The 72089-nt window shown below is 40.3% G+C and overlaps 1 long non-coding RNA gene across 1 annotated transcript; it reads right to left on the reverse strand.

Moving 5' to 3' along the window:
• Positions 1-14791: 14791 nt before the first annotated feature.
• LOC309644282 lies at positions 14792-50240 on the reverse strand. The gene is made up of 2 exons (XR_014254346.1): positions 43162-50240; positions 14792-42844 (listed from the first exon to the last, which is right to left on the reverse strand). It is a non-coding gene; the product is annotated as an uncharacterized lncRNA (long non-coding RNA).
• Between the last annotated feature and the right edge of the window lie 21849 nt (positions 50241-72089).

Consider the following 72089-nt stretch of genomic DNA (forward strand, 5'->3'; position numbering starts at 1 on the left):
CCCCAGAGCGTTCCTAACAAAAAGTTCCTTGTGACCCAAGCACCAATTTTTCTTTCCTGTCTGTTCATTCTAATTCCACTCAATTACTCCTGAGCAAGCTGTTTTATTCCTGTCAACTCATGTTTTTTTTTACTGGAGCCTGTCAGGAGGCCTGAAGTGGAGGCTGATATTATGTAGGATGTTTTGAGACTCATTAAAACACTTAAAAACAATCACCTATTGTGATATTCACAGCCCTAAATAGGGTGGCTGTGCCTGGGCCATTTGGAGCCTGGATCGTTTTATTTATTTGCTATTAAAAGTTTCAGGTTAGAAAAGCTTGGCTTGCTACAAAAATTTTGAACCTGGGAACCCAGGACCTGGTCTGGGCTCCTGGAGCGTTCTGGGCAAGGATCTGAAAGTAAACGGATTACGTGTGTGTATGTCGGGGGGGAGGGGGTGTATCCAGGAACAGCTCTGCCTCTGCCTGATGGGCAGAGGAGGGATGGGAATCAGCAGGCAGCCTCAAGTAGCCAGAGAGATTTGCCCTCTAGTAGAGAAGGAGATTTCCCTAAGAGAGTGTAAGAATAGTTCTCCTCTGAAGATGGAAAGGTCCCCTGCTGTGTCACATTTAGTCCATCATTATTCCATCATTATTCGTATGCACAGTCAGGGAACAGTTTGCATGAACAAGGCACCAGGCTAGATTTCCTGAGGTTGTAAAGCAGGTAACTCTGTAGTTCTTGCGTCATTAGATGAGGGGTCCATTTTATCGATGGCATGCGGAGCATCAGGTGCAGCCACAGCTCTGGGCCTGAGAGGGACCGAAACGGTTCAGTCTGTCTGCCTGCCCTCCCAGCTGCCTTTTGCTTCCACTCTGGTCTTCTGACTGCCCACAGTTCCCTCTGCTACAAGCATCTACTCCTGATTGACCATTGGCAGGAGCTCAGCCTAGACAGCCCCTGGGTTTGGAGGCTGACTTCTGTGCTAGAGCACAGAATCCAATCCAAGGAAGCTGTGCTCAACCTGGGGTGGAAATAAACGATTCTTGATTTCCAAGTCCCAAGATCTGGAATTTCTTCTGGGGGAAAAAATTCTCCTTTCTTCAGTGATTCTAAGATGCTCTGTGATTTCAGTGTCTGCCATGGTCACAAGGCATTGCTCAGATAAAGGCCAAGTCACCCCAGCCCACTGCATACATCACCTCACACACTTCTAGAACATGGTGTTCCCACAAGTGTCACATCTGTTTGCAGCATGCCATCTTAACTCCAAGCTGGAGATGGTAGGGATCAGCCAGAAGCAACCCAGGCAGGGGGAAGTAAGGCTGGAGGTCCAGAGCCATGTGCCATCTGGCTGGTCACTTCTCCTTTCTTTGACAACATAAATAGGATGAAGTACTCAGCCTTTCCCATGCTGTGTTCTTCAGGCAGTGAGATGCTAGTCTATGCTCCAAGAGAAGTTGGTACCCAGTCATGTACTTAGGGAAACACTGCCCACTACATCCCCAGCTCCTAGACTGGCTTCTTTCTACCATGAGATTAAAAAGTGATGGACTAACTGATCTTCAAGATCCCTTCTAACTCTTGAAATTCTAGGATGCAATGGACAGGGAACGTAAATGCAAAAAGTTATAAGGCATTTGCCAGAGGCAGTGACTTTCCATCCTGACTGTGTATCATAATCACTTGGGGAAGATATATACAAAATAAAACCCACAAGTCTATCTCTCAGCCTGGGGATTATGATTCACCAAGTCTGGGATGAGCCCCAGGATCTGCATTTCTAACAACTCACTGGTCAGTGTTGATGTGGGGCAGGCATCACAGCTGATAAGTTGGGGTCAAGCTGAGAACCAGACACTTTGATGAGGCAATGAAATGAGGAAAGAGCTAAAGCAGGCTTTTAGTTGCTCACTTCTGTTCATTGATTGGGCGCATGGGTGACTGTGCCTGGTATGTTTTTAGAAGATACTTTACCAGAAGTCAAAAATTTAAGATTCAGTGAGGCAGAATTTGTTTTGTTTTGTTTTAAACCTTAGATTGACCCTCAAACCACATCCCCAGGGCAAACATCTTACAGCTTAATTGATAGGTAGACACTGCCTGGAACCAGAGGGAAAGCGATGCTGGCTGCCCACCCTAGGAGTGTTGGGGGCCTGAGAGGAGAAGGGTCCCTGTGAATGGTGGCCTCTTCAGTGTCTGCTGGCTGCAAGCCGAGCTGACCCAGCCTTCTGTCCAGGGGGTCAGAGCTTCAGGACAGAGAAAACAGGAGGTCAAAAAGGAGGCCAGATCAGCTTTCCAGGCCAGCGAGGCTAGTGCTCATGAACCAGATGAGTTTCTGAGTGAGGAAACAAACTTGACCCCCTGCATCGCTGGTCCACATATGCACACACACAGGAGAGCAGCTGGGCTGCTGGCCAGTGCTGCCTACTGACTGGGGGAGTCTGGTCCTGCTCAGGAGGACAAGCCAAAAGTGATGAATCGTATATCAACTGAAGTTCAAGGTGAAGGGCAAGCCCAGAAAATAAGTCTTATTCCTAATACTCCCTCTCATATATTTGACAATCCAGACAAGCTGGATGACTTGCTATTTTGACAGATCCTGTTCTTCTCCCACTGTGAGCATTTGCTTCTGTTTTTTTTCTCCCCACGCCTGTCTGTTGGGCTCCTACACATACTTCAAGGCCTATGTCAGATGCCTCCTCCACTGATTTTCCCATTAGATGCAGTGATATCACTCCCCTCTGGAGTTGCCAGAGTTAACTGTTTGTATCTATCATCTGGCATTTTCTTACACGGTCATACCTCCTTCCTCTGTAAACCCCTGGAGAGTGGAGACTGGGTCTTATGTCTCCCTCTAGTCCCAGAATCTTCAACATTGTGCTTTGTACACAACAGGTAACCAGGGAATGTTTAAGGAATGGAAGATGTTGATTGTAGACAGTAATTCTAAAGCATTATGGCCCTCATTACCTGTCAGTGGGCGATCCTTGGCACTCCCTCCATCTCTGCAGCATTGTGCCATCATCAAGCATGCAGCATGACATTGACAGATGGCTGGCCTCCTGAGCAGAGCCAGGGTCTTGATTGGAGGGTCTTGATGTGATGTTGATACTCTGCGCTGCATTGCTTTTGGGATCCTCCTCAACAAATAATTTAAAAAAGGAAATTTATTCTGCTGGGAATTAAACTTGGGTGTGTATATGGACCATATTTTGCAACAGATGAGTAAATTATCTGATTAATAGAATTGACCATTTGTCATAATGTAACACATTATTCCCATCTTTATTATTTAGAGTTTTCATGCTTATAAATCTTACCTCCTTAAAAATGATCAAGCTCCCTAGAAACAGAATCAGCAGTTTATACAATGGTCGAAAAGCCATGGGTATTGGAATCAGACAGATCTGGATTCGAAGCTTTTTTCATCGCTTCGTAGCCAGGTACCTTGGGCAGGTCACTGCATTTCTCTGAGCGAGTTTCCTAATTTATAAACTACCACTGTTATACTAACCGTGCAAATTTCTGGCATGTTTCCTGTCACCAAGGAGGCATTCCACGCCTGCCCTCCCTTCTCTCCTACTTCTTTACTCTTCCTGAAAAATACACAGATGCGCCAAGATTCCCCTCACCATGTTTTCTGAACCAAAACTTGAGGGGACATGATTCTGATGCACTTATAGGGATGATCAAACAAAATATTAGATATTAAGACTGTCTCAGGAAATGCATATGGCCACTCTATCAAGATTACTTGTTCATTTGAATGAAACAAAAATAAAAACAATTCCAAAGCAACTTCTGCAGCATATCAAACTTTTAACACAATTACCAAATCGCCACTTCACTCTGGGCCATGTAGACAGAGTGGAGGAGGGGACAGGAAAGCCATCCCACTGCTCTGCGAGGTACCTTCTCGGGTTTATCACCTAAGACCTGCTTATCTAAATGACTCAGAGGAGACAGTCTACAAGCCGTCCATCTACCTGCTGATTCTTGGGTCATGGTGTCCCATTTTCCACGTGTACTTCTGTTCATTTCTTGTTCTGCGATGTTTGCCTCAGAAGTACTTGAGGAAATTAGACATCCAGCAACAGTAAGCTCTGCTATTTGTTCTATAGCCAGAGACTTGAATTAAGGAAAAAAAAAAAAAGCGCTTACACGGGCCTTGGGTATATCCAGTAGCTCGAATTTCCCACTGCTGGAAACCTAATGAAATAGTCTCAATACAGCATTTTATAGATTCTGTAGCAGGAGCTGAATTACCCTGAAAGGACCAGAGAAGGAGGCAGGAAGAAAGCCTGTTTGATGACCAATCTCTTCTAAACTGAACGGCTGTTTTTGTCTTGGTGTATGTGTAGTTATTTTGTTATTGATGATACGGTGGGATTTTTTTTCCCCCAGAGTTTCAAAGAAAAGAGAGGCACATCTTCAATTCACTACCCAGGGAACAGTAAGCAGGGTTCCTCTTCCAAAATTCCAATCCAGAAAGCGGCCAGCAGTGTTCTGAAACAGCCCTCCTGTGGGCACACCGTGAAATAGTGGACTTTGTTTTGACTGGGACCCGTGGAAACAGACTTTTGGTGCTCCATCCCTTAAACACATGGCGTTCTGAATACGGCTTTGACGGTTGTTAGCCCAAGTGGATTTAACATGCAGCCTCGAAACCAGCAGCTGTCTTTGCCACAGACGTTGACCCTGTCCTGTGTACAGACAGGCATCGGGTCTAATTACCCTGAGCATTTGCCATAGTGTGGAATAAATGTGGCGGCTTCCCACTGGGGACGTTTCTGTGACACAGTGGACTGGATTCAGCCCAAAAAAGAATAGTTGTGGTGTACAGTCCAGCCCAATTGCCCATTCCCTCTCCTTGACCTACCTTTTGTGGGAAGCCAGGAATGCCAAATATTTCTTGTCGCTCTGCCCAGGCCTCTGCCTTATTTACAGTGCCCCCCAATGCCCCGGCCTCAGCCCCAGCCCTGTCTCACTTCCTGTGGCAGCTCAGGCGTTCCTTCTCTCTCTCCTTGAATGGTTGCATTTTTGTTTAAGATGGTACATCCCAGGTATTTCAAATGAAGAGAGACAGAAACATAAAATGACGTCCACTGAATAGGAAGCCGTGCTCTGGCGAGGGTAATGCACTATACCCAAGTAAAAGACTTCCTTGATGTTGACAAACTGTATCAGAGTGTCTAGGCTGTAGATAAAATAAGTTTTTTCAAAAAGTTAAATGAGATAGAGTCAGGCAAAGGCAGACCAAATGAACATGAGGTGGAAGATTGATGGGGAACATCTTTAAAGAACCACTGGCCACTCTGTGTGTTTTGTTTCCTGAAGGGCAAAATTAAGCCCTTAGATCAGGTCTTTCATTTTCGGGTTTCTTTTCTAATTCTAGAATCTCCTCTAACCACACTGGGACAGCAAAGTAGGAATATAATTCCTTCTGTAGTTATTGCTACACACTTATGAGGACATTGTCTTCAACAAATCTGTTTTGCCCCAAAATACATTCTCAAAGTCATTTCCAGGCAGTATAACCGTGGAGGTGGGGCTTCAGAGAAGCTATAAATGTTTTAATTGCAAACCTAGTAAAGAGAAAATGCAGGCATCCTGAACAGGCCTCCTCTGGGTAGCATAGCCCTGTGCCCCAGTTTGCCTGGGGCGCGCTCCATTCATGTCTGCTGACCTGGTGTGGTGATTAATAGTGCCCTCTCTCTAAAGTGTCTAGTTTGGATGATAAATTTTATGGGCATCCTGCCTATCACCATTTCTGATGTCCATTACAAACATTGTATACAAATAATGGTTCTACCGCCGTTCTGGCAGTTGGCCTGGCTCTCCGGAAGGGAGGGATGACATCTGAGCACACGGGTGGCACAGTGGTCTCAGAAGCCACAGTGCTGCATATCCCTCAGGGCAGGTCCTGAGCTTTGCAGCTAGCTGCTGGCTGCATGCTGCAAATGAGATATTTTTTCTTTTTGAGATTTTTTTTTTAAAAAACCTTGCGCTTGAAAATAAGACATTTGGTTTCAGAATAGAAGACAAATCAGACCTCTGGGTTTCTTCTTCCCTGTCTCAATCCCTCATTCTCACCAAGACTCCTCTACTCCACCAACATCTGCAGTGTAGACAGTGACCTTGCTGGCTAAGGGCCCCTCAGTCCAGTTTTCCTTCCTTGCCAGGTTGGGTGGAACATCCTTAGGTAAAAAGAAAAATAACACCCATGCATAAAAAAAAATTAATTAATTAAAAAAAAAAAAAAACGCCCACACATCTTTATCAGCAAATGTCAAAAACACATCAGGAGTTTGGCCTGTGTATTACTGCTTGCCCAACTGAGCTACTGAAATCGTTTGGAATTCTATGTGGGTTTTTAGGTAGTTGGAGAAACTTTGGAGATTAGGGAAGAAAAGCAGAGAAAAGATTGATTCATAGTTGTATTCTAGAATCTGGGCCCAAGGTGTGAACATTTGCCTAATGAATATGTGAATAATTGCATTGGTGGGGGGAGATTTTCATCCACTCTCAGTTATTTTTAATACATTAGAGAGTTTGTAAGATAAACAAAAATAATAACAACAAATAATAATAACAAAAATCCATAGTGACATATGTAGTCATTTTGGGACATTTTTCCTAAAGATATAGCACTTGAACGTAGTTCACTTTAGTCCTTAGGCAAAGCTGATTTAAAATTCTGACAGTGTACATACAAAATTAATATGCAAAAAAAACCTGTTCAATTTGTGCTAGTTTGTATTTTAATTGGGGTTAATTTTAAATGGATTGCACCTGTGGTGCCACAAAATGCCTTGTTAACTTCCAAACTAGCCATGACATTGATGGACACGAGACAGATGCAGGGTCTGTTACCAAGACTTGCCTGCCAGATCTCACTCTTGAATTTAGGGTGACATTGCACAGAAGAAATCGTTTTGGTTAATTTCTAGGGCTAAAAGAAATAAAAAAATAAATTGTCAGACCACATCCATTTGCATCAAATCCACATCCATTTGCCTGTACTATATGATATTTAATAGAATAAGATACAGGAGCACTGAGAAAATAAAGCATTTTGGTTTTAATGTGAGAATATCTTTTTTTCCCCCTGTTTTATATCCGAGCAAATGGCTGATGGTTTAAACTGTAGACTACATAGAACTGGAAAATTATCAATGGACTTTAAAAATGTCTCTAAATTCTGTAATCTACTTTGGAGAGAACTTCCAAGGACAGAGGGCATGAACTAATCCACATAAGGAATGAACACAATGAGAAGAGCCGAAATAAAACTCAAATGGTAAATAGTCACACACTGGTAAGGTAGATTGAAACCCAGTTTTTGGCAACTTACAATAAGAGTATATTTGTTTTATAAACAGTTTTTGAACAGCAGCTTTTCATATTTTCTTTGCTAGATACTTTATCATCTCCTGTGTTCAACGAACGGCTCCAAGTAGTTGCTGTGGCATTCAAGCCACACAGCTCTGCTTGCAGAGTGAGCTGGTGTTGCTGGACTGCCTGGAGCCAGCCCCTCCCCTTCCTTTCACTAAAGAACGCTCTTGACATTTGACTTGACAGTAGTAGTTTAGAGATCTAACACACAACTTTTGTAAACAGATATAATATTCTTGGTGTGACTTGCCGCTCTTTATAAGAGTCAGTACTATTTCCAAACTAAAAAAAGAAAAGCAATTTATTTTGTCAGTTACAAGTTTCTAAGGTTTTTGTTGTTTTCTTTCTATTTGCTTCAGAATCCACCAGAGAATTCCTCTATAATGAACCTGGTATGGAATTATTCTGCCCTTTTTAAAAATAGCTGCTTTATGAAACAATTGGAATGTATTGGAGTTGTTTATGTATACATTTAAAGTGTCTTGGCATGTTTATGTGGTATGGATATTGTTTAGTCATAGCATCAGAATGGATGTAAAGAATAGTATAACTGGCTAAAAAAAAATAAATAGAGTGCTCCTCTTCTAAGGAAACTGCTGTTTCAACCTGGACCAAATGGTCTTTCCCTTGGTGCATCACAAATAGCAGATTTATACCACTTTTCAGTACATACTTTGTATTTGTCATGTTTTGCTATCTTGGGGCTGTAACCTAGTTTCTGACTCCTTAGTTATTCCTTTGATTAAGTAAATGTAATTTTTAAAGTTAGGCTGGAAATATATCAATAATTACTTTTAAAGTGTAATAAATATATAAACCTGTGTAACTCAATAACCAAAAAAACCCTCAAACAACCCAATTAAAAATGTGTCCATTGATGGATGCATGAATATATATATATATATATATACACATACAGGTGTATATATATATATACACCTATACATACATACACATAATGAAATATTATTCAACCATGAAAAACAAGGAAATCCTACTATTTGCAACAACATGGATGGACCTTGAAGGCATTATGCTAAATGAAATAAGTCAGACAGAGAAAAACAAATACTCTATGATCTCACTTATATGTGGAATATAAAAAACAAACAAACTTATAGAAAAAGAGATCAGATTTGTGGGTGGGGATGGGAGGATTGAAAGAAGGAGGTCAAAAGATACTAACTTCCAGTTATAAGATAAATAAGTCCTAGAGATATTACATACAACATGACTACTATAGCTGACACTGTTCTATGATACACAGAAAGGTGGTTAACAGAGCAAATCCTGAGAGTTCTCATCACAAGAAGATGTTTTCCTTTTTTTCTTTTGTTTTCTTTTCTTTTTATTGTATCAATATGAGAAAATGGATGTTAGCTGTACCTACTGTAGTAATCATTTCACAATATACGTAAATCAAACCATCATGTTGTATGCCATAAATTTATTCATTTATTTATTTTAATATCTTTATTGGAGTATAATTGCTTTATAATGGTGTGTTACTTTCTGCTGTATAACAAAGTGAATCAGCTATATGTATACATATATCCCCATATCTCCTCCCTCTTGCATCTCCCTCCCACCCTCCCTATCCCACCCCTCTAGGTGGACACAAAGCACCGAGCTGATCTCCCTGTGCTATGTGGCTGCTTCCTACTAGCTATCTATCTTACACTTGGTAGTGTGTATATGTCCCTGACACTCTCTCACTTCATCCCAGCTTACCCTTCCCCCTCCCCGTGTCCTCCAGTCTATTCTCTACATCTGCATCTTTATTCCTATCCAGCCCCAAGGTTCTTGAGAACCATTTTTTTTTAAGATTGCATATATATGTGTTAGCATATGGTATTTGTTTTTCTCTTTCTGACTTATTTCACTCTATATAACAGTCTCTACATCTATCCACCTCACTACAAAAAACTCAATTTCATTTCTTTTTATGGCTGAGTAATATTCCATTGTATATATGTGCCACATCTTCTTTATCCATTCACCTGTTGATGGACACTTAGGTTGCTTCCATGTCCTGGCTATTGTAAATAGAGCTGCAATGAACACTGTGGTACATGACTCTTTTTGGATTATGGTTTTCTCAGGGTATATGCCCAGTAGTGGGATTGCTGGGTCATATGGTAGTTCTAGTTTTAGTTTTTTAAGGAACCTCCATACTGTTCTCCATAGTGACTGTATCAGTTTACATTCCCACCAAAGGTGAAAGAGGGTTCCGTTTTCTGCACACCCTCTCCAGCATTTATTGTTTGTAGATTTTTTGATGATGGCCATTCTGACAGGTGTGAGGTGATACCTCACTGTAGTCTGATTTGCATTTCTCTAATCATTAGTGATGTTGAGCATCCTTTCATGTGTTTGTTGGCAATCTGTATATCTTCTTTGGAGAAATGTCTGTTTAGGTCTTCTGCCCATTTTTGGATTGGGTTGTTTGTTTTTTTGATATTGAGCTGCATGAGTTCCTTGCATATTTTGGAGATTAATCCTTTGTCAGTTGCTTCGTTTGCAAATATTTTCTCCCATTCTGAGGGTTGTCTTTTCATCTTGTTTATGGTTTCCTTTGCTGTGTAAAAGCTTCTAAGTTTCATTAGGTCCCATTTGTTTATTTTTGTTTTTATTTCCATTTCTCTAGGAGGTGGGTCAAAAAGGATCTTGCTGTGATTTATGTCATCGAGTGTTCTGCCTATGCTTTCCTCTAAGAGTTTTATAGTGTCTGGCCTTACATTTAGGTCTTTAATCCATTTTGAGTTTATTTTTATGTATGGTGTTAGGGAGTGTTCTAATTTCATTCTTTTACATGTAGCTGTCCAGTTTTCCCAGCATCACTTATTGAAGAGGCTGTCTTTTCTCCATTGTATATTCTTACCTCCTTTATCAAAGATAAGGTGACCATATGTGCATGGGTTTATCTCTGGGCTTTCTATCCTTTTCCATTGATCTGTATTTCTCTTTTTGTACCATACTGTCTTGATTACTGTAGCTTTGTAGTATAGTCTGAAGTCCAGGAGCCTGATTCCTCCAGCTCCGTTTTTCTTTCTCAAGACTGCTTTGGCTATTTGGGGTCTTTTGTGTTTCCATACAAATTGTGAAATTTTTTGTTCTAGTTCTGTGAAAAATGCCTTTGGTAGCTTGATAGGGATCACATTGACTCTGTAGATTACTTTGGGTAGTATAGTCATTTTCACAATATTCATTCTTCCAATCCAAGAACATGGTATATCTCTCCATCTGTTTGTATCCTCTTTAATTTCTTTCATCACTGTCTTATAGTTTTCTGCATACAGGTCTTTTGTCTCCTTAGGTAGGTTTATTCCTAGGTATTTTATTCTTTTTGTTGCAATGGTAAGTGGAAGTGTTTTGCCTTAAATTTAAACAGTGATGTATGTCAATTATTTGTCAATAAAACTGGGGAAAAAGGAGGGGAGGTTTGGGATTGATATACAGATGATAGTGAGGACAATGAAGCAAATAAAATCACCGGTTTTCCTATTAATGTATATAAACTTCTGCTTGAACAGAATGTAGAATTGATGTGGTCCTTGCAGACCAAACAGTATCATGTATTAATAACAACAGTGACAATATATTATAGACATTAAACATTTACATCAACAAATTCTTTTCCAGAATATCCTGGAACTCTAAAACTACAAATTAGAATCAACTTACACCTAAGAGCAATTTTCATTAACTATATGCATTAGTTATTGGTCACTTTTTGATGTTCCCCCATTTATTTCACAAATTTTGCATTTCAAAAGTAAGATAGATCAAAATCCAACTTTATATTTACATTATTTAACAGCATGTCATGCTCTTTTCTAACTATATTTTGAAATAATTTTAGACTTAACAATTGCAAAAATAGTACACAAAGTTCCTGTTATCCTTTACCCAACTTCCCATATTATAGCATCTTACATAACAATCACAATGATCAAACAATGTATTAACATTGATACAGCACTAATAACTACTCTAGAGACCTTATTCAAATTTCAGCAGTTTTCCCACTAATGTCCATTTTCTGGTCCAGGAATCAATCCAGGATCCCATATTGCTCCTTTATCCTTTCAACATGGCTCCATCCTTTTTTGAGCACTTCCTTACTACCTGTCATGTTCTTTTGATTTTTTTAGTTTTTTTAAAATTTTTTATTGGAGTATAGTTATAGTTGCTTTGCAATATTGTGTTAGTTTATACTGTACAGCAAAGTGAATCAGCTATATGTATACATATATCCCCTCTTTTTTGGATTTCCTTCTCATTTAGGTCACCACAGAGCATTGAGTAGAGTTCCCTGTGCTATACAGTAGGTTCTCATTAGTTATCTATTTCATAAATAGTATCAATAGTGTATATATGTCAATCCCAATCTCCGAATTCATCCCACCCTCCCCCTTCCCCCTTGGTATCCATATGTTTGTTCTGTATATCTGTGTCTCTATTTCTGCTTTGTAAATAAGATTGTCTATACCAATTTTTTCAGATTCCACATATATGCGTTAATATACAATATTTGTTTCCTTTTTCTGACTTACTTCACTCTGTATGACAGTCTCTAGATGTCCATCCATGTCTCTACAAATGACCCAATTTTGTTCCTTTTTATGGTTGAGTAATATTTCTTTGCATATATGTACCACATCTTCTTTATCCATTCCTCTGTTGATGGACATTTAGGTTGCTTCCATGTCCTGGCTATTGTACATGTTCTTTTTAAAAGAATGATTCAACTAGTTTTTATAAAGTCGATATATATACATTACAATAAATTCAAGTAATACAGAAACCTACAAAACACAATGTAAAAATTATACAAAAATTTACCATGAAAGAACATCACATGAAAGAACAACTATTAACATTTGGTAAATATTGTTCCTGATATCTCTTTAGGCACATCTACAGTTAAAAGGATAGATAGATAAATTGATAGAATTTTGATGGAATGAAATTATTTTTAATAAAAGTATTAATAAAAAATATTAAAGCAGTTTTTAATAAAAAGCATTAAATATAATTCCACTTGAATTTAACAGAAGAAAAAGAAACTAACATATAATTAAATGTGCTGAATTTTAGGTAAACATTTCTTTATAAAAGACATGTCCTAAATTATCTCTCTAAAGGCAAAGACATGTCCTAAATTGTCTCTCATCTAAATGAAAGACATTTAGGTATTTATCAGTCAGCTTAGTGCCTAATAAACCACTACAAAGCTTTGTGGCTGAAAACAAAACACCATTTATTATAGCTCACAGGTCTACAGGTCTGTGGAGGTGGTTCTGCTGATCCTGGGTGAATTACCTAAGCATCTGTGGTCAGGACATGGGTCAGCTGGAGCCTGACTGGCCTACAGTCACCTCACTCACATGTGTGGCAGTTGGTTATCTCCCGGCAGGAGCAATGGAGGTGAACTTGTTGTGTGATCTCTCAGCCTCCAGCAGGGTAGCTCCGGTTTGTCCACATACCAGTAGCAGCGTTGAAAGAAAGAGACTGGAAGTCTGTGAGGCCTCTGAAGCTTAGGGTCAGAGCTGTTGCATGATGCTATTGGCCAAAGCAAGCCACAAGACCAGGCCAGATTAAGGGCTAGTTATCCATATTATTCCTAGGTACTGGTGTTGATCATTCAAAGATCAAGTTTTCATTATAATATTATTCACTCAATCTGCAGATTTAAGCATTTATTTGGGGATTGTTTTCCTATTACATTTTTTAACATATTTTCTGTTTCATTTATTCATTTCTTTTTTTTCAAACATCAATTACGTATTTGCTGGATATTCTTTAATTGTCACTCATGTTTACCTTCCTTATAATCTTTTTTTACTATTATTATGTCTGCCTAGAATGTCTTCCCAGATATTCGTTTTTGGGTTTTTTAATTGAAGTATAGTTGATTAACAAGATTGTGTTAGTTTCAGATGTACAGTGTAGTGATTCAGTTATTTCTGGATCATTCATGTTATCCAGGTTTCAGATAAAATGTCACACAATCAGAGGGACCTTTCTTGATCACCCAATCTAAAAAAGGCTTAACCTTTTCATTCTCTATTATATAATCTTATTTTATTTATTTTTATAAGACTACGTTAGTTTAGTCTGTGTATTTTATTCTCTCTACCCCCATCCTAGACTGTAAGCTCCATGAGGTCAGAGACGCTGCCAACCTTAAACACTGTTAAACACAGCATTTACAGCACTCCTGACATGTATGGGGTATTCAGTAATTATACATTGAACGAATGAGTGAAAGTCCTAGTTTAGGTTAGGTTTACTCTAAATTTTGTTGTGTACAGTATAGCTTGCATCTCTGTGATATTTTTCATTTACCTGTGTCGCCTATAATTTCTTTTCAAGTACAGAGAATTCTTCGTCTGAACTCTTCCTCTGTTTATTTGGAAATTATCTCTAGTTGTTGTTTATATTTCTTTGTCTTACCTTCCTTTCTTCTTTATTTTCCCTCTCATTTCAAAGTGGGTCTGTGGGGGTGTCTCCTTCTGATCACTATTCATCTCATACGCCAACTGAAAGATGGTCTGTGGAGGAAGGGAAGTAGTGGAAGATGTTAGTAAGCTCAGAGAGTACTGTCTCCTAGAGCCTCTCACCAAATCGAATATTTTTCTTAACCTGTGACTATGTATCATCACTCAGTCTTTGGCATTTAAGAAATTGGTAATTTGGAAAGTGTTGTTTCCTCCACTCTCTCCATCTGACCTCACCTTTGATCCTCTCTTCAGCTAGGAGAATAGACAACAGATAAAAATTGTGTGTTGGCCTGGTTCCCCCTTGATTTCTACCTGCCATGTTCTGTGGTGTCAAATTGGGTCTCTATGGGGACAGTTCTCTTTGGCTGTGGCTCTCTGTGCCCCTGAATCTTATATCACTTAAAGGATCCTTGGATGGGCATTTCAGGGTAGCCTCAGTTGCTCTTGGGGAAATGTCCATCTTGCCCAAGGTCTGAGGATATGTTGTTAGTTGTCAGTGTTCTTCCCCATTTTTGGGCCAGATTTCACAGCATTTAGCAGGTTTGCTACATAGTTTGTGGTTTAAAATTGCAGTCATATACTTATTTTATTGGCAACTAAAATATTGTCTCCATTTTTTATTCTTTTTGAGATTTTTAAGGAAGGGAAGAGGGAGAATTAATGTCTACACACCATGATCTTTAACCAAAACTCACTTTGTACTTTTCCAATTGCATTTGGCAAATTTGTGTTCCAGAGTGCAGGAGGGGGCATAAGTGTCATCCGCACACCAGGTTTAAGATTTAGATCTGAATTCTCATGATGTTTATCTACATTTTAATTGCATCCATCACCTTTCTTCTCCATTCCGTTTGCTCTGCTTTTCTCTACCTCAAAATCTCTAGAGTCTCTTTTTGTTTTGTTTGCTTGTTTGCTTGTTTGTTTGTTTCTTGCCTCCCAGTGTAACCTCAATATTCTCTTTTCCTCCTATGACAGTGGTTTCTTTGTCATCTTTGTGGCAAGAGTTTTCCCGGTCCTTCATCTTCCTAACTTCTCTAAGTTAAGCCCCAAAGTCGCCTGGCCTCACAACTAGTTAGTTGGGACTTCCCTGGTGGTCCAGTCTCCGCCCTTCCATTGCAGGGGGCCCGGGTTCGATCCCTGGTCAGGGAACTAGATCCCACATGCCGCAACTAAAGATCCCACATGCCGCAACTGAAAGATCCCACGTGCTGCAGCTGAAAGATCCCACGTGCCACAACTAAGACCTGGCATAGCTAAACAAATAAATAAATATTTTTAAAAACCCCAAATAAACAAAAAAGTAGTGAGTTTACCACCATCACCACCTCCACCACAACAATCACACTAATTGTTGCCTCTGCTTATCAAATGTTTACTTTATGCCAGTAATGCTGCTAAAGCTTGTGCATATATTATCCCAGGTAATCCTTCCAATAACCCAACAAAGTTAATATAATTACCTGAAATTTAAGTGTAGGGATGTGAACAATAACTTTTTTCCTAAAACTGGCTCCAGAATTATGCTCAAAGAGGCCACTTGCATTTTTGGCCACTGCATAAATTACAGTCATCACGATATCCCCACTATACTCTATCTATCTCCTCATCATGCTTTATTTTTCTGAAGAATAGCAGGTATTACTACTAGATGTAATATTAAATATTTAATTTTTAGTTTGGCTCAGCTAATAGGATGTAAGTTTCAGGAGGCCAGAGATTTTGTCTCTCATTCACCACTGTATCCATGGTGCTTGGTATTGAGTTTAGCATTTAGATGGTGCTCAATAAAGATTTGATAAATACACTCAATAAGTACATATTTACTGGGTGCCTTCTATATGTAGGGGTGGTCTCTTGTCTATAGTGTCCAGCTGATCAAATGCAAGCCAGTCCACCAGTTTCCAAGCTAGCCATGCAGACCACCTATTTTCTTTAGAACTGGGCCAAATTATGCATTATACCTGTTCTCACGAATAACTGCAGCTATTCATTGACTTACTTTGAAAAGAACTTCAAGGAGCTCTGGTGAAGAGCCACCACTACCTCAATCAGGAACTGATTGTCTCAGAAATGGCTTTTTCCCTGCATGCGTGTACAGAGCCACTGAGCTGCCGTCTAACAGTTCACACACTGGGGGTAAGGAGGCAGCAACTCTTGAGTATTTAAGAACTGGGTCTCTAAACCCAGACTGGATTGAATCTCAACTCTGTGAGCTAGGTAATGATAGTGCCTTCTTCATAGGGCAGTTGTGAGAAAAACTTGTCAAGAGCAGTAAGGCAAGGGCAGAGGATCCATGTAGAACACTTGGTGAGCAGACCAGCTAAATTTAAATCAGCGAACACCTCCTGGAAGAGGGAATTCCTGGCCAGGGTTTTGAAGAAAAATGAAAGCATGACTTGAAGGAGCAGATGGTAATCTTGAGGGTCAAGGAAAGGAACTCAGACTGGGAGCGGAAAGCCACAGTAGACTTCAGAAAGGAGCTGTTCCTTGGGTGGAGTGATGTGGGCAGAAGATGAGGGGCTGAGCCAGAAGTCAAGGGTTCCTGTCCACACCCATCAGCTGGGTAAACTCAGGCCAGTTTCATTCTATCTGAACTTATTTTCTCATCTGTTAATTGTGATGCTGGTAATCCAAACCTACGGATTTGTGTGAAGTCTAAGTGATTACAAGTAATATTTGTGAAATTGTTTATAAACTGTTGTGGACAAAGAATGTCCCGTGCCATATCAGTAAACAAAGGATGTTGCGGCCATCAAGCCATCAGCCACTGCAGCTGCCTTGACTGTGCACCCTGAGGGGCTTCAGGATGAAAAAAACCAAGACACTGGCCCTAGATAGTTACACAGCATATCAAAGGAATGATTTCAATGAGCCCAGACTCTTACATCTTCCCATACATAGAAAAGGGTTAAATTTATTAACTTGAGATGTCTTTTTTCTTTTTAACAGTCATCTTCTGATGTTCAGACCACCTGTTTTGTTTTTTTTAACATCTTTATTGGAGTATAATTGCTTTACTGTTGTGTTAGTTGCTGCTGTATAACAAAGTGAGTCAACTATACATATACATACATCCCTATATCCCCTCCCTCTTGCGTCTCCCTCCCCCCCTCCCTACTCCACCCGTCTAGGTAGACCACCTGGTTTTTGAGCAAAAACTCCTATATATCCCAACTCCTTCCTTACTTCTTCGGAACAGTTTCTCAGAACTACCTGAGAGATGTCTCTTGGGCTTAAGTCCTCAGTTTGTCCACTGAATAAAACATAATTCTCAACTTTTAGGTTGTGCATTTTTTTTCAGTAGACACTGTAAAGAATTGTCGTAATGCATATGCTGATCTGGTCCAGTAACATGGTAGCACAATAAAGAAAAGAGCTCCAGAGTTGGGTTAGAAAGAAAGACCTGGGTTTGAATCCCTGCCCTGCCACCCACTAACTTTATGCCTTTGGGTGGATTACTTATTCTCTTTGAGCCTTACTGTCCCATCTGTAAAAGGAGGGTATTTGTCAGGGTTAGACTATATCCAAAGAGCCTAAGTAAAGCACCTAGCATGCATCCCCATCATTACCACTGTGGCCCATGTTAATCTGAGCACTCACCACTTGCCAGGCATCGTTCTAAGAGATACATGTGCATTTAGGTAGGTATTGTTAATCTGAAGCCTAGAGAGGTTAAGTAATTTGCCCAAAGTCATGCAGGTAGGAGTGGTGGAGTCAGGATTAGAATCCAGGCAGTGGAGCTCAGCACACCAGGGTAGTTATTGATGATACATAGTGCAAATCTGCCACTGAAATGGGCCAATTTTTGGAGAGTTCCTTTGTGAAATAACAGGTTTTTGGAAGAACTCATGTTTTCCAAGGAATTTGATAATGGACATAAGAAATCCTTCAGGAAGCTCTTTAGATCCTTCTTACCTGCTCTTCTTTTAAAAATAGAGTGGATTCTGCTAGAGAATAAGTAATTGATGCCACTTCCAAGAAGAAAGGAAGTTGAATTTACAGTGTAAACTAAAGCACCTGCTTCGATATCTGACCTCTTTTCTCATATTTGTAAAACTCCTGAAGACAATCCTGATCAGCTTTGGGGTTGTTTGGATCAGTAAGGAATGCCTCTAAGCCCATAGAAAACTAGATGATGGACTGGAATGAAAACCTTGCTATGCAAGGCAGTACCCTGATTTGCATCAGTTGAAAGGGTGGGACATGGCAGGCAAGCAGTGGTGGCTCTTTCACCCCAAGGAAATCTGCTGTTGCATTCTCTCATCTGCATGTGAGGCCATACATCCACAGGGCAGGAGAAACTCTAGCCCCATGGCTTACACTTCATGCAACTTCCTCTGGAGGAATCATAGGCCTGTTTCTAAATTCTTCATGCCTGCCCTCTGGGCCACAGGTCAGACGCCAGTGGGCAGAAGGCACCAGACCATCCTTGCAAAAGACTTCTCCATCATTTGTCCAGGGTATAAAGATTTCTAAAGGGTGCTGACTAAAGAAGGTTGATTGACATCTGGCTCTACAAGGATTGAGTCATTAGCCATTGCTGCCATTGACCTTTAACACCCCTTGAAAGGAGTTCAGAGAGGAGATCAGGAATGAGACACTCTGTGCTCTGAGAGAACTGGCAGGACAGGCCTTCAGATAGTTAGATATTCTCAGGAGAAAATTTTTATGAACTTGGATTCTTGCATCTCCCCATATTTGAAAAAGCACTAAAACCATTAACTAAGATGTCTATTCCTGATGCCTGGCAGCAACCTTCTACTGAGGTGTGCTTGGTTGCATGTACCCCCTTTGCCAAAATCACATATATACTGACCTCCCCCCTTACCTCTTTGGACAGTTTCTCAGAGTTACTGAAAGGCTGTCTCCCAAGCTACAGTCCTCAGTAAGACCCTGAATAGACTCAACTCACAGCTTTTATGTTGTGCGTTTTTTTTAAGTCAACAAGGGAAAGAGAGACTTCATTTCATTTCAAGTTTTCCCTCTGAGACAATTCTCACTTACGTAAAATATCAGCAGTAGCCCGCAGACCTTTGTCCACGAGCTCCATCCACACCATCTCTGAGGAGCTGCCATGACAACACCTGAGTCTTTGCTAACTTTGAGACCATGCAGCACCCTTTAGACTTTCATTTCATTATCTTTTGGAGATCATCTATCTGTCTGTGGGACAGGTCATTAAATTAGTAAAATTTTGGAATGCCACGTGCCCAGAAAATTCCTAGGAAGAATGTGGTCATAAAAATAAAATCACACTATTAAAAAAAAAAAAAGCAAGCAACAACAACAGAGACAAAAACATAAATTAAGGCAATAAAACATATCTATTGGGAATGACTGGGGCGAGGCAGAGGGCCCTTTCTACATGCCAAACTGAAATGTACTATTAAGTTTTAAGAAATCACGTTTACAGCAGATATAAATTAAATTAACTGTGAGGCCATAAAAAAGAGCAGCTGTTCTCCATCTCCTCTGATGATAGAACAAGAGGAAAAGGCTGGTCAGAGGTAAGGAAGACTTTCTTCTTGGCGGTGAGCATATAACTACATCAAGGTGATAATGAGGAGAGGCAGGAGACCTGTGAAGCCATCTCCTCTGATACACATTTAAAAGGCACGTATTACGGGAATTTTACATGCAAGTTGAAGTCCCTTGCCCTTGACCAAGATTTTGTAACAGCTCTCCATTTCTCTGTACATTTAGCTATTCCACTCTAAATAAAGTCCTTACAAAATACTACAAGAATACAAATGCACATTTAAGACAATTGTGAAAAACAATCAGCAACTGTTAATCCAAAGTGAAAATGATCATCTAGTCCTGTTCTGCAGTAGCTTGGCCTAAGGCTGAGGAAGTGCATGATTTAAGGGATCTCTGACCGCATAAGCAGCAAGCCTATGATTAGCAGCTGAGTTAACCAAACACAGATAATGCCTGGGTCACTCCTGTCTCTACTTGCTGGTCTGGCTTTCCCTAAAATGCTGCATTTGTGAGGATAATCAAGCATGTCTGCCTTGCCCACCAACCCAGTACCATCACCCACAGCCTCTACTCCCCAGGGCTCTGGAAGCAATAAATGGGAGGGCAGGTAACAAGGAAGAAAGGATGGGATGTTTGAGAAATGTGGCAGGAATCCAGAGATGTCCTAGGAACACATTGAAATCTGCTTACGTAATGAGGTTTGATTCGTATGAATGAACTAATTATTTGGGGGTTTTGGTCAACTCCAATGAACTGTTTTGGACAACATTCTAGAGATACTAATTTCTTAAAGTTACAAAAACATCTTCAACTTACAAAGTTATCTCTGTAAGGAATTTTTTTGTTTTGCTTTGTTTTCTTTTTAGTTTAGTTGGTGGCTTTATTTTGTTTTATTGCTGAATGCTTTAAATACAATGCTTTTTACATTAGAGAGAGAGAGAGAGAGAGAGCGTGTGTGTGTGAAAATATATAAAAAAGATTATACACCATGACAAAGTGGGATTTATCCCAGGAATGCAAGGGTGATTCAACACACAAAAATCAATCTATGTTATGTGTTTTATCAATAGAATAAAGGACAAAACCCACATGATTATCTTAATATATGCAGAAAAATCATTTGAAAAAAACCAATACCCTTTCATGATAGAAACACTTAACAAATTAGAAATAGGATGGAAATTTCTCAGCCTGATAAAGAGGATCTACCCAAAAAACCCTACAGCTAACTAACATCATAGTAACAGTAGAAGACTGAAAGTTTTCCCCCTAAGATTGGGAACAAGACCAGGATATCTGCTCTTGCCACTTCTACTCAACTTTGTACTGGAAGTTCTAGCCAGGGCAATTAGGCAAGAAAAAGAAATAACAGTCATCCAAATCAGAAAGAAAGTAAAACTATCTCTATTCACAGATGACATGATCTTGTATATGGACAATCCTAAGGTATATACACACACACACACACACACACACACACACACACACACACTATTAGAAGTAATAAATGAATTCAGCAAATTTTCAGGATATGAAATCAATTGTACAAAAAATCACATACACAAAAATCAATTGTATTTCTCTATACTAGCAATGAACAATCCATAAATGAAATTAAGAAAATAATTCCATTTAAGATAGCACAAAAAAGAATAAAATATTTAGGAATACATTTAATAAAAGTAGTACAAGACTTGTATTCTGAGAACTACAAAACATTGTTGAAGAAATTAAAGACCTAAATAAATGGAAACACATTCCATGTTCGTGAATTGGAAGACTCAGTATTGTTAAAATGGCAATAATTCCCAAATTGGTCTACAGTTTCAATCCCTATCAAAACTTCAGCTGCCTTTTTTATAGAAATTGGTAAACTAATCCTAAAACACATATGGAAATGCAGAGTATCCAGAATAAACAAAACAATCTTGAAGAAAGAGGAATAAAGTTGGTGGAATCATACTTCCTGATTTCAAAATTTGCTATAGTTACAGTAACCAACACTGGGATAAGTGTAGCTATATAGATCAATGAAACAGAATCGACAGTCCAGAAATAAATCCTTACATCTACGGTCAATTGGATTTTGACAGGTGTATCAATCAGGTTTCCTCAGAAAAACAGAACCAATAGGATATATGTATATGTAAGTTAAGAGATTTATTTTAAGGAATTGGCTCATGCAGTGTGGGAGATGGCACATTTGAAATTGGTAGGGCAGGCCAGCAGGCTGAAAACATAGGCAAGATTTCTGTGTTACAGTCTTGAGGCAGAATTCCTTCTTCTCCAACTTCCATTTTTGCTCTTAAGGCTTTCAACTGATTGGATGAGGCCCACCCACATTATCAAAGGTATTATCTTATCAACTTAAAGTCAACTGACTGTGTATGTTAATCATATCTATAAAGTACTTTCACAGTAACATCTACACTAGTGTTTGAACAAATGACTCGACACCATAGCCGAGCCAAGCTGGCACAAAAAATTTAACCATCACAAGAAAGGTATCAAGACAATTCAATAGGGAAAGAGTAGTCTTTTCAACAAATGGTGCTGGGGCAACTGGATTTCCACATGTTGAAGTACGAATCTGGACTCCTTCCTCATACCATATACAAAGCTTAACTCAAAATCCTTTGTAGACCTAAATGTAAGACCTAAACTATAAAATTCTTAGAAGAAAACACAGAAGTAAATTGTGACCTTCGATTAGGGAATGGTTTGTTAGATATGGCACCAAAATCACAAGTGACAAAAAATAAATAAATAAATTAGACTTCATTAAGATAAAAACTTTGTGCTCTGAAGGACACCATCAAGATAATAAAAAAGATAACCCACAGAATGGGAGAAAATATTAGAAAATGTAAATGTATCTGACATAGATCTAACAAGGGACTTGTAATCAGAATGTATAAAGAAATTTTACAACTCAGTAATGTAAAAACAAATAACTCAATTTAAAAATGGGCAAAGATTTGAATAGCTATTTCTCCAAAGAAGATATACAAATGGCCTAGAGCAGGGCCTGTCAATCTAGAAGGTATCTTGGCTTCTATCTATTTGCCCATTCACAATTCCTCAAACTTCTTAATCTCCAAAGGTCAGGAGGAGCAAGGTGAGGGCTCTGATGAGTTGGTCTGATGAGTTAATCACTCACTTATGCATTTGTTTGAATCACTCATTCATTTTCTCAACAGATACTTCGTAAACACCTACTATGTAACAGTCATTCTACTGCATGTGGAGGTCCTCAGGGGACCTGTGTTCATAATTTAAAAGCACAGGTAGAGAAGACTAAAGCACAGTCCCCACCCTCAAGGAATTCACAGAGTTGCACATCAGAAAAATAAGCATTACCAGGAGATGTGGTAAATTTGCCACCTCCTGAGAACAATCCTCATAGCTGTGTTCTGTCCCTGCTGGGTTTTCTGACCTCTGTGAACTAGCATTTATAAGGTCAATTTCCTTGGGCTGCCTGCTATATCCTTTTGTTCCTTTTCCTTCCCTGAACTAGATTCTTCCTGGGCTCTGGATTCTTAAATGGATTGCAGATGGCTGTATATATGTCACTGATTTCATTTTAGGAGCACTTGTGTTGCTTTATGCCATTTCTGGTCATTTTGTTTTTAACATGAATAAAACAATTCCACCTGCTTCTCTCATAAGACGGGTGTGGAGGCATTCAAAGGATCCCACTGGTGCTGCACAGAGATTGTTCATGGCTGACCGTGGGTTCTCAACACTTTTTATAATGCCAGCCCAGAGTCCCTAAAGACATTCAGTTGACCTTGTAGTTCACTTAAAGTGCATCTTCTGTAGATAGAGAACAAATGACCTGGATATTGCTGGAGGGCTGTATATTGAATATTTTTAGACTTTGAGTCATAAAATCAATTAAATATCATCTTAGGTCTGGAATTGATCTCCTGTTTGTTAATTTGTTCATCTGTGCTTCCTTTCATTCTTTCAGCAAATGCTGTAGTGAGTGCGCTCTGTACCATACTCTGTGTCGGCATGGGAGAAGTAAACACATAAATAAACACAGAACAAAACACAATCTCTGTCTCATTGGAAGAAGAAAAAAATAGGAAGAGGAGAAGAGGATGTTCTATGGACTTCCTATGAATTAATTCAATTAATCTTCATAACAACTCTAGGAGGTAGGTAAATCTTCATCCCCATTTTACAAATGGAATAGCCAAGATTAAGCTACTTGCCCAAGGTCATCTCATTGATGAGTACTTAATGGCTATGGAATCCACGAACTATATCACTGTGTTATGTTTCCCCAATTAAAATACAGTTTTCTGTATTATAATTTCTAAAAAGCATATAAAATGAACTATGGGAACCAGTGGGAGACACAGAGAGAGGAAGGGTGAGAAGCGCTTCATAGTGGAGAAGGTAATTAACATATTCTTTATCTAGTTCCAAGTCCCATTCTCCCTTTCTCCCCACAGACTCACATGACAGACCTTCTCCGCTTCACTGATACACAGGAGGGCGCAAAATGACCCTTAGTACAAAAATGCTGGAAATCCATCTGGGCAAGAACAACCCTGAGAACTTGTGTCCAATCTCTGTGTCCTCTCCCTTGAGTACACTGTGTGTGGGAGTGCCTAAGACCTCCAGGAATAAATGCACAGTTTCTCTCTCCGTCACTCCTACAAAGAGAACCCATAATCAGTAGATAGGAGCTCTAGAGACATCGATTTCAGTTTAATAAATGGAATTATTCAATTCCATGCCTGCTGGACTCCAGTGTAGATTTGGAGAAGGAGGGAGTACAGAGGAGCAGTGCATGATGCATTTCTGTGGTGGTCACCGTGGAGCCACTACATTCCCCAGCAATATTCTCACATGTACAGGAAATTTTCAAGCCAGCTTCATACTCAACCTCCCTTAAATAATGGTGACTATTTACCTTACTTGCCTAATTCAAGTCTTAGTTTATGTTTGTTGTGATAGTATAATCATCAGTATCTCTGTTTTCATTTCATTCTCTAATTGTCCCAGTTTAGATGACTTACAGGTGTGGGGGAGTATGGTGTCCTAGAATGCCTGAGTTAAAATCCTATCTCTGCTATTCATTAGCTCTACAACCTAGATGAGTTACCTAAATTTTCCCTTCCCTGGATTCCTCATCTCTAAACTGGGATGCTAAACACAGTACCTACCTCACAGGATTGTTGTGAAGATTAAATGAACCACTACATATAAAATTCTTAGAATGGTACCTAGCACAGTAAGGACTGTGTAAGTGTTTACTGTCGGAATTGGTTTGTATTGATTGCTGTATTGATTTGTCGGTCGATTTTAGTACTTAAGTGCTTCATTATTTCCTTGATCCTTATAAGAGTTCTGGATGTAGGAGAGAAATGCATATTGTTTTTGCCATTTTACATCTCAGGAAATTGAGATTCTGAAAGGGTAAATTATGTGATTATTATTAAACAGCTAACAAATGGCAGGATAGGATTCAAGACCAGGAATTCCAGTATACACAGTCCTTGCTCAGCTTTCCAGTATGTGTTGCAAAGAATTCTCCGTTGCTAGAAGTTTTAGTCTAGATTAGAATTTCTCAACAGATGGATAGTAAAACCTCAAAGATTGGTGTTGGTGTTTCAGGATGTCTACATCATTAATGGTAGATCTGGGATCTGTTTTCCATTTTTATTTTTTAAAAATTAATAAGATAACTTTTAATAAGGTATCTTTACCTTTTACTGAAATGGGTCAGAGTGTCCACATAGATGTTGAGAGGCCCTAGTGGTTGGCTGATAGGCATCAAGGAAGGATGTTTATGCCTTAGCTTTCCTTCAGTGCCCAGCTCAGCACACCAACCACTTTCAGGGTAGGTTTGACCATCAAACACAGTTTACAGTTGTATCTATTCTTAGTCTCATGTAAGTATGTCATAATAGATTGTTGGATAAATACAGGAAGCATAAGGAGCTCTCAGGTTAAAAACAAGTTAATGAAGAACATAAATGTAATTACTCATTCTGCAACTTTGCCTCATGATGCTATTTACTGGATTTGTTCTTCGTATTCATCTCTGCAAAACTCTCGTTAAGAACTCTGCAGTACTTCAAAAACCAATGTTGAAAAAAGAAACTATAGATACCATACCTGGTTTGGCTTATCTGAAGGAATAATATTAATATTGTTATGGGCTGAAATGTGTCCCCCAAAATTCTAATGTTGAAGTCTTAACCCCAAATACCTCAGAATATGATTGTATTTCGAGAGACGGTCTTTAAAGAGGTAATTAAGGTAAAATGAGGTTATTAGCATGGGCCCTAATCCAATAGGACTACCGATGTCCTTATAAGAAGAGGAAATAAACACAGATGGATGCGGGGGAAAACTGTGTGAAGATGCAGGTAGAAGATGACCATTTTAAGCCAAGGAGAGAAGATTCAGAAGAAACCAACTCTCACCCATACCATGATCTCGAACTTCTAGCCTCCAAACTGGGAGAAAATAAATTTTTGTTGTTTAAGCCACCCAGTCTGTGGTCCTTTGATATAACAGCCCTAGCAAACAAATACAAGTACATAAAATAATGCAATGTTTACTGTTCCAGGCTCTTTGACAATGTTTACAGTGCATTTTCTCACTGAAACCTTACAACAACTCTCTGAGGGATGTTAACTACTATCTCCTGATTGTTCAACTGAGACTACTAAGCACAAGCAAGGCACACGATTTGCTCAGTATCACACAGCTAGTAAACAACAGCTGGATTTGAACCCAGGTTGTCTAATTTCACAGACTGTGCTCTAACTAGGAGTAAGTCTATATTCCCAACAACCACATGTCATTTGCAAAGAAGGATTTACAAATTCCAGCCCGAAAATGTCTCTCTGGTCTTTCCATTTAAAAACAAAATGCAAAATTATTAAGAGAAACTAGTTTTTATAAGAATAATAGGAAAAAAAATTCCAAATATGTCATGAAAGTTTTTTGATGACATAAAGTTAAATTTCAATTTATTTTAACATGCTTTTGTGGCTCAAATCATGTTTTCTTATATAATCAAGCTTCAACTGAAAAACAAGAAAGTAAAAATAAGAGTTAAGCCAAGTTTTATATATTATATATATAAGTATATATATAAACATATATATAATTATTAAATAGTGACTCAAAAAACATTGTCATAGAAATTTGCATATTATATTTCTGCCAAATAAAAAATTATATGCATTGTATCTTTAGCATATCCAGATTAAATTCATTCACTCATTCTTTCATTTATTCCACAAATACTTACTGAGCTTTAACTAGGTTGCAGGCAGTAGACTAGACAATGGGTATAAAAGATAACAAGAAAGACCTGATCCTATCTTTGTGGAGCTTACAGTCTCAAAACAAATAAATACAGGTAAGAAAACCAATCCAATAATTATAAATTGTGGAAAGTCTAAACCAGGATAGAGAGCACAGCTGGGGAATTTCCTCTAGATGTGGTGGACAAGAAAATATTTCTGACATGTAAACTAAGACCTGAAGGAAGAGATGAAGTTGAACTGAAGGCAAGAGCATTCTGGGTAGAAATGAGTGGTTTTGAGCAACTGAAGGAAGAGGGAAGAACAATGAAAGATGAGGTTGGAGAGGTGGCAATGTCCAGCTCATGTGGGGCCTCAGGGGCTATTGTGAGTAGTTCTAATTTCATGCTCAATGCAATGGAAAGCCATGACAGGTTTTAAGTGCGGGCATAATGAGTGGTGTAATCAGAGGATGGGTTTTAAGGAAGCAGTTCTGCTGGTGCTTGGAGATGGATTGCAGGAAGCAAAGCACTTGTGGAGGGACCCAGTAAGAGGCTCTTGTAAATATTCCAGGCGGTAATGAGTTCACTACAGAGGTGGCAGCATAGATGAAAAGTAGATGAATTTGAGATATATTGTGCTGGTAGAGTTCGCAGACTTGATACTAGATTGAATATGGAAGAGCGGAAGGGGCAGCAAGGGATAGCTCCCAAAGATTTTGGGAGGGTGGTGGTTCCATTTCCTGAGATAGGCGTGTGTGTGTGTGTGCGTGTGTGTGTGGTGGGGTTACAGAAGGATGCAGTAGTGCTACAGATCTATACATCATCAAGTCTCAGGCTCCTGCCATCTTCCTGCTTTGCCATCTTAGTGCATGCCTTTCATTTTCATGGTCTCAAGATGACTGCTATACTTCCAGCCCCATATCTATGTTTGAAACAGGAAGATGAAAAAGGAAGCAACATGGAAGAAAGAAAGAGTGACCCTTATCTGAAAAAAAGAAAAATTTCCCTGAAACTCTCACAGACTTATGCTTATATCTCCTTGGCCAAAATGATATCACAAGTTTAGTCCTTGGTGCAAGGAATGCTAGGAAATGCAGCTTTACAATTGCATCAGCTAAGCCCTTAATAAAATCAGGGTTCTCTGATTAGGATATTGAGTAGACAACTAGCAGTTTTTGATAGGCTATCCTCTGCTTGAGTTAGGTGTGAATCCTAGTAGGCTGTAGGACAAAATATTTTTTAATTTAGTTGGCTCTCAATTCTTCATGAGTGGGCAAAATGCATAAATGCTGGCAAATCTGAGGCTGTCCTATTCCTGATTATAAAGAATCTTTCATTTGTGAAAAGGAAAAACAAATCTTCTGTCACTGACCGCCAAGCCATCTCCCAACTGCATCCCTCAGTGCCAGAACTTCTCTTTTCATAGGGACTGTGTCACATGGAAGCATTGCCATCAGGCTTGGTGTTCTGCCACCAATATGCTCACACCGAATGTCCTGAGAGGTTGGCTTAGCCGAATTGAATGTTAGCTCTGTTATCTTACATACTGACTTATGATTCTTGGAAGGTGAGTGTTACCAGATTTAGCCATAGGACAGACTCTTCATCATAATCTCCAGAGCAGTCTAAATGGCCCAGGTATACCAGCCAGCCCTCCCCAGAATGTGTCTCTGGGATGCTGAAGCCCTTATTCTCTGTGTGTTGTAGGGCCCCTTGTACCCGAACCAAGAAGAGAATTCCCTGGCAGAAAGCAGAGGCCTGTCTAGAAGCTGTAGCCCATTACCCCTGCACAAAGATAGACTGTATTCTGCTGGAATCTAATCTGGAAACGTTTAATACATTTGCAGCACAAGTGCCAGCTACTTTACTCAAGAGGAGGCATGGTCGTTTTTTTCCTCTTAAAGAGAAACTTTAAACTGAATAGAAATCAACCTCTTCAATATGTCCATCATACCTGATAATGAAAACATTCCTCAGTGAGGGGAAGAACTTTGGCCAAGAAAGAGAGACCAAAAAAAAAAAAAAAAAAAAAAAGGAAGGGACAGGCTCTTATTGTGTTGAATCGGAAACTACTTTCTCTGGAAGAAATTCAGCAAATGAGTGTCTTGTCAAGTTACTCTAATGAAAACAGGGACAATTAAAACAGCACAAACCATCCCCAAATGCTCGAGGTTGGGATTTGCTGAACATCCAAAGCTATTTTCCAAATGTTTGGGGTTTGGCACAGTCCAGGCTCACGGTTGGGAAGTTTTCCTGCAGGTCTGTCTAAATGCTCCTATTTTTATTCCATTTCCTTGTAGTTAATATACGACTAATTCATTTGTTCCAAAGGCTGCATCTGATACATGTTAGGTATTGTCAGACTCTGCATGTGCCCATTCCCCTTCATGTGGTTGACAAAACTTTCAGGGTATTGCCTTTGTACCTGGGTTTCAGACCGGGGGCCCATTGCTTTCTCTTTGTCCTCCATTTTTGGGGATTTGGAGACTGTTTCAAGGATGGTGAGGGGACCATGTCATGTGTGGTGCTGCACAAGGATTGGGGAATGTTGGCTTCAAGAAACATTTCTCAAAACCTCAGGGAGATGTGATAGCTGACCTCACAGTTTTGAAAGGACAACGTATGGAGAGGGATTAAACCTATTCTCACTCACCCCAAAGGGGTGGAGCTAGGACCAGAGACACATGTGGGCTTAATACAAGAAAGACTTTCTCGTTTTAGAGCAGCCAGGAAGAGAAAGAGCTGCCTTGCCTTCACCAAAAGAGATGGGTCTTTATCAGAGGTTTGTAATCGTTCTCCATTAATTTTTGGAGCCTGAAAATGGATTAATGAAGCAATTCAAATAGACTGAATAGTTGGATTAAAAGACCTTAAAGTGCCTTTCTTTAAATGTTAGGTACTGCATACGCGACACTTAGCATAGTGCTTAGTACATAAAAGATGCCCAATAATTATTTGGTGAATGAACGAACAGTAATTGAATGAAATCTGACACAGCTTTGGCAGTATCAAGCATGGTGACAACCTTGAAAACCTGGGGTAGGTAGTAAAAGCCCTGGATGTATTAAACGTGGTCATCCTTGTTTCCTGCCTCTGGGAGGCAAAGCCTAAAGTTTAGAGAAGACAACAATCCTGACTCTACTTCCTTCTCCAAGCCTCGGTCGAAACTGTTCTTGTGCTGCCACATACTATGGTGTCTGAACCTACAGCTGAGAATGTGTGGGACGTGGCAACCTCTAAGCTTGATTAGGCTTAAATGACACTTGTCCCCTAGTGTGATTAACCGGATAAGTAAAATCATGCCATGTTACAGAGCCCTCCTGAGAGGGTCTGAGACATGAATTAGCATTCCGCCTGACCCTGTTTATTTATTCAATAATCATTTTTGAAGGCCTGCTCATTGCCAGCTCTGTGCACCCTGGGAAAGGGAGGAGATGGTATTAGGTGTGGGCGACACTGCTCGTGAGGCAGCCTAACAGGGGAAGGAAAGGTAAGGTAGTCAAAACAGAACGGGCCTCAGCATTCCAGGAAGTAACAACTTATTCAATACATTTTCAGCTTTTATAGCTCAAATCATCCTGGTTTTATTGTGGAATCTGAGGAAAACAGAGAAATTCAAGAACCAGATCTTTGAATTGCAGGAAGAAGAATTTGCATTGATAAACCATTAATTTTTATCAGTTTTATTTAGCATTAAAATCTCATTTAGTAGTCACAAAAATTCAACAGAGTAGGAATTTATATACCCATTTTACAGGTGAGGAAACAGGATTTGTAAAGCAACATGAGTTGCCCAAGATCACACTGCAAATACCAGCAGAGGCAGGATGCAAACTAATTCTGTGTGACCTCAGGGTCTGTGTCCATCACTGCCAGGAGAGCTCAACATACATCTAGTTTGCAAGGTAATTTGTCATTATTGTTTTCCTGGCAAACAGCCTAACCCAGCACTTGACCTGAAGCATCTTCGGCTCCCTGAGATTGTCACACACAGATAAGAAAAATTAAGGAGTGAGGTTATGTCACCCATTTCCCAATACATCTCAATAGGAACCTGAGAGGAAATATTTTCAGAGTAGGAAACATTGTGGATCTGAGTTTGTGAACAATTGCTTTTTGGAAGTCTGAGTTTTTCTACCCACTTCAGAAGGTAGAAGGTAGAACCTACCCAAACATTGGGTAGGTTCCCAGTGTTTGTTCCAAATTCAGAGATTTGACTAACTTTCTGTGTCTGTGCAGCCAGTCCATCATTACTGCAGATACGACGTCACAAATTAAGAGTAATTCTTCATGGTCAAAGGATGAGCTCTATCCCAGACCCATCACCTAATAGCCACGTGGTCTTAAACAGTGTACTTCACCTTTGAAGGTCAGTTTCCTTGGGTGTCAAATTAGGATGGGAGCGACCTCAAAGAATTGGGACCAAATAAGGAAAAGCATGTGAAGACATTGTCACCTGTAAAAGGCTAGTCATATGAAGCAGTTAGTCATCTTTATTTTAGTTATTTTCTATGGAAATTAACACACCTTTGGTTTCAAATGGGGGGGGGGGAAGAAAGCCCTAAGTTGAATAGATTTAATAACCTTGCATGGGTTAGTTTTAAAAAAAAAAACCATACTTTTTAAAATATTTATGTGAAAACGGGAATTTCAAACTGAGTCTCATGATTTGTCATCGAGCTTGAAGGCAGCTTCCTAAAATAAGAACTGGCCCCTTCATCAACTGGCATCAACTAGATTATGCACTGCAAAACAATCAGCCCATAGTTCCAGAAAGAGAAAGGAGAAAAGAAAAAATATCTATAGAGCTTCCAATTTTTCTTGAATTATTAGTTGGTGCTCTGCAGGATTTCAATTTTTTTCTTATGAATGGAGCTTCAGAATTACACAAACCTTAATCTAACTAGAGCTGCCATCACTCAGAAGGTGGGGAGGGGAGAGGAAAAGGAGAGGGAATGGTGAGACCAATCCCCCATTCACCTTTCTTTCCAGTGAATAATAAAGTCTATGGGTGAGAGTATCAGTGAGATGAATTGGAATCTACCGAGCCTGAGGGGAAACCTTGAAGCAAGGTGGGAGGTGAAACAAGGTTTTCTATTCCTTGATGCTTCACACAGATGGGAGTTGAGAAGTTAATCATGTCAACTCTTGTTTGACAACAATGACCTAAAAGTGGTTTGGGAAACATCAGCAAACAAGATGTTCCACCTACAGGTAAAGAAAACAGTAAATACAATCTGCCTAATATGTTCATACTAAATAATTTGTATAAAAAATAAGCTAGCCACTATGCAAAACTTAAATCAATAATAATAATACATTTGGGTCATTAGACTCAAAATGTGTCCGTTTGCTCTATAGTCATAAAACTACCATTTATATTTCCTTTGTATTTCTTTAATATAAAGTGTACATTTGCAAGTGTTTCTCAGATAACACCTTTGAGACCCCAAAGCATTTTGACCATTTTTGTTTTCATAATTATACATTAATATAGTGACATACTTTAGGATTATTTAAGGTTGTTCTTTTGGGGACCTTTATGATATTCATCACTTCTAACTAGTGAAATATGGTTGGCTGAATGAGTAGCCATGTTCATGAACTCATCATGAATATCTTTTATGTCCACTGGGCTGTAACATAATGGGGACCCAAGGAGGGGCTCTGATGTAGGGGTTCACTTCCTGCTTCTGAGACCTGAGAGCAGAAAAGATTTTTAGAGGTGCTAGTAAGTGTGGGAAGGGGAAGCAGAAAGGACTGAAATCAAGATGCAGAAATCTCATCCCTGCCTCCTACCAAGAGTTTCCAGAGAGATGGATAAGAAGTTTAGCAGCTTGGGACTCCTCTGGTGGCGCAGTGGTTAAGAATCCACCTGCCAGCGCAGGGGACACGGGTTCAAGCCCTGGTCCGGGAAGATCCCACATGCTGCGGAGCAACTAAGCCCGTGCGCCACAACTACTGAGCCTGCGCTATAGAGCCCGCATGCCACAACTACAGAAGCCCGCGTGCCACAACTACTGAAGCCCACGCACCTCGAGCCCGTGCTCCGCAACAAGAGAAGCCACCGCAATGAGAAGCCCGCGCACTGCAGCAAAGAGTAGCCCCCGCTCGCCGGAACTAGAGAAAGCCCGTGCAGCAACGAAGACCCAACGCAGACAAAAATAAATAAATAAGTAAATTTATTAAAAAAAAAAAAAGAAGTTTAGCAGCTCTGCAGCCCTCTGGAGAAGCAGTCAAGGCCAAGCCCTTAGAGCCTGGGCTGCCAGCTCACCACACATGGGCAGCCATAGCAGGAGTCCTTGATTTCTAGAAGTTTAGAGGAAAGTTCTTTAGCTGCTCACATTATGACCTGAAGACCCTTCCCCTCTTGTGCCCTCACCCCACAGTAATTTCACTTGCTGCCGCTCTGGAGCCCCCCCAGCTCAATGGCTTTCTTCAAACTCCTCCTCTCTCACCTTAAGACTGATAATCCCGCACAAAGAACCACAGAGAACCACACCCACCTGGGCTCCTGTTAACCTGTGACAGTAACCACAGAGAAGGGTAAGGCTCAGGAAAAGCTGATCGGTTCAACAACAGCTTCTTCTGAGTCCCTGTTGTGTTCTACCTGGCATGGCCACATTCAGGATGCAAGAGAGAGAGGAGAAAGAGGAGACAGTGTCCACTTTTCCGTGTTCATTTTCAGTGGTGTTGATGAGGAGCACACATTGGGACCCCTTCTGTTTTTTACCTCCTGCAGAGGACCCAAATGCCAACCATCATCATCACCATCACCACCACTGAGCACTTATTACATGCTGGGCGATATTTTAAGCACTTGCACATTTAAATCCTGGTAACAAGTCTATGGGGGATATACTGCCTTCCCTGTTTTACAGATGAGGAGAGGCACATACTGAGCTCAGGTCATTAGCCCAGCTAGCAAGTAGGAGAGCCAGGACCCCAAATCCCAGGTAGTCTGACTCCAAAGCTCACAGGTTCCACTGCTACATTATATTGCCTCTCACAAAACACAAATTGATTTTGAATATCTGATTCTATTTTTGCATTCTTAAAAAAAAAAACAGGGCCTTCCCCGGTGCCGCAGTGGTTGAGAATCTGCCTGCCAATGCAGGGGACACGGGTTCGAGCCCTGGTCTGGGAAGATCCCACATGCCGCGGAGTGACTAGGCCCGTGAGCCACAACTACTGAGCCTGCGCGTCTGGAGCCTGTGCTCCGCAACAAGAGAGGCCGCGACAGTGAGAGGCCCGCGCACCGCGATGAAGAGTGGCCCCCGCTTGCCGCAACTAGAGAAAGCCCTCGCACAGAAACGAAGACCCAACACAGCCATAAATAAACAAACAAACAAACAAACAAACAAATAAATAAATAAATATTTTTAAAAAACAAAAAAACCCAACAACAACAAAGAAACAAACTTTCCTTTATTTAATGTAATACCCAGCAGAGTTGAGACTTTGTTTATTACTATCATTAACCATTATTGTCATTACCTTAGGAATTTTAGAAATGATGTCAATCTGCTTTTGGAGCAGACTTTCTGTTTTTTTGGAGGGAAAGAACCAGAAAGGGCTCTTTGGCTGCATAAATAAAAAACACGTGCTCTTATTTTTCTTGGAAAAAAAAGTGCAGCTATCATAAACCCGGATATAGATGCTGCAGCCCATCCTATTAAGTTCTGTTCTGTAATAGAAATGGAATGTATTTTTAGGATGACTGTATCCTTACAGAATTAGAAAAAACTTTTTGTCCCTTAATATGGACAGGAATTGAGTGGTTAGAATAATCCACAGTGTTGTAAAGACTGGATAACCCAGAATTTGGAGGGCAGACGTCACTCTCTGGGTAGTGGTGGGAGCTCCCCATGAAGAAAATGAAGGTTTTTGGTGTCAGTCATTCCATGTGTGGAAGGGAAGAGGAGACCAGGGGAGAGACCTGGAGATGTGTGGTGGGTTCTGAGCTTCTGGGGACAAGGCAAGAAGCTGGGGGTGGGGAAGTGGGAGTTCAGAGGTTGGAGACTGGCCTGGGAGCCCCCAGTGCAACCCCTTGTGGTATTAACTATGTTACTCTCTGTTATTCTTGGACTATCCCTGGGCTTTCAGTTAATCTCCAGAGCCTGGTTTTAACTATGCTTTGGGCATTTGAAAAAAGGGCCAGTGCTCTGGAAACACATGTGGCTGTGGAGGGAGAACTTCGGGCAATGCATGGACATGTCAGCATGCCCCCTGGGGTCCCAGAACCAACAAGAGGAAAGGCACCTGGCGAGAGAAAAGATAATCCATCTGAGAGAGAAAGAGGCTTTGACTTTGGGAGTTTGGATATTGAAGGACATTTAGTCATAGTTTAAAGAGGTCTGGAAATAAATCTGGGTTATGCTAAAATAATTTCCACTCTGAACAACAACAGAAAAACCAGCTTGATACATAGTAGAAGATGTTCGTTTTACTAGTCAAGTACCTCCCAAACTTAAGAAACAGACCTTTATAAAGAAAAAGAATTCTTATGGATTCTCGGTGTTATTATTATTATTATTATATTAATTAAATGTATAAAAATATAAAACTAGGTAAAAAGTCCTGATCTTTATAGTTCTTAGACATAAAACCAAAACAAATTGCAAAGTTAACTCAAACAGAATTACAAAAGTACACTTTTATTAACAATAGCAATTTAGTGTAACTGATGATGTTGTTTTGGTGAAACTAAATGGCCAAAATGGTTTAAGAGCAGAAAGGAACAGGCTTTGTTCCAGCTCTACATTGTGATCTTGGCAGGCTTTTGTAGAGAGTACTTATTAGGATAAGTATACTCAAAAAAATTACAAAGTTCTAAAGTTTTGTTTTCTCCTTCAGGATAAGCAGACCTCCAACTTAATAATAATAATAATAAATTCTGCCAATGAGCAATCCTCAAAGGCCAATTTTGATGATCTACCACTTGATAACCATATAAAGCTGCCTTATATGCTCAAAGATGAGGCTATATTTGTGGCATTTTTGAAACCTGAATTTCTTGAGAATCTAATACAACTACGGTGTGAATCAAACAGAACATTTTTCCATTGTGCATTTCATCCTCGCTGACTGCAAGCTGGTGTAAACAAAGAGGCTCTCTGGATAATACATTTGCTCACTACCTACGTGAATACACTACTCTCAGTGCAGTGCTGCTTCAGCAAGCCTATATCAACACGGGCATGTGCTAACTCAATTCCCCCACACCACCCTTTTTTTTCTATTGCAAAACTTGCAAATAGTGTGCCATGTCATTGTCCTCTGTGTGATACAAATAGGAACAGAAAACAAAATTGCAAATGTAAAGCACTGAATGTAGCAATAACAGCATATCATTTTTGTGAAGTTGTTATGGACTAAATGTTTGTGTCTTCCATAAAATTCATACATTTAAACTCTAACCCCCAATCTGATGCTATTTGGAGCTGGTGCCTTGAGGTGATGAGGGTGGGGCCTCTATGATTGGATTAGTGTCCTTATAGGAAGAGGAGAGCCCAGAGCTCCCTCTCTCTCTCTCTCTCCACCAAGTAAGAACACAGAGAGGAGTTGCTGCCTTCAAGCCTATAGAAGAGCTCTCACCAGGAACTAAATTGACCAGCACCTTGATCTTGAACTTCCCAGTCTCCAGAACTGTAAGAAATTAATTCCTGTTGTTTAAGACACCCAGTCTATGGTAGTTTGTTATGGTAGCCTGAACTGACTAAGACAGTGCTCATTCAGATGATTAAGTAGAGACTTGATTTTTTTTTTTAAGATTACCATCAAAGTGATAACTCCTAAAATAAATTCCTGGGCAGAATACAGAAATCCTCAGGAATACATCTGTGGACTCTAGTCTGAGAACCAGGGTGGGTGTTTAGGCTTCCTAGGCTGCTCCAGCTTGGATGTAAGAACAGCCATGGACCGGGCTGCTCTGGCCCTGCCCCCACCTGCTCTGGGAGAATTCTAGCCACCTCTCAAATTCCTTGAAAATAATTCTGGGTGTCCCCGGATGTCTCCCCTGAACTCTGAGAACTGGTTCTTACAGGCCCCGTGTAGTGTCAGCCCTGCCCACCGCTTCGGCTGTGGCAACATTTCTGGTCATTGCTGAGGAAGAAAAACATCAGTTCTGTCCCTTGATGTCCATTAAGGCCACCACCTCAGTTGCTTCTGCTTAGCAAGGGCCCCATGGCTCCGTCTGCCATCATTGCAGCGTCAGTGCCAAAGCCGGAGCCTAAGTATGGGTGGCTGAGCCTAGGGCACTGAGGTGGTGGGACACAAAGGGGTCCCTGCAGTTGTTGCCATCAGAGCTGCTGATGCCTTCACCTCTCCGTATCCCATGGGAGTTCATAAGAAACAGCTTTCCTAGTCATTCCATGGCTCTCCAGCACTCTGCCCTATGAACCTGAGTCTCCTCAGACCCTCAACTCTGTCTGCTTCACTCAGGGAGTCCGTTGGGCTCCTCCTGGTTTCCCCCTCCCTGTACTGTGGCCTGGAAACTCTCTCAAGGCAACTGCTGGGACAATTGTAAGGCCCACATAGTTTGTTTCACATTTCTTAGGGGTCACCGTCCTTCATTGTCTGATATTCAGTGTCTTAAAAAACATTATTTCACTTAACTTATCGGATTTTTTCAAGTTTTTTTCAGGCAGGCAGGTAATTTCAGTCGTTATTGCTCCATCTTGGTCAGAAGTAGAAATTCCTGAACTGTTTTAGAAAGTAGAAGCAATCTACACTCATAACCACATTGTATAGGCATTGCTGTTGTTCTACATCCTCATGAACTCTTGATATTTTCAGACTTTCTAATTATTTTAAGGATTAAATTAGTTCACATAAGAGATTTAATGTGATTCTTCTTACAAGGAATCTAAAGTTTAAATGAGAGAGGACAATGTTTAATCTAAAGGAATGAATCTCTAATCATGAAGTTTCAGGCAATAGGGTACCAGGCGGAGGGATATGCCAGCACCAGGGGAATTAGTCCTATACTCTTTACCATTAGATTATTTCTATTTGTTTATTTAAGGAAAGTAAAATTGTTAACTCATTAAAATTAATAGTTCTGTGAAATGGTGGTAACATTTAATGCCTACTATAAATCATAGAAAAGCACTTAATTCCGTAAACAAAGAGAACCCTAGAGATTCTTGACAAAAATTTCCTACTTAAAGTCCAGAGGAAGACACAAAGATTAAGTGTACACACACACACACAGGGTGTGCTAGGCGAGAGAGGCAGCATCAGCTGGCCACTTCGGTCACTTTGTGAAGCCCCGCCCTCTCTGGAGACTGTGTTGCCACCGTTAAAAGCACTTATAATTGTTTCTTTGAAAATGACAATATTCCCCAGAGAAACTCTCAAGGAAGAAATCTAATTATCTTGAAATTACTGAATTCTCTAGGTAACAGAGTCTTTATTTCATTTTAAGGAAGACTGTTTGGTATTATTCATAATGGACTGTTCTATCCTCCCCTCTCCCACCACGGTTTGGAGAGAGAAGCAGTGGAATTCTTCAATTCTTACTCTGCACCTGGCCCTCATCAAACTTTGCAAACACCCAACACTGTGTAGAAACATTTGGTTTAAAAAAAGAAAAGACAAAGCTTTGGTAGTAGGCATACTCATTAAACTATAAAAAGTCTCTATAATCTTCATTTTATTTAGTTTTTTGTATTTCTACATCCATAGTCTTCATTCTGAAATAACATTTGTCTTGTGGTTGCTGACGGATGTGATGAAACAGTCCAAAATCTGCATTCCACAGTTCTTTACAACAGACCAAAATAGCATTCTTGTTCACGCTACGATACCCCAGTGTTGGCGTGCGTTCTGGCCAACTAGCAGAGGGCGAACAGAAAATACTTTATTCCTTGGTGCTAGAATATCCTCTTTATAGATACGAAATTGCTTCCTCCAAGGAAGAAACAAAGCTGCTTTATGCTACTTTTCTTCTTGGTCTAACTCAGAGGGTACAAGAAGTGGGAGACAAGGGTGGTCACCGCATTTGTTTCTGGAAATAAAATGTTCTTACTTCCTGGTAAATGTGAATTCCAAGAGTTCACGGATGAAAATTAAGAAAATGTTTTCCATCAAAGAACTTTATTTTGGAGGCTGTAAAACTCAAACTGCCAACAAGTCTTCCACATAATAAGCCCTATTTTGAAGTTTCTCAGATTTTTTTTTTTTAAAGAATGGTAACCTATGTCTTCTATGCACTCCTCAAGAAACAACTTGCAGCAGAAAGAGGTAGCTCAGATTTAGCTGGCAGTACTAGAGTTGCGTCTCCCACTTGCCACGGATTGGATGTGAGGAACGAAAGAGAGGGCCCAGGGGATAGTTTAAACAACCGTTCACTCCTATTCTGGATCTTCCCAAATCCCAAAACAGGAAAGATCTTAAAAACAAATCCTCTAATCATGGCATTTCCTTTCTTCATGAGAATCCAGCACATTCCAAACTTAACTGCAGAGTCCTTTATTAGAATGAAACCACTCATTCTAAAATCTAAAAGAAACATTCTTGTCAAATGGATCTGGGAGCTCAAATATTACTTCTGTCTCACAGCTGCTGGAAGGAAACTTCAGGATCACTCTAAATGTACGCTTCCCTTCCTCCTACGTTCACCAGCCAACAGTCCTACCTTAGCCCTATCCCGTGCTCATTCCCACTGGCACCTGTTTTCTTCAGGCCCTATCATCACGTGTGTGAATACAGGTCCTGGATGGGTTTCCCTGCTCTCTGTCTCTCTTCACTCCCAATGGTGTTGCCAGATGCACCTTTCAGACCTGCAAACAGCACTGGATCCCTTCTGTGCATAGAGCTTCCAATAGCCAACCGTTCTTTGTAGGGAGCACTGAGGGCTGAGCAGACTAAGCCCCAAATCTCCCTCCCTCCGCAACACAGGAGCTGCTCCTCGTCTCCCTCTTTTGTCTTATGCAGTTTGGATGAAAGATTTCATCGAAAAGAAAGCATGTTCCTTAAACAAACCAACAAACAAACCAAAAAACCCCACAAACCACTGATCACAAGATAAACCCCTAATGCCTTTTCACGGCATTAGAAGGTCCTCCAAGGACAGCCCCATCCTTTCCAGAAGCCTCAGCTCCTGCCATTTCTCCCAATAACCTCAGCTCTAAGCCCTCATCAAGGGCATAACCTCTAACATATCAGGGTTCCCACACCCCTTGTTGGAATGACCTTTGAACTTATCTCCCCCACAAAGGACTTGTACGCAATCTTGAAGACACTGCTCATTTGTTACTTCCTCATCGAATCTTCCTCAACTTCCCTAGATAATTATTCCCTTCTTCATGCTCCTGCAGTATTATGATCCTTTTATCATCATCATCTTCTACGCTGCATTGTTATTTTGTCTTTCTTCCTTGCACCGTGTCCCACTGACCTCAGCACTGAGCACAGGTTTCTTGGCACACAGTGGGCATTCTCCAGTTAATTAATGCTCTCATGCTGTGTAAAACCAAATCTTTTCCCATCAATTTTATTAAGGCCTGTGTATGAGAACTTCTAAATTCAACCTTTAAAAGCAAATAATCAAATAAACAAAAATATCCACTTACAATATGTAGTACATCCCCTACATACAAACCTTCAAGTTGTGAAATTTTAAAGATGCAAACTAACTTTGCTGGACTTACCAACAAATCAGACTTACGAACGTGCTCTCAGAACAGAACTCGTTCGTATGTAGGGGACTTACTGTACTAGAAAAAGAAAAGAACCTTTGAAGAGGGGGAAGAATGTGGGGTGATTGAACAAAACTAAGAATCACAGCTGATTAACCGAGTTCTGAGTTTTGCAAAGATCTGCTGTTTGTGCATATGTGGAAACTCCTAGGAATTTGTAGGCACCAGGGTAAGCTGTTTTTGAGGGATAAGACTAACATTTTCCCCTTCATTTTACATATAGTTGAGCCTCACTAATTCAGATCAAAGGGTGGGATAACTGTTTGAATTAATGAAATTCTGTGTCATAAGATATTTTCAAAGTAATTGCTTTTTTAACACTTTAGACTTAATTTAATAAAAGCACAGGTTCATTTCAAATGTATGTATTCATTACACGCAAAGTATATTGTTAATCACTTAAGAAAAGTTTAGTATTTGTTTGTGTCATCCATTCCACTACAAGCATTATTTTTCAAAGATAGGTCAAAGGGAAACTTCATGATACTTGGTCAGATGATCACAATTCTGAACTAGGTTCAGATAAATTGTTAACATTTCAACATCATGTTGTTTTTCAGCAAATACGCATTAATGCATAGTATTCCCAAGACTGGAATGAAGAACTGGCCTAGGGAGAGGCCATTCTGTCCTCACTTCATGTTTCCAAATTATTTTCATGGTGAATTTAGCCAGTTTTCCGTGGCTCACAAAACTCTAGGCTGGCTTGAGTTTCCTGCTTCCTTCTTTGGCAAGACTACACCAAACCTTTTCAAGAGATGTGTTCTTACTTAGAGGAAAGGAAATATCAGATCCAAGCTGTTTTACATGCACCAGATGCCAAGCACCAAACAAAGCAGCTCAGCTTTTCAAAGACTTGATATCATAACTCTAGCCACTTGAGTAAAGGCTCAGTCCTGGAATGGCCAAGTTAAATAAGGCAGAATTAGGGCTAAATTGATCTCCATGTCTAGTCTTCATAAATCTGCATGAAGAAGCTGTGAACCAAAGAAAATAAATTAAAAGTGTGTAATACTGGTTCATGTCCAATGGATCTGTGTGTTTGGGTGTTACTGTGAGAACTGTCTCTTCTCAGTGCACATTGATTTTGATTGTGGAGGTGAAACCAAGAAAATGCTGGATTCCAGAAGACAGCACTTCAGAAGATCAACCACTTGGAATCCTTGCCTCTAAGTGAGGAGGAGGGAACAGGTCTCATAGATTTCTTGAGGGCCATTGTCACATCCTAGTGGCTTTTAGAAAGGAAACACGGGAGATCTATTACTGGATGCACATCTCAGGCAAAAGGATACAGAACTGTAAAGAATCAGACATGTGTCATGGATCTGACAGATTGTTGGGATTTCTGGCCCCGAGTAGAGGAAAGTTGCTAAGGTCTAGAATGTGGGAGGGAGTTGTACTGGAGAAGAGGTTGATTTTCTAGCAACTGCAGTTGGTTGGATCTTTATAGTAAGTGCCTTTTGATTATAGCTGAGGACCTCTCATTGCACAACACCATTGGGCATCACACACACACACAACACAATGTGAAAAAAGTGCCCCCTAGAGTTGTGCAGTGCAGAATCCCTGCTCCACAGCCCTGTCTGTAATGTATGACCCTGCCTCCTTGGCTGCAGTTGACTGCACCAGGGATGAATGAATGCTTGGCCGTGCTGAGCCAATCAAGGCTATCAGATTCTTCATTTTAGTTTTTGTTTGTTTATTTTTAATTTATTTTATTAATTTATTTTTTTTGGCTGTGCCGTGCAACTCACAGGATCTTAGTTCCCCGACCAGGGATTGAACCTGGGCCCCAGCAATGAAAGCACTGAGTCCTAACCACTGGACCACCAGGGAATTCCTGCATTCTTCCTTTTAGGAATTTGGAATCTGAATTGTATCTGAATTGAAACATTTGCAATAAATCAGTTTCCTTATATGAAGACAAAGTAAACTTTAGCCTTCTGGAACTGGGTGTGTGTATGTGTTGAATGGTAGTTGGGAAGGGGGGACTCTTCTATCTGAGGCTGCATATTCTGCAGAGAGCAAAGAATGAAGGCAATAACTAGAAGTAGCAGCAAGAGATAGAGAGAGGGGCCTCTGGAGGCTCCTGACAACTTCTCTACTCCTGGCTACAGACCTATCCTGAGGTTCACCTGCATTTCTGTTTTTGGGCTCCATGAGGTATCTACATACTTAAAATAAAAAGTGATACCAAAATTCACTTAAGTTGATGGTTGTTTCTATAATTTAAGAGTCCCAATAAAGATACTAAATAAAATAGTCACTTACAAAATCGGGCCTTATTTGTAGAAGAATCTGCCCTCCTTTGTAATCAATGCTCGGCTCAGGGAGAACTATATGTAAACCAAATCAGGCTTCCTATTTGCAAGCCCTTCTTAAGGACCTCTAAGAGCAGCCAGATTAACTGTATAATCCGGCTTTGTAGTTAATATTTCTTTCTATGGTAAAAAGTTCTTTAAATTCAACCTGTGTGCCACTTGCTGCAGTTTCAGCCTCCTTTTTTTTTTTTTTTAATTTATTTATTTTTATTTATTTATTTTTATGGCTGTGTTGGGTCTTCATTTCTGTGCAAGGGCTTTCTCTAGTTGTGGCAAGCGGGGGCCACTCTTCATCGTGGTGCGCGGGCCTCTCACTATCGCGGCCTCTCTTGTTGCGGAGCACAGGCTCCAGGCGCGCAGGCTCAGTAATTGTGGCTCACGGGCCTAGTCGCTCCGTGGCATGTGGGATCTTCCCAGACCAGGGCTCAAACCCGTGTCCCCTGCATTGGCAGGCAGATTCTTAACCACTGCGCCACCAGGGAAGCCCTCAGCCTCCTTCTTATTGGTTCTCATCTAAGTGGATTTGGAGAATAAATAACAACCAAATATTCTTGGAATAATAACTTTAAGAGCTAGACGTAGAAATAGGCAGGTATTTCAAGCTAACTTGATTCAACCCTCTAATTTGACAAATGAGGAGTCTGAGACCACAGAGGCTTATGTGATTTGCCCAAGGTCACGTGTGGAATTGTGGCAGAGCAGGGACTAGAACCCAGATTACAAGCTGCCTCAAAGCCAGATTTCATCAGAGAGAAATGCTGAAGGCAAAGGCAGTCATTTTCCTGGTTGTTAATTCTAACTTCCCAGTTATATGGTCTGGATAGTTTCTAACACCGGGACACTCTCAAGAGGTAAAATTCCTTGGCAAATAACTGAATGGTTTCTCCATTTAATTACTGACTCAAGAATACATAGCTGAGTCATAGGCTTTTAAGATCATCTTGACAATTTTGTACTTGTTAGAAAAAAAATCTTCTGAACTTTGAGTTTAGATCTCATTAAAGGAGTATGTCACCAAGGCATCAGTCAAATTTCAGAAAAGTATGTGCCACATGAAGCTAAAATTGTTCTAAACCAAAAAGAAAGAAAGAAGAGGAAAGGAAAGAAGGAAAAAGCATACATACTTAACTACGTGTTGTTAATGGTGTGCTTGTGAGTCATGACGAAGTCAACTTTCAGTATGAGTTATGGGTGGAACTGGCTCTTATTATTATCATTTAATATGATGTAGGTTTCAGATAGAGTACAGAAACACAAATGTGAGGTCAACTAATCCTGCTAAGTCTATAATGCTTCTCTAACGTTGCATTATTCAAAGAAAATGCTAAATCCTGAGTAGTCCAATATATTATTGTTCTTTTAAAGAAATGGATTGAGTATTTTGAACTTTTGAACAATTAAAATCCCCTTCATTTCAAATAAACATGGGTTATTATATTGAGGACCTTCTTAACCAAAGGAAAAGAAAAAAAATATTTAACAATATTTAGAATCCTAGGTGCAGTGTAAAATAGAGAGAAGAGACAGAATTGCTACTGTGATCTGTGTGTGTGTGTGTGTGTGTGTGTGTGTGTGTCAATCTGGGCCCTCCATGCGTGGTGCCTCCCATAAGACAGGTGCCTGGGCTAGTCAATCATGGCTCTGATCCAGTAGTAAATAGTGGAATTTCTAGCATGAAGAGAAACAAAAAGGAAAATATTCCAGTTAAGGCCTAGCATGGTGGAAGAGAGAGAGAGAGAGGGAGGAAGAAAGAAAGAAGCAAAGAAACAAAGAAAGAAAACAGGAGGGAGGGGAAGGAAGGAAGGAAGGAAAAAAGAAAGGTAGGTAGGCAAGGGAGAGTGAGCAACGGACTAAAGTAAAAAACCTTGCCTTTTCCAGCCCTACCAAGAGAGCTAGTGGATCTCTAGCTATCCATGTCCCTCTCTGGTGCCCTTCAGGAAAGTTGCATAAGAAAATGTTAAGTCTCTACAAATTCTACAATTCTATGATTCTGGAATATATATCCTGAACACAAAAATGATCAGTCTTTAAGAAAAACCATCCAATAAATAGGAGGTGTTGCCCCAAAATACAGTTGGAATATTGTACATGACATAGTATACCATCTACCAGAATTATATTTATTACACTCAATGGACTTTACTCTTTAACCAGACTCCTGGTCAATTTGACCCTTACTTTCAAAATGGGTAATAGGAAATGAATACAGGTCAAAATAACCTGAAGCTTTCCCTCAAGTCACTTTTCTCTGTAAGAAACTCCTGGCAAAGAAATCCTCAGTGATGTATAGCAGTCGGTGTATAGCGAAAGTGCCCTCAAGCAGACTGCTGGATTTGGGCCTCCCCTCTCTTCAGGATGATGGCCCTGTGCAAGGTCACTGGTGTTTCTGCCTGCTCCAGCCAAGAAACACTCACTACTTGTAGCTCAGAGAACAAGCTGAGCTCTTTGGGACCTCCATCCCTTCCATCTGCCCTTCCTTCTACCTCTCACCACTAACTCCCGCCCCCAGCCCTCCCCTTCCCTACGCACACAGCCCACTCATTCTCCAGGTCTCTTCTTAGTCATCCTCACCTCTCAGGAGCCTCCTGGGGACCTTCAAGCCTGATCTTGGAGCCCCTCATAGATTTGCCTGCACAAAACCTGATATATCAGTCAGCTTTTACTGCACACATAAGCAGTCACAAAACCTCAGTGGAATACAAAAAAAAGCACTTATTCTCATTCATCTGCAGGATGGCTAGGACAGCCCTTGCTCCATGTCTCCCTCTGACGTGCAGTGGTTTACCAGGACCTATTTTCCTCATGGTCATGAATAAACTCAAAAACTCAAGCCCAACCAAGCAAGCCCACTCCAAGCCAAAACAAGGCACATGGCCAAGCCCAGAGCCAAGGGCCAGGGAAGTCCACTCTACCTATGAAGCCACGGAAAGGGTAGATAGCTAATACTAATGCTACAGGGAAGTGAGGAATTAGAACCAACCATTCAACCTGCCCCACCTATATTAATAGCACCTACTACAGCATATTATCATTATCTGTGTGAAGTCTCCCTCTAGATTGTTACCTTCTTAAAAGCAGGAACTATGGTTTTTTCATCTTTGTATTGATAATATGGTATATAATAGGCACTTGAAAAACATTTGAGTGAATGAATGAATGGAGATAGGCAATACTATACCAGACTCTATCTCTGGTCCTTCATAATACCCCTCCCGTGTGCCCACTGAATGTTCTTACTATTGTCACCAAAAGGAGAGCAAAATCAGTATGGATGGGATCTGGTTCCTGTTGGGGTGGTGAGTGAGGGAAAGGGACTCCCATCTAAAGTCACCTGACCAACTTTGGCCCATGTCCTTGATTGCCATTGGCAGCCTCCTTGAAAACAGCTCTCATTGTGTCTATCCCAGTTGGGTCCTGAGGTCCCACAGGATTGCAGGCTAAAGCGGTGAGGCTCTAGAACACATTTTTTAAAAGTATTTCAGAATCTGATCTGCTGCTTGGCAATTTGATTTAGAACAAACAGAGGAAATGGAACACATTTCTAAGCAAATACTTCCCTGATTACTTACACATGCAAATTCATGCACTAAATTTAGATATGCAATTAAACCTCTAGTTATTTTTGAGTCCACACTTATAGGCCAAATCAGATGCCCAAAGGAGGCACATGGTTGGTTTATTTCTGTGTATTTGCTTGCGTTCTTAACTCTGGGCTCTCACCTGAAAAGAATGTGTTGGCTCACAGGTCTCAGTGACCCAGTTGTGGGCCTAAAGGAACAAGGTGGTTGAAGGACATGCCAAGTTTTGTGATTTTAAAGGATACAGCTGCTCAGAATGTTGCTTCTCTGGGCAGAGAAATGACTGGTGATGATCCGCTCTTAGAAAATTGGAAATAAGGACAGAGTAGGCACCATCCTCAGCACGGCTGTCATTCTTGTAAAGAACAATTAATGATCAGCTAGCCAAAGCCAGTATTGGTTTCCCATGTTGCAATTAGTTTTTTACATACTTTCATGATCCATATGAAAATGTTAATGCCGCACAATTTTGTGCCAAATGACGTGCTCAGATGCCAGTTTTACACATGCAAAACAGATGAGTGGTTTGGAAAGTTTGTGCTCATCGTTAGTTTGCAAGAAAATGGCATCACCCCCTCAACTCCTAGTCACAGTGACCAATGGTTCAACTTTCCTTTTGCCTTGCCTACAAAAGTATCATTTACTTAAGCGCTTCCTCACAGAGCATCCACAAAACACCACTTTCATTACAGGCAGGAATTCATGACTGGGAGCTTATCGGTGATGGTCAAGCACATGCCCCTCTGTGGGCCCTGATGGCCACTTTGCCCTGACTTCCTGCATCAACATGATGGAGAAAGACCTCCTTTGACAGGCGCTCAGAGAATGCCCTGTGCTGTCTGCTCTGTTTTCCACTCTCTACCCTACCTTTCCCGCTGCTTTCCCTGCTGTAAGCCTCCCATAGAGGATGGTTCTGTACCCTGGTCTCTGCTAAGTAGGAAAAGAGGTCTGCTGTTTTTAAGAGAGTGTGTAGCCCACGATGCATGTATGGGTAATTGTTTAAATACTACTCAGTGAGAATGTACCACATGCCAGGTGCTGTGCTTATAAACATTAGTGTATTTGCTCCTCAGAAACAATTCTAATAACCCTACAAGATGGACATTATTATCTCCATTTCACAGATGAGCTGAAGCAAATTTTCCAGGTCCCAAGTAAATAGAAGAGCTGGGATTCAAACCCAAGCCTCTCTAAATTCAAATCCCAGGCTCTTACCTATTATTACAGGCCTCCTCTACTATCCCACGGATACCTAGAGAAGACTTGTAAGGCCCCAGTCCAGTTCTGAATCAAAATAATACTTGTTAATAATGCCTTCCTTGTAAGACATTTAATTTCTTCATTGTGAATATCACTGCATCTGAAAAAGCAATATACTCAGTTTGGCTGGGATATTTTCTTTTTTTTTTAACATCTTTATTGGAGTATAATTGCTTTACAATGGTGTGTTAGTTTCTGCTTTATAACAAAGTGAATCAGCTATACATATACATATATCCCCATGTCTCCTCCCTCTTGCGTCTCCCTCCCACCCTCCCTATTCCACCCCTCTAGGTGGACACAAAGCACCGAGCTGCTCTCCCTGTGCTATGCGGCTGCTTCCCACTAGCTATCTATTTTACTTTTGGTAGTGTATATATGTCCACGCCACTCTCACTTCATCCCAGCTTACCCTTCCCCCTCCCCGTGTCCTCAAGTCCATTCTCTATGTCTTCATCTTTATTCCTGTCCTGCTGGCTGGGATATTTTCTGAATGTACATTTTTCATTGAATATCCAAAACCAAGATTGCAGATCCCTGCTTGTTTCCACTTTCCCCAAAGGTAAAAATTGTATGACCATATTGAAATCTTATGTTCTCTTATCTACTGCATTTTAACAGGCAGAGCAAATAGTGTGAGAGCCTCAGATTATCTCATGTGGTATGGAGCATGCAGCTCAAAAACGTCAAGTGGTGTCTTAAATAAGCCTTTGGAGAGTTATTCTTAGTGAGTTGAGAATGAAGCAGAAGAACACAGAATCCATGACTTTTCAAAATATGTCTTATTTCAGACACAAAGGTTCTGTGCTTGGTTTGCAACTGATATCTCTTTGGGTCTTTTATGGCATCATTATCTAACATAAGAACTCCTTGGGGTTCCCGAGGTGATGGAACTGTGGTTGGGAGAGGCTGGCCGCATCCCATGGATGTGCAGGAGGATTTAGCAAGACACAGATGATGGAGACTGCTCCTCCAAAAGCCTTCAGAGTTGCTAAGAGCCTGTACCCCATGCCTGTCAGGTAAAGAGTATACCACGAACGTAATTCCATCGCACTGGGGGAGGGGAGATGAGAGGTGGAGAGTCAGGGGCTAATGTCCAATCAAAATGGAAAAGAAGTGTTTGTGGCTAAAAGAAGCATCCAGATGACTTGGCAAGGATCCCCTTACTGCCTTTTGTCAGAGCTCTGCTTTCCTTTCTGTTTTTTCTTTTCTCTGCTTTCCTTTTGTCTCCCAAATTCAGGAGTTAGAAACAGGCTGTGACCATTCTCAGAACCCCTGGGAATGGCTCTCCAAAGACGTTTCGCAGTTCTCACGTTAACAACACCTCTTCTTGTTGAAGAGAAGTGGCTGAAACACTTCTTGGGTGAGTAGCTGCGTGGCTTTGGTCTCTTTGCTGTCTGCAGTAAACGGGAAGGCTGTACCCCTCCCCCATAAAGGTGTGACCAGCACAAACCTGATGCCCAGTGCTCTGCTGCTGAAGACAATGTAAAGAATTAAATTAATTTATAGATTGGACTGTAGTCCAAGTTGGCCATTGCACTGCTTCTGGGGTTTAAAAAAATCTTTTTTCCCTTTATCCTTGTTCCTTTAAGCTTATTCCTTTAAGCTTTTTTCTCTTTATCCTTGTTCTTTTAAGCTCAAATGTTCTGTGCTTCTAAATTTTATGTATCCAAAAGTCGGTGACTACAATGTAAATGAGGTTAACTTGAGACCCTCCAGGACAGTGAAATCCGGTGATACATCTGTTCCATGGCTCGGACCCAAAATATACCATACCTATTCCTAATCACAAGATTAGAAAAGAATTCTCCCATATTTTCTTCCACTATACTTATATTTTTTGGTGTTTAGTGCTTAAATTGCATTGGAATTTATTTTTGTACATGGAATGATGTAGGAATTTGAGTTTTCTTCCAAAGTGCTAGAATAATTTTCCCAGTGCTCTTTATTTCATATATTCTGCCCTTTCTCCGCTGATTAAAATGCCTGATTGACTTTATGTATTAATTTCACATATATAGAAGGCATTTTTATTCCTCTCTCTTTGTTCTTTTCTGTATCTGGAGGAAGAATACCACACAAGTTTAATTAACATAACTACATATAATAGTATATTTAATATTTGGTCATGCAAGTTCACATTTTAATTTTTCCATACATTTTCTTGGATATTTTAAAAACATTTTTCCTTTATATGAACTTTACAATCAGTATGTCAAGTTTATTCAGATTATTTTACTGTATAGATTAATTTGGAGAGAATTATTACATACAAAATATTGAGTCCTTTAGCACATTTACTATTAGGTTAATCTTAGTGTTTTGCTGTTATCATGATAAGATGCTCTTTGTCTACTACATTTTCTAAGTGACTATTGTTGACAAATAAAGATGCTAGTGGTTTTTTATATTAAAAAAAGTATACCATACCAAGGTTTCTTGGGCTCTGGGTTCTCTCACTTTGTCCTTCCAGAAAAACTGCTCTGGGACACTGTCTGCTTCTCATCAACAATATTTCCATCGTGAGTATTACAAGCTGATAAAAAGAAGTGCTCAGGCTTGCCTTTTTCCCTGGCACCCACTGGAATTTCTGTTGGCACCAAGGTGCTGATGATGAACATATATCCAGGGAGTCCAAGGGGAAGACTGTCACGATCGCCATCACACTTATTTTTTCATCATATACCTTTCTAATTAATTTCCAGCTTTTTCAGGAATTTGCATAAAAAGAACAGCCTTCTGTGGAATATTATTTCTCATTTATTTTCATTCTGAAAAATAAAATCCTGCACATCCTTCAAGGCATAGTGTTAAATTCCACCTCCATTATGAACTCTTCACCAATATTAAAGTCAGAAGTTACCTCTTTTTCCCCAGGGCTTCCCCGGTCTTTTGAGGGTAACTCACTCACAGAACTCATCACACTGGGTCTGATTTTTTAGTTCTTAAATTACAAATATGCCTCTAGACTATAAATTCCTGGTTGGCAATAAGTCCTGTTCAACTCTATGTATCGTGCATCCAGCATGATGCCTTACAAGTAATAGGTTTTCAAGATGTTTGCTGAAATGATTAAATCTATGAAAATGTCTTGGAAATATCAAATTCCAGAGATATTAAAGTGCACTATTTCAGTGGTTCTGAAACTTTATCAGGCATCAGAATCACTTGGAGGGCTTGTTAAACCCAGATCGCATGGGTCCCACCCCCAGAAGTCTGTGGTAAAGCTGGGTAATTTGCATTCCCAACAAGTTTCCAGGTGATGCTGATTTTGGTCCAGAGACCACTGATGATTTTGGTCCAGAGACCACTCTTTAGAGAGTGCTAAACTATTTTTTTTCACGTTTCAATATCTCTGATATCAGGCTATGTCTTAAATTTGTTGACATGTCAGTTTAACTTACAAATTTTTTATTTCATAGTAGTATATAAAATAATGGTTTTCCAATTGACAGTATCTTATGTTAAATGAAATCTAATTAAGCCTCCTGTTATAGATTTGACTCTACATTATAAAGCATAGCAATGAAATGTTTAAAAAATGTAGCCCAATACTAGTTCTAGAGAACACATACGTAAGATTGCAGTGCTTAATCTTTAAAATGGCAACAGAATAAATCAGCTTTAGGGCCTCATATGAGATCCATAGAATAACAAATTAGCTCAATCTGGCCAGGAACATTGAGAAAAGAAAGGCAGGCATTTTCACATTCATTTCTGGTGACTGCTAAGGCCAGTCTCCTTCTCTAAAGTAAAAGTTCCATAAGGTCAGAGTTTATATCTGGTTTTGCTCATAACTGTAGTCCTAGCTCTAGAAAACTTCCTGATGCAGCATTCAGTAAATATTTGTTGAATGAAAATTTTTACTTAAAAACATCAGCATTTCAGAGTTCCTTACCTGCTATAAATGAGATGAATTATGAGACATAGCATGATTTGTCAGTAGAATACTCACTAACCGATGCCAGTACTGGCATTCTCTCTTCTAAGCAAACAACAACAACAAAACAAATCAAGAGCTTAACAACTAAGGACCACACTAAATTGTAAACATTCCGGTTAAGCAAGTATCCCAAGGTCACAGACCCAGACATGTTGTCCCAGCTGCCCTTCTTGCAGGGGTGGGCCAGGTTTGCCATCTTCAGGAAATGCTGTTTGCTGGGAAGTAGTGGGAGCAGAGGGGGAAGAATTCCTTCCATGGGAGGTTTTGTCAAGAAGGCTCAGGGGGCTTTCCTGGTGGTGCAGTGGTTAAGAATCCGCCTGCCAATGCAGAGGACACAGGTTCGATCCGGGAAGATCCCACAGGCCACAGAGCAACTAAGCCTGTGCTCTAGAGCCCACAAGCCACAACTACTGAGCCCACGTGTCACACAACCGAAGCCCGTGCGCCTAGAGCCCATGCTCCGCAACAAGAGAAGCCACCGCAATGAGAAGCCTGCACACCGCAACGAAGAGTAGCCCCAGCTCAACGCGACTAGAGGAAGTCCATGCGCAGCCACGAAGACCCAATGCAGCCAAAAATTAATTATTAATTAATTAATTTAAAAAAAAAAAAGACGTCTCAAGCCCAGTCTGATCATTATTCCCATAATCTTGCTGGACTCAGGCCTAAAGGAATTTTGGCATTTAAGGTATGAGTCAATAAACATCATCATTTAACCCCTTTCCTGAGTTCAGAACCAACTAAGAAATAGATACAGGAGTCAGATAGGAAATAACAACACAGCAGCATCCCCAGTGATAATGCTGTTTGGAGGATGCAATTTCGGCACAGAACATGAGCTTGGTAAATGAGCCACTTCCCCTGAATTAAGCAGACCTCCTGCTATGTCGCAACTACTGGGTCACAGCCAGCCCTGGACAACTGCCACCTCCATCCCAGGGCTACAGCCTGCCCTACCCTGCTTAGTCTATGGCCCAGAAAGCAAACAGCAGACTTCCTGCAGGAAGGCAGCTCTAAAACAAGAGAACATAGAAGCAGCAGTGTCACATATGCCTGATTCTGCTGTGCCTTGAATGGGAGGAGGGACCAGATTGTTTCTCTAACAGAGACTCCCCAGTGTGGAAACACAAGGTGTGGGCAAGAAGTGTTCTTTCCTAATGGACACTATCTCTTCATACACCCCAGGTGCCTTAGAATTACGCAACTGGCTGGTACTGCCCAAATAACATTACCTGATTTCTGCAAAGCATTGGGAAAACTTTAATTTTTTAATTATTCCAATGAATATTTCTTGAATGTAAAAGCTAATGAGAAAAAGAGGAAACCAAACAGACCAGGAAAGAAAATATCAGTCATTCCTGGGGGAAACAATTCTCTCTGTGACTTGCAGCCTGTGACATTGAGATCAGCCCTTACTCAGGCCATCTTCCCTACAATGACCTTGTTACAAGGGATCGCCAGTCCAGGGGAGAATTGGTTTTTCCAGGTTTTGGTATTTGTCACTGAGGGAAGACTTTCATTGTTGGTTTGAAATACATGATCAAAGGTAAGATAGGGCTCCCCTCCGGCTCTCCTGTCACTGCTTTGCCAGCCCTGCAGCTTGGTGTCTGCGTGTGGCCTGTGAGCTCCTCTTGCTCAGCAATGGGCTCTTCAAGCTTTGGGGAGCTCTGCCCAGGGCTTCGAGATAACACACGCCTCTGTAGAGGACGCTGTGGCAACTGTGGATCTGGAGTGAGTTGTGATCTTCTTTTTTGGAGGCAGCACTATTATTAAAGTATCTACCATAGGGGCCATTGCACTGTTTTGCAACAGGAAATGAGGGAATGCTTGGGCAGGAGGGGTGCAAAAGTCTAATGAGCACCACACCCTAACAGAAGAAAGCCTTGCTAAAGCAGCTTCTTGTAAGGGCTCTACTTTTCTTGTGTTTTTCCATCTCCGGGCAAGACACTGTTGCCAGCAAGGGTCATGCCAGGGCACCCTAAACCCAAACACCTGTGTACATCATGACATGGAAAGACCTTGAAGCGGGAATTCATGAAAGCAATGGAAAGGGTTAGTAGACGATGCCTCAGCCTCCACTGTGGAGTGAGAACTATACATTATTTAGTTAAAGCCAGGCATGATTTTTTAGAACACACTATAAGTCATCAGTGGGCTCCTGATGTATTCCCAGTGTCCCGTTTTAGAGATGGGTCAGCCTTTGGGATGGGAAGACGCCAAAAAAGAACACTGGAAGTAAAGTAGATGGGAGGGGGGAAGTATCCAACTTTGACGGCATGTGTTTCACAAAAAGCGAATATTTTGAACTGAATGATTTTTTTCCACAGTATTTGTTAATTGTTTATTTATCAAGAGAAACTGTTTTTTAGCCCAGATAGTCATAGTTCATAGTTTCATAGTTCAGGAACACAGGAACACATAGTTTAGGAACGCCTACCAACATTTGTGCAATATACCTGAAGAAGTATTTAGAGGCAAATGTATAGTTTTACATTTTTCAGGAAAAAAAGTAGGGTATGGAAAACGATATAAAGCTCCACATTAAGAAGCTAGAAAAAGAACAAATTAAACCCAAAGTAGAAAAAAGAAAAATAACGAAGGTGAGAATGGCAATCGATGAAATAGAAAACTGACAAATAATAAAGTCAAAAAGTTTTCCTCAAAAGGTGAATAAAAGATTGCAAGATTGATCAAGTAAAACAGAGAAAATACTTTTAGCAGCATTAGGAACGAAAAAAGGGAGCATGTCTACAAGTCCTACAATCAAGCAAAAGATAGTAAGGAAACATTACAAACAACTTTGTGTTGATAAATTAAACAATTTAGATGAAATAGAAACATAATTTGAAAAACATAACTTACCAAAATAGATACATACATACATAAATATTCTTATGTCAACTCAAATAGCTGAATTCATTTTCAAAAATCTTTGTACAAGGAAAACTTGAGACCCAGGTGATTTTACTAATGAAATCTATCATGATTTTTTTTTTAACATCTTTATTGGAGTATAATTGCTTTACAATGTTGTGTTAGTTTCTGCTGTATAACAAAGTGAATCAGCTATATGTATACATATATCCCCATACCCCCTCCCTCATGCATCTCCCACCCTCCCTATCCCACCCTTCTAGGTGGTCACAAAGCACCGAGCTGATCTCCCTGTGCTATGCAGCTGCTTCCCACTAGATATCATAATTTAAGGAAGAAATACTACCAATTCAACACAAACTCTTTCAAAAATAGAAGAGGATAATTTTTCCCAACTCATTTTATAAAGCAAGCATAATCCCAATACCAAATACTGACAAAGACATAATAAAAGAAAACTACAGACAATATTTCTCATGAGATAGATTTAAAATTCTCAACAAAACATTAGAAAAATAATCCAGTTATACATTTTAAAAGAAAATACATCATGACTAAGTGAGGTTTTCAAGAAATGCAAGGTTGGTTTAACACTGGAAAATTATTCAGTGAAATTAAAGAATAAAGGGAGAAAACTATATGATCATCTCAGTAGGTGCATAAAAAGTTTTTGACAAAAGTCAACACCCATTCATGAAAAAACAGAAAATTAGGAATAGAAGGAACTTCCTCAAACTGCTCAAAGGCTTCTCTGAAAATCTATAACCAATATACTACTTAATGATATTTCTTCCTAAGATCAGAAACAAGTCAAAGACATCCACTTTCACCATTTTACTGGAGGTTCTAGCCAATGTAATAAGATTAAAAAAGAAAAAGAAAAAAAGAAAAAAAAAGAAATAAAGGTATATAGGTAAAAGGCACAAAGAAAGAAAGTAAAATTGTCATTCTTTGCAGGTGACATGACTGTTTATGTAGAAAACCTTATGGAATAGAGAAAACAACTATGAGAACTAAAGAGTGAATTTAGCAGGGTCAACGTACAAAAATTAATTCTATTTCTATATACTAGCAATAAACAATTAGGAAACAAAAATTTTAAAATACCATTTGCAATAATATAAAAAATGTCAAATACTGAGAAAAAATCTAATAAAAGATATACAATTCCTGTACAATAAAAACTATAAAACATTGTTATGATAAATTAAAGAAGACCAAACAAAATGGAGAGACACAATATGTTCATGAATTTGAAGACTAAATGCTGTTAAGACATTCGTTCTCCCCAGATTTATTTATGGATTTAATATAATCCTTATTAAAATTCCAGCAGGCTTTTTTTAGTGAAATTGACAAGCTGAGTCTAAAACCGATATGGGAACGCCAAAATAATTTTTAAAAAGAATAAAGTTAGAAGACATAATATCTGGTTTCAAAACTAAAAATAATGCTAGATGAATCAAGACATTGTGGTATTGACATGAAAATAGGCAAATAGCAATAGACCAGAATCCAGAAATAGACCCACACATAAAGAGTTAATTGATTTTTGACCAAAAGTGACAAGATAATTCAATGAATAAAGGAAGACTTAACAAATGGACCTGGAATAACAGGATAACTATATGAAAATAAAAATAAATTTGACTTCTATCTCACTCCATACAATAAGATCAGTTTGAGATGGATCATAAAACAAAGTATAACCTAAAACAATAAAGTTTCTAATAGAAAACATGAAATAATACCTTTGCAATGTTGAGGTAGGTAAAAAATACTTAGAAAGGACGCAAAAAGCATCAACTATTAAAAATGATAATTAGCTTTTGCCAAATAAAAATGTTCTGCATATCAAAACACAAGTAAGAAAATAAATAGGAAAGCCAGTTACATATATTTGACAAAGGGTTCTTTCCAGTATATATAAAGAACTCCTCCAAATCAATAACAAGACAAAGTATCTAATTTTTTAGAACGGGCAAGAGATTGGAGCAGTCATTTCACAAAAGAAGGTACATGTATAACCAACAAGCACATGAAATGTTTTTTAACATCATTAGTCATCATGATATGCAAATTACAATTACAATGTTTACACTCATTAAAATGTCTAAAATTTAAAGTATGACAATACCAAAGTTGATGGGGATGTGGAGAAACTGGAACTCTCAAACTTTGCTGTTAGAAATGGAGAATGGTACAACCACTTTGTAGAAGAGTTTGTCAGTTTCTTACAAAATTAACTTCTACATCTATCTTATGACTCAGAAATCTCATACTCAGTATTTCTCAAAAGAAATGAAAACATATATCTACAAAGAGATTTGTACAAGAATATTCAGAGGAGCTTTATTCATAACAGCCCCAAACTAGAAATAGGCCAAATGTTGATCAACAGGAAAATGAATAAACATATTGTGGTATATTCACAAATTGGAATAATAATCAGAAATAAAGGGAAAAAATTACTGATGATGCAAGAACATGGATGAATCTTAAGACTTCCAGTTATGCTAAGTGAAAGAAGCTAACCAATAAGTATACACCGTATGATTCTATTTATATGAAGTCCAAAAATGGGCAAAATTCATCCATGGTGAAAAAAATACATGAATAGCAGTTATTGCTTGTTTGGTGCATTCAAGTGTCATCATGTATTCAGTTGTCAAAATCATTGAACAAAGGGACTTCCCTGGTGGTGCAGTGGTTAAGAATCCACCTGCCAATGCAGGGGACACGGGTTCGATTCCTGGTTGGGGAAGGTCCCACATGCCGCGGAGCAACTAAGCCTGTGCACCACAACTACTGAGCCTGCGCAGCCCAGGTGCTCTAGAGCCTTCGCGCTGCAACTACTGAAGCCCACACGCCTAGAGCCCATGCTCCGCAACAAGAAAAGCCACCTCAGTGAGAAGCGCACGCACCTCAATGAAGAGTAGCCCCACTCACTGCAACTAGAGAGAAAGCCTTGCACAGCAACGAAGACCCAACACAGCCAAAAAAAAAAAAAAAAAAATCATTGAACCAAATATTTAATACTTTTTGATGGATTATACATGAATTATACCTCAATTTTTTAAAAAAAACTACATCTGGTAGGTATCAACTACATAAATAACTGCATAGGGTAAAGTTCGTTCATCCAACAAATATTATCAATAACTTATTATGTGCCAAGCTCCATGCTAACCTCTGGGAATATCAGGGTCTATTAGACACGATTCCAGCACTGAAGAATGCATGGATTTGGGGTCGGGGGGGAGAGTCAAACAATTTCAAAATGTTGGAACAAGTGCTTTAATACAGCCATTGATTAGGGCTGTATATGAGGGCAGAGAGGAGTGAGAAGGTATTACAGAATAGGAGAATGGTCTCTTGCCTGATCATGGTGACTGAATCATTGCTTGAGGGAGTGAGATGTTGCCTTTTATTTTTGGCCTTTGGGACTTGGGGTGATATCTTAGCAGGTGTAAGGACTCAAAATAACAGTTCCCTAAACCCTAGGAGCAAACTCCTTTTTGTAGGGGGACAATGGAGAGACTTCTTCATCTTGAGGATAAACAGAAAAGGGCCAAACACTTCCTGAGTGCTAGGTTTAGAGGGAAGCAGCTCTCTTGAGCCAGGGTGCCTATGCCACGCTGCAGAGCAGCCCACAAAACACCCCAGAGGATGTGGCTTGCTGGCCACTCCTCTTGGGTCATGACAGCCCTGCCAAAGAATGTAGGGCCCCAAGAAAGAATGTTCTGAAAGCCATTTAAGAGCCTTGCAGGAAAGCCACAGCCAGCAACCCACCACTTGCAATGTGTGTGGGTGGGCTCCTGCTTCTCCCTCTCTTCCCTGCCATCCCCGAGCTCCCACCAAATCCCAGGTCTGCTCCAAAGGAGGTGCAGGGCCAGGTACAATTTGCTTGCTGGTGATGTAGAGGACAGGGCACCTGCCTGAAAGTCTCTAAGGACAGCACTGGGGAGCCTGCCACTGAGTGCCTTCAGATCTCCCTTCAAGAGCTCCATCAGGACTGTGGGTGTGGCTGTGGTGGAAGCTCCAGCACGTCCCTTCCAACCACAGCTGTATTAGTTTCCTGTTGCTGCTATGACAAATTACCTCAAACTCAGAGGCTTGAAACAACGTCAATTTGTTGTCTACAGTTCTGGAGGTCACAAGTCTAAAGTGGATCCATGGGGCTGCATTCCTTCTGGAGGCTCCAGGGGAGACCCCGTTTCCCTGTCCTTTCAGCTTTCAAAGGCAGCCTACATTTTTTGGTTCATGGCCACCTTCCTCCATCTTCAAAGCTAGCATCTTTGGGGCTTCCCTGGTGGTGCAGTAGTTAAGAATCCGCCTGCCAATGCAGGGGACACGGGTTCGAGCCCTGGTCTGGGAAGATCCCACATGCCGCGGAGCAACTAAGCCCGTGCGCCACAACTACTGAGCCTGCACTCTAGAGCCCGCAGCCACAACTACTGAGCCCGTGTGCCACAACTACTGAAGCCCGCGCGCCTAGAGCCCGTGCTCCGCAACAATAGAAGCCACAGCAATGAGAAGCCCACACACCGCAACAAAGAGTAGCCAACGCTCTCCGCAACTAGAGAAAGCCCGCGCACAGCAACGAAGACCCAGTGCAGCCATAAATAAATAAATTAAATAAATTAAAAACAAAAAAGCTAGCATCTTCAAATCTCTTTCTCTCTGTCCCTCTGCTTCTGTCATCACATCACCTTCTCTCTGACTTTGACTCCTTCTGCACACGGCTTATAAAGACCCATGTGTTTGCATCAAGCCCCTTGGTAACGCAGGATAATCTCCCATCTCAAAATCCTTAATTCGATCACATCTGCAAAGCCGCTTTTGCCATATAAGGTAACATTCACAGGTTCCAAGCATTAGAATGCGGACATCTTTAGAGGATCATCATTCAGCCTACCCCAATAACTCTAAGCCAATCTGACAATAATAACAAAAGCATCAGCCATTGAGTGCTTACCATGTGATATAAACACAGATATAGAGATAGGGATAGAGACAATTTTATATAGATATATGTGTATTAGATTGATATATGATTATATATGTATGTGTATATATATAATCATCTACATGTGTGTGTATATATATATGTAATCATCTATCAGTCTAAATCTCCAAAGCCAGTGCTCTTTACCCCACTGTCTCCCATTTCTGGTCCATGTTTCAACAAGAAACTCAGACTATGAATTCTTGTGTGTAATAGCTTCAACCTAATTTTTTTTTCTCTAGTTAAGACTAACCACATTTGTGGTTGGGAAGACTAGGAATGGGTTAATTCCCAGTTGGCTGCATCTACAGAAAGCACAAAAAATTATCTGTTTCTCCCTGTAAATAAAACTGGTTTTTGCTTATCCATAGTGCCTTGTTTCTTTTCTTGCTTTACCTTCCTCAGGGTTTTCACTTTTCTTTATTGTTCTCAACCTCAACAGAGGATGCCTTTCCAAGCAGAACCATTCACCAACCTAAAATCTTTCCTTCATTTTTGGAATCTGTGTCTCCAAATAACCCATCACAAATTATTCAAACATCCTGAAAAGTGAAATCTGGAAATACCACAGCAAAGGAAACAAAAGTAGGACCTGAAAAGTATAAATACATCAAACCATGCTTTAAAAATAAAATAAAATAGAAATCAGTATTCCATGAAACAAAAGTGAATGAAGATTTATTTTAACAATATCACCTGGACAGCACCCATTCTCAGTATTCTTCAGTGAGGTTTATTGTTAAATATTTTAATGTGCATATTAAATCAGAATCATTAAATTTTTAGAAGACAGAATCCCTTTCTCAGAGACAACCCTTAAATGGCAATAGTGATCTGTTTGTGCGTCTGTCTCCATGATAGTTAATATTGCTCTGTTGAGCCTCTTGTTGAGGACAAGAATGAAATATGTTCCTAATTTTTATATGCCTCTGACATTGCCAAATCGTGTGCTTTGGGGATTCTGGCTCATACTGTATAGATTTTTTTTTATTACTGCTTTCTCAACAAAAGGTTCCTGAGTATTTATTGATAAGCATGACCATTTTAAAATCTGGATCATGAATGATTTCAAATGAAGTTGGGAAAAGCAGAGCAGGAGAGGCAGGAAGGTAATGAATCAGGTGTTGGGACTTAGAGCCCAAGACGTTATCCTGTACCAGGCAAGTACACCAACATAAGCCCTGCTGAGTACCCCCTGGTGTCTGACGGGGACCTCCTGCCCCCCTTACCCCCAGCTTTGCCTCACTTGGACCTTCCTCCTCTCCACCTTCCAGGCCAAGGACCAGAGCAGGACCACCATAGGTTTGTGTCAAAAATAGTAGAAACGGTTTATTATGAATCATCATAATTGAGAAATAGGTTCTTAAGATTTTGATCTTAAATAATACTTCATTGCTTGAAATAGACTTAATCATCAGAGGACCGGGTAATAAATGAACATTTTTAAGATTTTAAAAGGAATGTCTCTTAAGTCGTTTCAAGATTATCAAAGGCTGTTCATCCTCATAAAATACTATTTTTACTTGAATCTTTTGATATTGATCTCCCTAGAACATGTTTGCATTCCACCAGTGTGTTTTATTCTGAAGTCAGAATTATTGTTTCAAAATGCAAATCTGATCTGATCTTCCCTCCCACCCCATCTCTCTCTCTCTCTCTCTCTCTCTCTCTCTCTCTCTCTCTCTCGCTCGCTCTCTCTCGCTCTCAAACACACACACACACACACACACTGTTCACCTAACTACCTTCACCTCCTCCTCATCTCTCTGACATCAGTTCAGATCAACGCTTCCTCGGAGAAGCCTTCCATGATCCCCTAAACTGGTCAGGATTCCTGACACATGCTCACATCGCCCGGTGGTCCACAGTGTCTGGCATAGAGGAGGCATGTGAGAAATATTTTAGCACAAGGAAGTAAGCAAACAAACTTCTTCATTGATGCAGATTTATCACTAGCAAGTCAAACACAGGGCTGTGGTTTTTAGCCCTGTGAGTGAATTGGGGCAGGGTCGAAGAGTGAAGATTTCCCTGAGGTAACTATGAAAGAATGTTAGAGGAATTCAAAGGTAGATTTGGATTTGTGTAGAGGTTATCTGAGGTGAAAGTCACTCCCTGAACTTGGAATGACCCAGGAAAATATTGAAGGCAGGGGGAGGGGGAAGTCTTTGGCTGCTATCAGCGTTAAGAGTTTGTTTGGACGAAGCAAAGCAATTAAGGGAAAGGGAAGCAGAAGCAACCAACATGTGATAAGTTTTTCATGTATTTCAAATCTTACTCCCAAAGGTCTTAAAGAACTCTTACAAAGATGCATACAATACAGTGAAATAAAATATACTCAAATAAATGAGGAAAACAATTTATATGAATGAGATTTGCAAAGAGTCTCTGCAGTAAAGTTATAAGTCTTTAGCCATTACTTTAATTTGGAAATATGGAAAATATTTCACTGACTTCTAAAGAAGCTGTCTACAAATTGTATGGGAGTCCATATTAATAGATACCATTTATGTAAAAATGGTAAGTAATCTATGTTTGAATGTGCTTTAAAAGTATGGAAATGATCTGGAAGGATACACACCAGGTATAACTGTGGGTATTTCTGGAGAGAGAGAAATGGGGTGAGAATTGGGATGTGAAAAGGTTTTTATTTTTTGCCTTATATATGACTGAACTTTTTACAATTAGCTTACACTCATGTATGACATTTGTAATTTAAAATAATAATGGTGATAATAACAATAAAGGCCCTACAAAGAAATCAATAACATTCAATACTAGATATTGAGAGATATTCTATTATATATGCACCTATTCATTCACTGAGATCAAATAACAACAACATTCAGAGCACTTCTCAGTGTTCAGAATGTTTACACCTATTATTGTATAGCTGCCTCCCAACAGCCCTCTGAAACAGGCAGGGCCCAGCAAGGCAGACCCCATTTTATTATCCCCACTTGAAGAATGAAGAAGCAGAGGCAGGGAGCAGAACCAGGCGACGAGTCCTGGTCACGAGATGAAGAGCAGCAGTTTACAAAGGAACCCAGGCCTTCCGATTCTTTCCCTGTGTGCTTCTTTCCTTTTGTCTTTGGTTCACAGTGTGACTGGAAGTCTTAGCATTTTCAAGCTGAAATAAGGAAAAATCTTTTGACTGCTGCATTTGATCGCTCATAAAAATGTTTCATTGTAAACTGTCCTATAACTTCTGAATTATGCCACATAAATGGTTTGCGCGTTTCTCATTATTGCAGAAGAGGAAAATTTACTGCTTTCATTTAAAGTCTGAGCACTCTCTAAAGAAAAGTTGCAGTAGCCAAACATCTTTATTATACTCTTGCCCTCAGAGCTAATGTCTTGAAAAAGCCTATTGGGTGCAGACAACAGTGTTCAGAGGAAGGCGCTTCTCGATTCAGAGACTTAAGCTGACAAAGTATGTAGCAGCCTTACTGATAATCCGAATAAATCCTATTTCAGTTTATTTGCCTCCTTAATAGTCCCTGACAGCTACATTTACCTTCTAGATACACACATGCCTAGCTGTCTGCATTACATGTATCTTCTGGTGCCTTAGTCAGTCAAGGCACTGAGTATAGCCTTTCTTCTCCCTGTGGTAGCTTGTCTGCAAACCTAACTACAACAATCCCTCCCATTCCTGCACCTGCCCGCCGCCGTCACTTCCATCTAGAGGTGGGATCTATTTTCCCTCCCTTTGAGCTGGGCTGGCCTTGTGACTTGCTTTGATCAATAGAATGTGATAGAAGTGATACCTTGTCAGTTCCAGGCTTTGGCCTCAGGAGCTGGCCGTTCTATCTTTGGCCCCTTGGTTCCAGCCACTATTTAAGAAACTCAGACTAGAGTATTGAATGACTGAAACCCCACTGAGAGAAGTCCTGGAGGATGTCAGCCCACCTTGGATGGAGCTCCCACTGAGTGCAGCCGTGTCAGTGACCCCAACCAACATCATATGTAGCAGATGGACCACCCAGCTGAGCCCAATCAACCCACGGGATAAAGAGAAATAATAAATTATTGTTGTTTTAAGCTACTGAGTTTTGAGGTAGTTTGTTATACAGCAATAGAAGTAAAACATGAAACATGCTCTTTTTTCACCCCCTGCCTCCCCTTGACCAACTTAGTACATCCCTGACCTTCTCTTATACTTGTTTTCTATACCATCATTTCTTTTTTTAAAACTATTTATTTATTTGGCTGCATTGGGTCTTAGTTGTGGCATGCAGGATCTTTTGTTGTGGTGTGCGGGCTTTTCTCTCTCTCTAGTTGTGGCGCGCAGGCTCTAGAGTGTGCGGGCTTAGTTGTCCCACAGCATGTGGGATCTTAGTTCCCTGACCAGCGATCGAACCCGTGCCCCCTGCATTGGAAGGCAGATTCTTAACCACTGGACCACCAGGGAAATCCTTGTACCATCATTTCTATTTGAGGAAAAGGAAACGTTCTTCTCAAATCCTTACTCTGAGCTGCGCACTGGGTGAGCCTTTGGCAACACAGGAATGACTAGAGCGTAGGCCCTGCTTCATGTGACCCTTACATCAGTGGAGGAGACGTGTGCAAAAGAGTAAACCTTCTCACTCACACCTGCCCCTCCCAGCCTGTGACCCCACAATTCTCCTCTGGGTTAACTCTAAAGTCCATTCTCAGAGTCTCCGAGATTCACACAAGTGGGAGGTAAAGAGAGAAGCCAAGCTCATTCAAAAATGATACATTTTATCTCCATCAGATAGAGGGGTATCTTGTTATTAGGAACCTAATATGTAAAAATTAAATCTTACAAAACATAAGTAAAGGGATAATTATTCACTTCATAAAACTGGATCTTTCATTTATAAATAAATTCCTTTAAATTACCTGCTACCTACTTTATAAGACACTGGGTGGTATATGGGGAAGCATTTTGAACTGGACAACAGGAAACCTGGACACAAATACTAACTCTATTCCCTAGTGATTGTAATTTAGGCAAATCACTTAACTTTTCTATCTCTTTATTTTAAAATATCAGGAAGTTTGACTCGATGATTTCTAAGGTGTTTTCCAGTCCAACAGTCTCTGGTTAAGAGGGGGTTTAAAGAAATTGGTATGAAGCACATTAAAAGGATCATACACCAGGATCAAGTGGGGTTTATACCAGGAATGCAAGGATTCTTCAATATACGCAAATCAATCAATGTGATAAACTGTAATAACAAATTGAAGGAGAAAAACCATATGATCATCTCAGTAGATGAAGAAAAAGCTTTCAACAAAATTCAACACCATTTATGATAAAAACCCTCCAGAAAGTAGGCATAGAGGGAACTTACCTCAACATAATAAAGGCCGTATGTGACAAACCCACAGCCAACATTGTTCTCAATGGTGAAAAACTGAAACCATTTCCACTAAGATCAGGAACAAGACAAGGTTGCCCACTCTCACCACTATTATTCAACATAGTTTTAGAAGTTTTAGACACAGCAATCAGAGATGAAAAAGAAATAAAAAGAATCCAAATTGGAAAAGAAGTAAAACTGTCACTATTTGCAGAGGACATGATACTATACATAGAGAATCCTATAGATGCTACCAGAAAACTACTAGCACTGATCAATGAATTTGGTAAAGTAGCAGGATACAAATTAATGCACAGAAGTCTCTTGCATTCTTATACACTAAAAATGATGAAAAATCTGAAAGAGAAATCAAGGAAACACTCCCATTTACCATTGCAACAAAAAGAATAAAATACCTAGGAATAAACCTACCTATGGAGACAAAAGACCTGTATGCAGAAAACTATAAGACAACAATGAAAGAAATTAAAGATGATACAAACAGATGGAGAGATATACCATGTTCTTGGATTGGAAGAATGAATATTGTGAAAATGACTATACTACCCAAAGCAATCTACAGATTCAATGCAATCCCTATCAAGCTACCAAAGGCATTTTTCACAGAACTAGAACAAAAAATTTCACAATTTGCATGGAAACACAAAAGACCCCGAATAGCCAAAACTGTCTTGAGAAAGAAAAACAGAGCTGGAGGAATCAGGCTCCCAGACTTCAGACTATACTACAAAGCTACAGTAATCAAGACAGTATGGTACTGGCACAGAAACAGAAATATAGATCAATGGAACAGGATAGAAAGCCCAGAGATAAACCCACACACATATAGTCATCTTATCTTTGATAAAGGAGGCAAGAATATACAGTGGAGAAAAGACAGCCTCTTCAATAATCGGTGCTGGGCAAACTGGACAGCTACATGTAAAAGAATGAAATTAGAACACTCCCTAACACCATACACAAAAATAAACTCAAAATGGATTAAAGACCTAAATGTAAAGCCAGACACTATAAAACTCAGAGGAAAACACAGGCAAAACACTCCATGACATAAATCACAGCAAGATCCTTTTTGACCCACCTCCTAGAGAAATGGAAATAAAAACAAAAATAAACAAATGGGACCTAATGAAACTTAAAAGCTTTTGCACAGCAGAGGAAACCATTAACAAGATGAAAAGACAACCCTCAGAATGGGAGAAAATATTTGCAAATGAAGCAACCAACAAAGGATTAATCTCCAAAACATACAAGCAGCTCATGCAGCTCAATATCAAAAAAACAAACAACCCAATCCAAAAATGGGCAGAAGACCTAAATAGACATTTCTCCAAAGAAGTTATACAGATTGCCAGCAAACACATGATAGGGTGTTCAACATCACTGATCATTAGGGAAATGCAAATCAAAACTACAGTGAGGTATCACCTCACATCTGTCAGAATGGCCATCATCAAAAAATCTACAAACAGTAAATGTTGGAGACGGAGTGGAGAAAAGGGAACCCTCTTGCACTGTTGGTGGGAATGTAAATTGATACAGCCACTATGGAGAACAGTATGGAGGTTCCTCAAAAAACTAAAAATAGAAGTACCATACGACCCAGCAATCCCACTACTAGGCATATACCCTGAGAAAGCCATAATTCAAAAAGAGTCATGTACCACAGTGTTCATTGCAGCTCTATTTACAATAGCAATGTAAGTGTCCATCAACAGGTGAATGGATAAAGAAGATGTGGCACATATATACAATGGAATATTACTCAGCCATAAAAAGAAAAGAAATTGAGTTATTTGTAGCAAGGTGGATGGACCTAGAGACTGTCATACAGAGTGAAGTAAGTCAGAAAGAGAAAAACAAATACTGTATGCTAACACATATATATAGAATCAAAGAAAGAAAATGGTTCTGAAGAACCCAGGGGCAGGACAAGAATAAAGATGCAGACATAGAGAATGAACTTGAGGACACGGGGAGTGGGAAGGGTAAGGTGGGACGAAATGAGAGAGTGGCATGGACATATATACACTACCAAATGTAAAATAGATAGCTAGTGGGAAGCAGCCGCATGGCACAGGGAGATCAGCTCCCTGATCTTTATGCTTTGTGTCCACCTAGAGGTGTGGGATAGGGAGGTGGGAGGGAGACGCAAGAGGGAGGAGATATGGGGATGTATGTATATGTATAGTTGATTCACTTTGTTATACAGCAGAAACTAACACACCATTGTAAAGCAATTATACTCCAATAAAGATGTTAAAAAAAAAAAAAGAAATTGGTATGAGAGAGGGAGAAAGTATTACCATAAAATGTTAAGCTCCATGGACAAATTGAAGCTAAATTGTAATGTAAAGCATCTCCGGGATGAAACCAAATCCAGGGGAAAGCAGGATGATATATTTTGAGGCCATCCCCCCTATGATTCACTCCTTCATTCTGAAAAGAGGCAGAGACAGAAAATGAGGATTCGAAGAGCAGGCTTGAGATTGAGAGATGAAGGGCTTGGATCCAGGAAGCAGAGGACCTAGAAGCAAGCAGAATTGCGTGCCATTAAGCGTATCATCATAATCGCTCATTAATGGAAATGTGACAATTTCCATGCCCAAGCTAGTAAGGGCTGAACACAACGGAGTTTGAACTTTCTCCATAGACAGTGGAAGATGATGAAGATTTTTTTGAGTAGAGGAGAATGACTCTCAAACCAGGATTTCTGCCCCATCCCTGACCCTTTCCATGCAGCCAGCCATGTACCCAAGCACCATGCAGAAGAACGTGTTGAAACTAGCTGGCCAACAATGCCTGTTCCAGGTGGTAGTCTACCCTTTATTCTTCACCGTGGCCTACAAGGCCTTCTGAATCTAGTCCCCATACTCCAGCTTTCTTTCTTTTCTTCTTTTTTTAATTTTCTCATACTATAGATCTATAGATATCTTTTTTAAAAATAAATTTATTTATTTATTATTTATTTTTGGCGGCATTGGGTGTTTGTTGCTGCACACGGGCTTTCTCTAGCCGGGGCGAGCGGGGCTACTCTACATTGCGGTGTGCAGGCTTCTCATTGCGGTGGCTTCTCTTGTTGCAGAGCACGGGCTCTAGGCATGCAGGCTTCAGTAGTTGTGGCTTGCGGGCCCTAGAGCACAGGCTCAGTAGTTGTGGCACTTGGGCTTAGTTGCGGCGCTTGGGCTTAGTTGCTCCGCGACCTGTGGGATCTTCCTGGACCAGGGATCAAACCCTTGTTCCCTGCATTGGCAGGCAGATTCTTAACCACTGCGCCACCAGGGAAGTCCCTCACTCCAGCTTTCAATAGTTGCCTTGTCTGTCTTCATTTTGGAGATGGACCTGGATACCTTTCTCTAGTCTCTGCTTCCTCCTAGACTTTTACTCTTGCATAGGACTTGATGACAGTATCCTGGTAGCTTTGGCTGAGATGGTTTCTCTGTTAGACTCAGATCCCCAGGACCCACACAAGCAAGGCTATTTCATAGGAGAGAATGATTTAGATACACAAATTGTGTGAAAGTCGAATAATTCAGTTCAGGAGAGGCCAATGGAGATCATTGGTTTTTATTTTTGTTTTTCAGAAGGAGGCTGTCACTCTAGGCTCAGAAACATGGGAGAGGAGATTGAAGATGGGTCTGAAGTGGACAAGCCAGTCCATAAAGGCAAGTCCATGCCGGTCATTAGGAATCACTGTTTTGAAGTCTAAGATGGAAGGTGAATATTCAAGCAGAGGTAGAACTGGTCGTCAGTAGAGGAATCTAGCACCTGGTATTAGAAAGCCTGGGGTTTAGGGACAGGAAATCCTGGCACTAAAGGAAGGAGGATAAAGCAAAAACATAGCCATAAAGGAAATACTTTTTAAACATATATAGCTTTTACATCTTTCAAATCATTTTCACATGTATGGTTTCCTTTGTCTTGACCAAAAACCTGTGGGATAAATAGAGCAATGGTTATTATTCCCATTTGACAGATGAGGTTGAAGCCAGATTGTTGAAGGCTCTGAAAGACAGGAAGAAACTCTGAGACTTTGACGGAAGGGCTATAGGAGGTCATCGTGAGAGGTAAGCGTGGGAGAAGCTTTGTAAGAAGATTCACCCCTTAAATGCCTGATGCCTTGGATCTTCCTAACACATTACTCCTGTGCTAAAATGGCTTTCTATTTTGGAGCATTTATCTGTTGTTGAACTTTTTAATTAGTCAAATGCCCAGCTGCAATATCCACATCAAGAAGCACTCCAGCAAAAATCAGAAGGTTTGAGAGGTCATTAGAAGTTGAAATGTATGAGGAAAAAGCATCTCTCCTAGAGACTCATTTTACTCCTGCAAATGACTTCAAAAATCATTTCTGGGGCTTCCCTGGTGGCGCAGTGGTTGAGAGTCTGCCTGCCAATGCAGGGGACACGGGTTCGAGCCCTGGTCTGGGAGGATCCCACGTGCCGGGGAGCAACTGGGCCCGTGAGCCACAGCTGCTGAGCCTGCGCGTCTGGAGCCTGTGCTCCGCAACAGTAGGGGCCGCTATAGTGAGGGGCCCGCGCACCGCAATGAAGAGTGACCCCTGCTTGCCGCAACTGGAGAAAGCCCTCGCGCAGAAATGAAGATCCAACACAGCTAAAATAAATAAATTAATTAATTAAAAAAAAAAAAATCATTTCTGGTTAACAAAGTGGGAGTCAAATTAGTTTCACTTATGTGGTTGTTAGCATTTGTTTTCTTGACCTCTGTATTTTTCCCCCACTTTGTCTCCATTACCAATGTAGAAGAAAATTTGAAATATTCTGACTAATTAAATATCTTCTGGCTAACTTCCTAGTTGATGTATACTTTTAGATAAAATTATATACACAACTATCTAAGAGCCATTTTTTGCCAGCCCAGCTTCCACTCACCACAGGGCTCATAAATCTCATGGGGCCATTGCCTGGAGGCCACCATCACAGACTCCATTGACACCATTGTCACATGAAGCCAGAACCACCACTAATACTAACCACTCCCCACCCAAGCTGCCCAAAGCCAAAGCCAAACCCTGCTCTGCGTTAAATCCTAAATTCCATGGGGAATTCTCAAGGCCAGCTAACCACACCAAGCCTGAAAGCTATATCATCTCTGGTCACCAAGCAAAATGCCATCCATACTCCCCTGACCCTTCCACACGCTCCTCTCGTCTGATAGGACTCTAAGCCTCCGGTCTCTGACCAACCACTCCTTTCTGCCTCCCACCCCACAGCTATCACTGTGCCCTCTGAAACTCCATCTCATGATAATCCAACCACCTTAGGTCTTCAGCCTCTTCACAGATGCTCCCTTCATTTCCCGACAACTGAAACTGGGCTCTCCCTTGAGGACGTGACTCTCCCAAGTAGCCTTCTCCAATGGAAGAAGTTCCCATATCCACTTGAATATCTCAACGGGTACCTCAAACTCAACAAGGACAGAACTGAACCTGTTCTCTTCCCCATATCATCCATTCTCTTCCCCTGCCTCCATGACAAAATGACACAGAAGTTGCCCAGTCAACCAAGCCAGGAATCTGGCAGCTCACCTAGACTCATCTTTCTCTTTCACCTTCTACATTCTATCACTCACCAAGCCCTGATAATTTTTCCTGCTAAATAGTTCTCAACCCATTCCTCCTCTGTGTTTCTATTATTAAAGTCTAGTATAAGGCCTCAGTCATCTCCTGCCGAGATGGTCACACTCATTTAATTTACCCAGGACCATTCTCCGCCTGGCTGCCAGAGGGATCTCCGAGTTGACCATGTTATTCCTCTGTCTGTACTAGTCCGTCCATGGACTCTCCTAAGCCTGGCTGAGCTCTCTCTCAGGAAAACAGGCTCTCCTTGATCTGTCCCTACCTACCTCTCCATTCTTATCTTCTCCAAATTGCTGTCTCCCACTCTAGGCTTTAAACAACTTGTCTTTCACTGCACTCATCATGCTGAAATAATCCTGTGCTTTTTTTTCATGCAGTTCCCTCGTCTGAAATGCCTTTCCTTACTCTACCCCGTTCTTTGCCTGGTTGTCTCTTACACACTAAGCTTTGATTGGTGTCATCTTACCCAGGAACCATTTCTCGTGTGATCATGCCAAGCTCAGTCACCCTCCCTGTGCTCTCCCAGCCTCCTCTGCTTGGTCTGTATTAACAACATGAGTATGTTTGCGTCTTTCTTCTGTATCTATTTACCTGGAGGTCAGAGACTGAATTTTTACTTTTTTTTTTTTTTTTTTACATTTCCATCTGTGTGTCTAGCAAAGTGACAGGAACATATTAGGTGCTTAGTAAATACTTGATGCACCAAAATAATTTCCACTGAAAATGGATTTGCCAAGTCCCAGTGGCCTTCATGCATGTAGGCATTCATTTACTTATTCAACAATAGAACACCCACTAAATATTTATATCCTATTTATCTAGCCTTCTCAACCTCTCTGAAATTTAGATATGCTGTAACTTCTTGAAATGCCTCAAATTCAGTTTCACTCAGAAGCATGCTCTCTTGTGAACTACAGTATCTAGCTCGTGCAAAATAACTGGTAGAGGTGATCTGGGAAGAGGCAAAAGTAGGACAGCCCAAGTCCCCATGAATTTACAATCTGATCTGTCTATACGCATCTGCAATATTTGGCAATACATAATTTAAAAAAAAAAACCTTTCAGCAAATGTAAATTAATAAAATGAAAACTGAATACCTAAATGTCTAGAGAAGTTGGAGAGAAAAAAGATAAGAACTGAGTGAATTTAATGAGAACCAGCTGCAGAAGGTAAGGTTTGTCTTTAATGTAAAGACTCAGTGAACATGAATGACTTAAAAAAAAAAATAGAAAAGAAAAGAAATACTATTTCAGGTTAAAGAAATGACATGAGCAAAAGAAAGAAGATAAAAGGTCTATTGAGAAAACAGCAATCCCATTTCCCTGATGGAACTACAGGATCTGAACTAGGTTATGGGAATAGGTGCTTAGCGTGCAAGACCTGCACAAACTAAATCTATGAAGCCAAAATTAGTCTTTAGGGCCAACTGTCGTAGAGAATCTCCAGATCAATTCCTTCTTCCCTTCTTTCCCTGGGGTGGGGGTGGGAGACTGCTCTTCCTCTTGTTATGAAGCACAGACTATTCCCCTATCCCTTGAAATCCAGTATAGCTTTGTCACTTGCTTTGACGAATAGAATCTGGTGGAAGTGATACTGGACTACTTCCAGCAGAGGCCTGGAAGCTTCTGCTTTTTTTCTTGGAAGCCAACAACTATGTCACAAAAAAAAAACCTCAGGCTTCATCACTGAATGAAGAGAGGCCATGTGGAGAGAGACCTGGAAGACAAAACACCATCTTGGAAGGATGGTCCAGCCTCCAGATGAATGAAGTGGCTAAGTGACCTCAGCTATACCAGCTAGATCAGAAGA

This window comes from Balaenoptera physalus (genome assembly GCF_965194825.1).
Source record: "Balaenoptera physalus genome assembly, chromosome: 15".
Lineage (NCBI taxonomy): Eukaryota > Metazoa > Chordata > Mammalia > Artiodactyla > Balaenopteridae > Balaenoptera > Balaenoptera physalus.